This window comes from Stegodyphus dumicola, chromosome X1 (assembly GCF_044657685.1).
Source record: "Stegodyphus dumicola isolate Sdum_Otavi_A_Nest chromosome X1, ASM4465768v1".
Taxonomy (NCBI): Eukaryota; Metazoa; Arthropoda; class Arachnida; order Araneae; family Eresidae; genus Stegodyphus; species Stegodyphus dumicola.
This window is the reverse complement of record NC_140780.1, coordinates 252,080,802-252,152,890: the sequence shown is the minus strand read 5'-3', so window position 1 is coordinate 252,152,890 and position 72,089 is coordinate 252,080,802. Positions and strand designations below refer to the sequence as shown.

Sequence of the window (72,089 nt, the reverse complement as noted above, 5' to 3'; positions counted from 1 at the left end):
CTGGGCAGGCTCACACTATTGGAAAACACAACCTTGTATTACCAACAGCTAAACGTTTTAACATTATTCAACCAAAAAACGGCTAATGAACTTAATAATATTCCATATCAAATGATACAGTAGGTCGACGAATTCACGAAATGGCAAATTCCATAAAAGATACACTTATTCAAAAAATAAAACACATTTTTATACACATTGGTATTTCGCATTGGGATTGAGTGAAAGTATTGATATAACGAACTTTGTTCAATTATTAGTTTATGTGTGTTTCGAAGAAGATAAACGAATTGCCGAAGAGCATTCATTTTGTAAATCTCCTCATGATAGAACAACTGCTAATGAACATGTAGAGACATGAGGTATTTTTTTGGAAGCAGGCAAGATGAAAAACGAGCAATCGCCTTCGCCGGGAATCGAACCACGGACCTCCGGAATACCGGCCCAGCGTGCAGAACCACTACACTACAAAGGCACGCTAGGAAGGCGGGAGAAATACTTTATAAACTTTTTAAATAATTGACAACTTTATGTCAGAGAATCATATTCCTTGCCATATGCAGTGACGGAGCTTGGACTTTAACAGGAAAACATTCCGGTGTTATTTCTCAACTAAAGAAAGTCGCACCTGAAACTAAATTTATTCATTGTTCCATTCATTGGGAAGCTTTAATAGCCAAATCCCCGATCACCTGAAAATCGTTTTGAATTAACCGGTGAAAATTGTTAATTTTATTAAAAGCCGAACTTTAAATTTAAATTCAAGAATATTAACGATTTAATGACAAGAGATGGCCAGTGAACATGAAACACTTTTGTTACATTCCGAACTAAGGTGTATCCAGAGGCAACGTTATTAATAGTCTTTTTAAATGATCAGAAATATAAATTTTCCTCTGTGATTCAAAATTTGAATTGCAAATATGTTTATTTAGTGAATTATGGTTGGTTCGTTTAGCATACTTAGCTGCTATTTTTGGAAAGTTAAATTAATTAAATTTAGGATTACAAGGACAAAATGTTATATTTGTTTACCTTTTGTAAGGTTTGTCCTAAGTTGTTAACAGTCATTTTTAGTTAAAGCCACTTTCTTGTCGCTCCTAATTTCAGGTTACAATTTCCTACCAGAATGTATTTTCAGAATCGCGGTTAAATGCTAATGATGGAAGAGCAGTACTTCGAGTAAGCAGTACAGTAAGAAGAGCAGTACAGTAAGTCGAAGTTCCACTGACTTCGTTACAGAGCTAGAGATTCTGACTAGCGCGCGTTCGCCTTTTGACTACACTCTCTCTATGCTATTTCTACGCTCGGCCGTATATCAGACCCGAGATAGCTTCGCCGTTTAGTTAGCGTTTCAGGAGCCAACTCCTGTAGAATTTGATAGCTTCGGCTATATCGTTTCAGTTAAACATTAGTTAAGTTTTAGTTCTTAGTATTCTTGAGTTAAAGCCTAAGTGGAGGCTGTTCTGTACGTCCTGAGAAAGAGCCATCTGTAAACTTTATTTTGAGCAATAAAGGATAATTAATCATTCTTGAGTTCCTGTTCTATGAGCTAAAGCGATTATTCGCTTACCAGTTCTCAAGGTTCCACACACTTAGCTGTAAATTCTAGGTAGGAACCTTATACATTAAAGAAAAAATAAATGCAATGATAAAAAAACTTGAGCTAATAAATCAAAGAATTTAGATAATAATATTGTTACGAAATGTCCAGGCGCGGTAAGATAGCTTCTCCGCAAAGCAAGTTTAGGGCTGTGCTCTGTGTGTTGTCGAGTGCATCGCGAGTTGTATCGTGGAGAGTCTCGAGAGTACGTGAAGTTCCGAGAACGACCAAGCAGAGTCGGGAGCTGTACTCTGGTGCTTTGCAGTGAAGCTGTCTCCACTTTTATTGCATGACAGTGTGAAGGCTGTGTCGCTGATTGTTCCAGCGTGTTTATAGTAAATTTTCGACGACTGTAAAATTGTTTTGGAGCTGTCCTGATTAATATTGGCTAAATAAAGTGTGTTTCGATACTTCATCAAGTAGTGTTGTCGTTATTCACTCCAAATCCATACGAACGTGAAGGAAGAAAATAACGTAACAACTGGTGTCAGAAGAAAAACGCAACAATATATTAAGCTTTATACCAATTTTAGAAAGTTTACTAACTGAAAATAGTTTGAAAATAAAATAAGAATTAGCATCCAACATTAAAAATCATTGTTTTTCATTGATAAATAATTTCAACGTGTATTTTCCCGAGGATTATGAAAAAGAAAATTGCATTAGAAATCCATTTTGCTCAAATGTACCTGAAATTTTATCGTGAAGAGAAAGAACAATTTATAAAAATTCAATGTGATCGAAATTTAACTAAAGATTTCAAAAATAACACATTCGTTAACTTCTGGCTGAAACGAAAAAAAAAGAAATTTAAAGGAATTTCAAATAAAACTATTAAATGTTTATTGCTTTTTTGCACAACCTATTTGTATGAACAAGGATTTTCTTTCATATTATATTTGAAAATAAATACAGAACAAAATTAAAAGTGGATCCTAATTTACGTTAAAACCAAGTGAAATAAGACCAGACAAAGAAACTGATCTGTCTTAAACAGGCCAAAATTTGAAACTAAATTTTAGAATTAAAGTTACTTAATTTTGATAATTAAAATGGTAACCAATTTTTGATCTAACATTTTTTATATGTGCATATTTAATACAAATAGCCAATAGGTTGTACAAATGAAAAAATGTATATTTTTTTATATTTCTATTGAGACATTGAAAAATAATTAATGTAAAATGTAGTAGTGGTACTGAAATTTTTCAGTTTTTGTTTAGATGATACGCGTTAGTCAAAAGGTTGAGAACCGCTGTTTTAAATTATAACTCAACAAGTTCATCATATGTTTGTCATGCAGGTTGGAAAGGAAAAGCTATAATGTTTATAACAAAATACATAATAAAATAATAGCATTAAATGACTGAAGCAATCAGTACAGTATAATTCTTTAGTCCCTGAATATTAAAATGTTAGCTCGAAGATAATATGCTTAGAATTTCTGAATAAAGTTTGCATTTTAACATCAGATAAAGATAATGATTTTAACATGAGAATAGAGTTTGCATTTTAATATTATATTAAACAGATATAGCATAAATATTCAATGAAAACTTTTCGATCATAATCCATGGTGTAAAAAAAGTTTATCTCATGAAAATGATCATCTTACCGAAGCTGAATTTAACCGATGTTCACTAAATAATTTAATTATATTGTTACGAATTTCCTACATAGACAGATGATTTTCGTGCAGTTATTAGTTAAATTGCTGTATTTTGCTAACATGAAAAATCTAAAGAGACGAGCTATGACGGAAAAATAAGAATACAGGGGCAAGTCCATTTAACATTGAGTAAATGGGTAGCTCGGTAATTTGTCGAGAAATCGCCAAGCTAACAAAGGCTTTGGCAACTTATCTTTTCGCCAAAATTGGCGCGAATTCGTCAAGCGCTGCCAAACTTGGTGACATTTTGGTCCGGTCCTCGTATCACCGTAATAGGTATTGTAATTGAATAAATGTAATTGATCACTATGTTAGCTAATTCAGAAGTCAAACAACAAAAATCAGCGTTATATTTACAAAATTTTCACAGGACTAGTTTCGATGGTTTTACCGAACCACCATCCTCAGCTGCAAAACCGCAAATGAACAAGATAGGAAATAATGATTAGATAAGATAAGAAAGCCTGGACAAGAATAAGCAAGTGGCGCCATCTGAACTAAAACATAATTTCTTTAAAGGCCGAAGGCAAATTTGAATTGGAATTAGGATCGTTAACTAGAACAGAAAGATTTTATGAATGTGAAATGCCACTATGTTAGCTGTTCGGCCCTTATATTGCTTATAATCTTAGCTTATAATTTCGCCGATAAACTCGCACTGCTTAGGATACGAAACGGCAGAATTTTCCCCGCACAAATAAAACAGCTTCATCAATTCACGTCGTTGTTTCCATGCAAGTGTGATTTTGTTAGTACGTTCGAACACCTGATTGAAGAAATAATCTTCCCAAGTTGCTTATTAAATGTTTTCCACAAGCAGTGCTTTGCACATGGTGTTCTGTGATTGGTGCTTCTATTATCTATCACTGTGAAGTATGCAAAGTGAGTCAGCGCACCTCCTTTCTGTGTTGTCACTGGTCCTTTACAATCATCTTCTTTGCAAATGGTTTACGCGGCAGTTTTTCTCGTACGTGTATCGTTCCAATGTCATTTTTAGCTTTCAATGCGCTAATCAATATTCGCAGGGAAACAAATGGGTGTTGTCATTCGAAAATTTTGATTGCTTTCACTGTAGCCGTAGTCGTGAGAGCTCTAATGCTTTAAATCAAAACAATCTCTAGCGCATACCTTCAGATAACAATATCTGAAATTTCATTTCGATTTGTTGAGCTGATAGGCCGCTAAGGGTTCATATATCGGAAACGTTTTTATGACCACCCTGTATATACTGACACATAAACATATACAACACATATAAATATATACTCTTATAGACTTGTATGTAATTTTCGGCTTTGAAATTTTTTGGAGAGTAAACAGCTTATGAGATAGAATTTTAACAAATGATGACGGATTCACTTCAAAGTAGTGAAAAAGTAAACTTATACTTCTAAACAGTCAGCAGACTAATCCATATTTTTAAATAATCGGATCAGTGAGTTCGCTTATAGGATCTTCACGGGCTCTGCGCAGGTTAAGAAATTCCAGCCACTGAAGGTATACTGCATTCAATGATCTCGATTTCTACTGCCACATCCTGAACAGCAAGAAGAATAATTACAGACCGATAACGTTAATAAAACGAAACAAGTGTACACATTATAATAAGATATGATGAAAACTGGTTGTGCTTTTGTGAAATTGTTTTGACAAACAGCAATAACCTGAACGTCGACCACATTGTATGCATTCTTCTTTTCATTTTTGTTTGCGTCACTGTAATAAAATATACTAAACTAAAATTTTTCTTAGGATTTTATTAAATGAAAAAAAAAAAAAAACTGAAAGGGCTCTCTGTCCAAACGGGCTCTTTTAAAATTAACATAATTTATCGGTAGAGATTATCAATAGAGATAGTCCAGATGGAACAGCGAAACATTTTATAGGATATTAGATAAATATGCGTTTAGACTAACATGGGAACGTTATATATCTACAGTATACTTAAAAAGTATGTAATGTAATTCTATGAAAATATTTGTAATTGTGGTATATTTAATATTGTTGGCAGCACTAAAATTATATTATATGGAATGGCAACAGTCATTGTTAGTTTAAATATTGTTCTTACAATGTAGCGATTGTTTTATGTGCAGTTTTAGTTAAGTTTCATTTGAGCTTCTTAAGGAAAGTGATTTATTATATTTACAACAATTTAATCAACTAAAACTAATTTATCCTTTTTTTTAATGGAAAATCTTCTGAAACCAGACAGATTTGATGTTGATCCTGTTGTGGAGCGGAATCTAAATGGAAGCACTGGAAAATAACTTTTTAAAATTTTCTCACAAGTGAAGGAGGCAACTGAAGAAAGAAAACTACAGCTGTTATGCACTTTAGTATCTGCAAGTGTTTATCAATATATTAATGATTCACAATTCTATGATAATGCAATTAATGATCTGGATTCATTGTACATTATTAAAAGAAATGAGATATTTGCCCGGCGCTGTTTAGCATCCAGGTTTCAACAAACGGGTGAGTCTGTAAATAAATATTTACAAAGATTAAAACAGTTGAGCAAGGATTGTGAATTTAAGTCTGTTACTGCAGAAGAATATAAACATGACTATATGAGATGCATTCATCCGAGGTTTGAAGAATCCACGCATTCGATAACGGTTATTGGAAAATGCCAGTATTTCGTTAGAAAAAACTTATGATCAAGCTAGAGCCTTAGAACTTGCTGAACATCATTCTGCCTCATATTTAATATCTTCCTCAGCACCAGTAGCTGCTGTTGAACAGTGTGAGAACAAAAATGACGATAGTGAACAATTAGCAGTAGTTGCTCCTATTCGATCCAGAAAATGTTTCTTTTGTGGGAGAGACTTTCATTTACGAAATACTTGTCCAGCTAAGGATGCTATATGTCGAGGATGTGGTAAAAAGGGCTATTATCAAAAGGTATGCAAATCCAAACTTATACGCAGTATTATTGATTCCATAGCGGCAGTTTATACGCTAGCATCAGCTTCAATGCTTCCTCACTGTCTTGAAAGGTCAATAACTAAAGTCCTAGTAAATGGAGTTCAGCTGAATACCCTAATTGATAACGGTAGTTCACTAAGTTTTATAAATCAGTGTTTTATAAAAAGATGTCGAATTAAAGTAAAACCATATTTTGGTAGAATAACCATGGTAGCCTGTAATATCAAATTGCAAACCCATGTATACACTAATGTACAGGTATTAATTATGAAAAACCTCTGTTCAGACTTTCTTATCGGGCATGATTTATTAAAAGAGCATTCTTCTGTTGAGATAAAATTTAAAGGTGACAGACCACCTCTTAGAATTTGTTCATTAGCAACTGCTCTTGTAGCCCCTGTGTCATTGTTCTCCAATTTAACGCCTGATTGTAGACCTGATTGTAGAAAGTCAAGACGCCAAACTGAAGAAGATAGAACATTCATAGCTACAGAAGTATGTAAATTACTTAAAGAAGGTGTAATTGAACCAAGTAATTCTCCTTGGCGTGCACAAGCGTTTGTTATGAAAGAAGAGCATCCTAGAACTAGAATGGTAATAGATTATTTGCAGACTATAAACAAATTTACTATGCTTGATGCTTACCCTCTTCCCAAAATTGAAGAATTGATTTCACAAGTATCAAAATATAAAATATTTAGTACAATTGATCTCAGAAGTGCTTATCATCAGGTTCCTATCAAAGAATCAGCGTTTGAAGCTGATGGTATACTCTATCAATTTCTACGTATTCCATTTGGTGTAACAAATGGAGTTGCTTCTTTCCAGAGAACAATAGATGAAATTATTTCAAATGAAGAATTATCAGGAATCTTTCCCTGCCTTGATGATGTAACTATATGTGGCAAGAATGAAGCTGAGCATAATAATACCTTGGAGAGGTTTATGGCTGCTGCTAAGAAATATAACCTAACCCTGAATGCTCTAACCCTGAATGATGAAAAATGCGCATTTTCCACGAATTCCGTAAAACTGTTGGGCTACTCTATAGCTAATAATATAATAAAACCTGATCCTGATAGACTGAAACCGCTAATGGATTTACCGATTCCTAAAGATGTAGGATCTCTACAGCGAGCACTGGGAATGTTTGCTCATTATTGCCGTTGGATTCCCAATTTTTCTGATTAGCCCTCTTTTGACTAGAGGACCTTTTCCCCTTAGTAAAGATGCCGAGAAAGCCTTCAGTTCCCTAAGAGAGATATATCCAAAGCTTCTTTAGCTGCAATTGAGGATAATATACCATTCAGAGTTGAAACTGACGCTTCTGAATTTGCAATAGGAGCAACCCTGAGTCAAGCTGGTCGTACTATAGCGTTTTTCTCTAAAACATTAAACTCTTCCGAACGAAAACATTCTTCTATTGAAAAACAAGCATATGCTATTGTTGAATCTTTACGAAACTGGAGACACTATTTAATTGGAAGGCACTTCGAAGTTTTTACCGATCAAAGATCCGTGGCATTTATGTTTGATCAACAGCACTCCAGTAAAATTAAAAATGAGAAAATTATGCGTTGGCGGTTAGAACTTGCTCATTTCAAATTTGATATTATATATCGCCCTGGAAATAAAAATGAAATTGCAGACACTTTATCAAGAATAAATGCAACTATAAAACCGCAAATAGATCTAAAGGCATTACATGATGAACCTTGTCATCCAGAAATAACTTGAATGTATCACTGGATAAGCTCTAAAAATTTGCCTTTCTCACTAGAAGAAATTAGAAGAACTGTTGATTCATGTATATGCTGCAGTGAAGCAAAACCTCGTTTCTATAGATCTGAAGGACACTTAATTAAAGCAACTGCACCTTTTGAAAGACTAAATCTAGATTTCAAAGGTCCTTTGTCTACGGCTTCCAGAAACCGTTTCCTTCTTACTATAGTGGACGAGTTTTCAAGATTGCCTCCAGTTTGCAATACCTTGTTTGTGTTTGCAATACCTTGCCCTGATATGTTATCTGCTACTGTTATTGCTCACCTGAAAAATATTTTCTCAATTTTGAGGATGCCAGCCTACATACATTCTGATAGAGGATCTTCATTTATTTTCGTGAATTAAAATGCTTCTTAACTTCACTTGGTATAGCAACAAGTCGCACAACTGCATATAATCCTCAAGGAAATGGCCAAGTAGAGAGGTATAATGGAATCATATGGAAAATCATCCAGCCGGCATTAAAATCAAAGAACATGGCTATCGAACGTTGGGAAGGCGTTCTGCGACCTGTTTTGCATTCGATTCGGTCACTCTTATGTACAGAAACAAATGCCACACTACATGAACCATGCTTCCATCCATGCTAGAAGATCATAAAATGGACGTTCTTTACCTACGTGGTTAACACAACCCGGAACAGTATTAATGAAGAACCATACACGAGCTAATGAATATGAGCCTATTGTGCAGGAAGTGGAGCTCATTGAGGCTAACCCAGATTTTTACGCTTGCGTTAAACTTCCAGATGGTCGTGAAACCAACGTTTCAATAGGATATTTAGAACCCAGAGAAGATATTCGCATATATGCCCATGATATCGGGTTGGATGAAAACCAGCAACTTTCAGATTCCTTTGCTCAACAGAACGAAGGTCTGGCCACTGAAACTCCTCAACCTGTATCGAAAACTAAGAAAATCGACAGAAGAGGATCCCCAAGACAGTGATTTACCGTGTCCTTCTTCAAATACTTCAAATGATATCTTGCATGAGAGTGAATCCTTGCATCCGAAAAGGCAGAGACGTCAGCCTTCTTATCTGGCAGACTATGTAACTTATTAATAATCTTTGGGAGGGGTGAATGTGGTATATTTAATATTGTTGACAGCACTAAAATTATATTATATGGAATGGCAACAGTCATTGTTAGTTTAAATATTGTTCTTATAATGTAACAATTGTTTTATGTACAGTTTTAGTTGATTAAAGCTTCATTTGAACTTCTTAAGGAAAGTGATTTATTATATTTACAACAGTAATGTTCCAACCTATAATTTACAGCTAAATGTGTGGAACGTTGAGAACTGGTAAGCGAATAATCGCTTATCCGTAGACAGAGAACAAATACTCAGGAAGAGTTAATTACCCTTTATTGCTCAAAATAAAGTTTACAAATGGCCCTTTCTCAGGACGTACAGAACAGTCTCCACTTGGGCTGCAACTCAAGAATACTAAAACTAAAACGATGTAGCCGAAGCTATCAAAATTCTACAAGAGTTGGCCCCTTAACGCTAACTAAACGGCGAAGCTATCAACGGCCTGAAATACGGCCGAGCATAGAAATAGCTTAGTGTAGCCTAAAAGAGGAACGCGCGCTGGTCAGAATCTCTGGCTTTCTCACGAAGTCGGTAGAACTTCAACTTTAAATACTTGCTTGCATTTGCATTTAATCGCGATTCTGAAAACACGTTCTGGCAAGAAATTGTAAGCTGAAATTAAGAAAGATAAGAAACTTTAACTAAAAATTAACTGTTAAAAGCTCAGGATAAACCTTACATATTTAATGTTTTTAATTAGATATGTCATAAATTAAATTCATTTTTTAAATCAATCAGATAAAATACTGCAGAGGCATTAGGTTTTTGAAAAAGGAGACGTGAAAAATATGCAATACTCTCGCCGGAACTCTTGAATGCATGTCGAGTATAATTCCAATTACACCACGAAGCTATGCAAAAAGGAGGAAAAAAACACCTCATAATGTAAAAAAAAAAAAAAAAAAAAAATCTTAAGCACTGTATCCATTGCTTTTAAATACTTTAGTTTGTCATTTAATAGCAAACAAATTAAATATGAAAAAATAACATCTTATGTTTTTCCAAATAGCAACAACTCGAAAAATGAAACAACGCGATAAAGGGAAACAACGTAAAATCGTATTTCGAGACTTCACCCTTTTCGGGTTTTAGAGAAAACCCAATTTCCAGGTATGGAGAACAAATTTCTAATTTTATATATAATTCTATATATATAATTCAACATTCTTATTACTTATAATTTACAGTAACTTAATGGCATTTGTAATGTAATATTTGTGAAACATCTGACTTTGTAGCACGAAATCAAGGAGCAAAAATTACAAACAAAAGATATTTTAATGAAAGCTATAAGATATTTACTCTCTCCTTTCTGCATGCCTTTGTGGTATAACCGTAGCACTCGGCACGTATTCGAGAGGTCCAAGTTTGAATCCCGGCGAGGACACTGCACATTTTTCAAGTTTTCAGCTTCAAAATTGACCTAATGTCTCTACAGTGGTTCCCGACCTAAAAAGGTGGTGATGATGATTCTTCATCACCAGGATTTGGCGACTGAGTCCCCTAATCCCCACTCGTCCTTTAAAAGAGGGAGTATATAAGGTATTTTCTCCCTCATTTCTGCATGCCTTCGTGGTGTAACGGTTAGCATACTCGGCGCGTATTCGAGAGGTCCAGGTTCGAGTCCCGGGAAGGGCATTGCTCATTTTTCATGTCTTCTGCTTCAAATAAACCTGATGACTCCACAGTGACGCCCGAACTAAAAAGGTGGTGGATGATGATTCTTCACCACCAGGATTTGGTGGCTGGGTCTCCTAATCCCAAATCGCCCTTTAAAAGGGGGAGTATATAAGGTATTTTCTCCCTCCTTTCTGCATGGCTTCGTGGTAGCACACTCAGTTTGCATTTCGAGAGGTCCAGGTTCGAGTCTCGGCGAGGGCACTGCACATTTTCCATATTCCCTGCTTAAAATAACCTAATGTAATAACAAAGCTTATAACTAATAAAAAAATTGTTGTAATATTTAAAATGCGTCATCGGAAAAGCATTTATACAAACACATTATTTTTTCCCAAATCAAGTTGCTTCTCTGAAAATAAACCGTTCTTATTTTTTGCAACAAAGGTATTTAATAATAATTTAAAAACAACAAAACTATCATAATTATTACGGGAAACAAATTTTAGATGTAACACTGATGTCATCAATAAAATTAAATTGTATGGAAAAACTCAAATATGTCTGAATATAAGCATATCGTTTGGTCACATAATATGAAATGACACGTTTAGCTTGATGTATTTAAATGTACTTAGCATGCAAGAGATAATTCGAAGCTTCCAGAAGATCCGAAATTATAATTTTTGTCCTGGTAATGATTCTCGATGACGCCGAACTGATTACCTCCAAGGTTGTTTTCCATTTTTTTTTTTTTTCGTGTGTGTGTGTGTGTGTGTGTGTAACACCAGTAATTTCCTTTAGAACATTCTCCACGAATTCGAATTCATTATTCCCCATTGCAGACAATAACCGCAATTTTGATATAATTTATAGTTCGTTGACATTTTGCTTTTAATGTAAATATTAATTCACATAAAATGATTGTATTAATATTTGAGTAGGATTCATTTATAAAAATTATTAATTATTAAAACTTTTACTATATTATGTACTTGCCATGCTGCATTTGGACATTTTTTGCAAAAGCTAAATTGCTTTCAACTTTTAGGCATCCAAGATTGATTATTTCATGAAAAAGACCAATAGGCATTTGCCATAGGTAACATGCTATGCAATAAAAATATTTATTTCAGTCAGGCAAATAGTTGCCTTGTTGCTGAAACGTGAATCTAATTTAACATTGAAACTCTTGTCTGCATTGTATTATTCCAAACAAACTGCTACTTAAATGTGCATAACTTGAATAGTATCGTATTATTTATAGTGAAAATCGTTCTAAATATCCATAGCACTCTCAGCATAACATAGCAAAGAAGAAGACACTTGGTATTTTCTAAACATATGACAGTCATAGTCACAGCAGAATTTTCATAGAACCATTAAACTACCATCTAAAACTGAAATTCCTACCATTTAAAAATATACTGTAATAGCTATTATTATCGATGATATGATTTTAGATAAATTACACATTTTATTGCACATGCACGGTATCAGTCAATGAAAATTTTACTATCATATATATTTTTAGTTAATAGTTTGTAGCAATAATCAAACGTAGAATTTCGGATATGTAACTTCATGTAGCGTTCCAGAGTAAGCATCCGCATCTTTCAAATTTCATTCGAATATCCTCTATCTTAACCGTTATTTGAAATAAGGGCGAATCAATAACAGATGCAATAAATAGTTATAGCACTGACATTCTTCGTTTCAAAAAAATTTTGCTTTCGTAAAATCAAGACTTAATTGTAAATATATGCAACTGTGTCATGGAAGACATAATTTTTTTAAAAAATGAGCTGTCTGAAATCATATCGTAACATTAAGCGCATAGTTAACAATCTGTTTTCTGTTATTCATTTCCTATCAAACGGAGAAGGCAGTTAAAAAACCCTTGCTATTAATAGCACATCCGAAGATAGTGAGTATCGCGATTCATCGAACGTAGGCACTAACTTGCAAATAGTTCTAGCCAAACATTTCCTGGAAGTTCTTGTCTTTATTTGAGTATAAAATGGGGAGTATCATCCCAGCGGAGCAGAGATTCGTGCTGGACCCCGGTTGTGCCCTTCTGCAAAGAACCGAAATCAGATCGACAAGATGACCCTTCTCCACGAGAAACAAGTTCGCGTTCTGAAGCTGTTCGAACGTCTCAGCGTTGCAGCTACTGGCGAGAACATCCCAACCGATCAGATTGATCCGAGGCTGCGCACAGTGGGAGTCCTGCCTATTAATGCGTTTTTCTCATGCTTTTTACCTGAACATCTGGAGGAAGCTAGGAGACTTATAGAAGTTTTCTACAGTAAGTGCCATTGCTTTCAAACTTACGTGCTATTCAGATAAAAATATTTGTTTTAAAGAAATATATATCCTAAAAAGGAAGTTTTTCTTTTTTGTATAAAATAGTTAAGAAAAATGAAAAACATACCGTCTTAAAAGGCTAGTAAATAAGCTAAATTTCCACAACATTTTAATGTTATGCAAAGTGGAGTTCCATGGCAAATGTCTTCTATCTGGACTAATTAATTAATACTGTTACGTTTGAGAAATGACATTTTTGTAAAATTAACTAACATAATTAGCCCCTTTTTAACAGTTTTGACAAATAGGAATATTTGTTTCGAGTCTAGAAAAGACTAAAAATATATTTTGAAGATATTTCAATAGGATTACACCACAAATTATTCAAATTATAGTATTTTACTTAACTTTAAAGGAAAAATATATGCAACTAATTTCTATACTGAAATGAAATAAAAAAAATCTATATTATAAGAAATGCAATAAACCCGAAACAAATCTTTCGCATTGCAACTAGCCATTAGACAATCAGAAATTAAACTGTTTATTAACTTTTCTTACTTAGTTTTTTTTAACAAGACTAGCTTTCCATTCTAGTTTATTTGAGGCAAGCTATACATCTTAGCCATCTATACGATTGTCTCATGCATTTTGTTTAAGATATTAAGATATTAAGGCTTTTTTTAATACCTACCTCAGCATTGCCGGCATCAAATTCTGAAAACGAGACTTTCGCCACCATATAGTAAGCAACAAGTAACATTACAACGCAGAGATCTTGAATGCTCCTTCAAATTTAATTTCTTAATCATCTGGTCAACGAACCTGCCCAGTTATTATTACGTTAAGAATGCGAAACCTAAACTATTCCATTAAACATATTATTTTGAAATTAGTAGTTTAGTAAAGAACAGAAATGATTTATACAGTAAACATCTATTTATACTGCATATAAATAGCGTTTCATGTAATATAAACAAGAATTCTGTCATGTTTTAAATTATTAATCAATTTTAATTTGTTTGATTATTTGTATGTAGTTACGTAACAGTAAAATATTATTAGATATCCCGTCTACAACCAATACTTGTTACATACTTCTCTGTTCTACAATTGAGTAGAATTTTAAAAATCTAATAAATCATGGAATATGAATTTCTTTGCAGTAACTATTTTATCCAAAAACTGTTAAATTCAAAATAGAACGAGCTTTTAATTCGAACTCATTAAGAGATATATTTTCATTATTCTTTTAAATTAAATTTAGTACAAATTCGGAATTTCAAACAAAATGTTTGCCTTTAATTTTTTTCATCAAAAAGACTTTTGACTTAAATTTTCTTATCTTGCTCAGTCTTTTTATTTTGAGAAAACAGATCAGATACCAAAATCTACGCTTTTTACTGCCAGAAACTAAAAATTTAACGAACAGTCCTGAAAATTATTTTCCTCAATGTCGTGAAGCAGTATGAAATGTACGTCAAACAGTTCTGCTTCTGTAGCATAAAATTTACTTTTACTTGGATACTGGGGTAGCTGACACTTCTGCTGATTATCAGGACGTATAATCTATATATCCATAAAAACCAAAATCATTTCATTTATTTCAATCAAAAAAATCTGAAGGTTATTTCAATCTTTGATATAGAATTGTCGCGATCAAGTTGTTTTTTCAGAGCAATAAAATACTAAAGAAATTAATCTGTAAGATTAGCAGATTATTAAGGAGGAAGGATAAGCTGAATATCTGCTGGTTAGCACGTTCAAAACGAGTATTAAGAACCTGATACTTGAATTCCAACCGATCAGATTGATCCGAGGCTGCGGATCAATCTGATCGGTTGGAAACCTTGATGTCAGTATCAAGGGAAACTTGATGTCAGTGTTAAATAATTGCATTATTTTCACACAATTTAATTTAGTTAGTTTTATGAAACTAACTTTGGTAAAACAGCTGCATCGAGCTATTTTAAACATTTTTAAAGTGATATGCGATCTCCTATGGGGGGGGGGACTTTTATTTTAACGATAAGACAAGTACTATACATAAATAAGTAAACGGTTCATATCAAATTATTAAGCCATCTTTAAATGTCATGGTTTCACTAACTGAAAAGTGTAAAATATATAATACGATTTCCTATGACATTTTTATCCACATGCAGTAGCATGAGCAACATGAATTATGCAACAAGCAATAGCTACAATTTGAAATGTTCACTTAAGCATGATTTATTTTGTTTGAAATATTCCAGAGGCTCCAAGCTTTGATGAGTTCATTAGTTTGGCAGAACAAGCCCGCACGTTTGTGAACTCGACTCTCTTTGCTTTCGCTGCTGAAGTGGCCATCTTGCACCGATCCGACAGCCGAGGAATCATCGTTCCACCAATACAAGAGATTTTCGCAGATAGGTTCATTCCTGCAGATACTTTAATCAAAGCATTCTCAATCGCGACCACCAAGCCAATAGGAGATGAGGTAAGAGTTTGATTTAAACTGTTATTGAAAACAAAAAAGTAGGATGTCTATTTAAGTATCATTTAAAATTATTAATTATCTTTGCGTATCAATAGCAAACATTTCTGATACTCATGGCTGACCAATAATTAAAGTGGTTACTACATCAAAATACTCGTAATATACCCGTCTATTCTGAGAGGTTGAATGGGCTGCCTGCTTGAAGGTTTAGTAGTTTTTCTGCAACAAATACAAATACGGGTCGGTATGCAAAACAAATTACGGAGCCAATGTCTCTTAAAATGTTCTCCACAAACGCATTCCTCTCTTTATGCAGATGGCTTAAATGTTGTTGCTATTATTTGACTATGAAAATTGACGAAATTATTTGACTACGAAAATATCCTATTGAAAATGAAAACTGTTCAAATGCTATGATAAAAGGTAAAACCAAACATCAAATCCATCTGAAAACTTTTATTTATCATAGCGTAGAATTACCTTTTAATGATTGCGCTATAAAATCTTATAAGGTATTGTCTCCTTCTTTCCAGCGCGCCTTCGTGGTGTAATGGTAACACACTCGGCGCATATTCGAGAGGTCCAGCTCGATCCCCGGCGAGGGCATTGCTCATTTTTCATGTCTCCTGCTTAAAAAGAAAAAAAAAAGCTTAATAAGTCTATGACAACCGAACTAAAGGGTGATGAACGATAACTTGTCACCACTAGGATTTCTCGATTGGTTTCCATAAACGCCCGTTAAAAGGAGGAGTGTATAAGATGTTTTCTCCTTCCTTTCCGCATCCTTTTGTGGTGTAATGGCAGCACATTCAGCGCGTATTCAAGAGGTCCACGTTCGAGTACCGCCGAGGGCAATGCTCATTTTTCCCGTCTCCTGGGAAATAAAAAAAAAATACCTTGATGTCTCTATAATCTGCTTATTTACTTTTCAGAAGTTGTCAAATATATTTATTCCTTAAATTCAGAAGCACAAGTTAAAATCGTTAACAGCCAATCAATTCAGATATACTAATCTTACAATTTAATATAAATCTTGAAATTATTATAATTATAGGTAAAATAATATTGATATTAATTCATTAACTGAAATTTAATTAATGGCACATATAGCAGTTTTATTTTTCATTAAATGTAACTTTCATCTTAACCTATTTCAATCTGATATTGAGTTTTAAAATATCAAGTATCCCAAGGTCATATACAGGTATTAAATGCAAATGCATCGCCTTCACAAAAAAAAAAAAAAAAAAAAAAAAAAAAAAAATACTGCATTCATTTCAATGTCTGCAGAATGTCAGTTGAAACTTCATATGAGAAGCATGATGGGTGACTTATTTTATACCAGTATTGCATGATATTTATTTAGCAATATACGCTATCTTAACCAAAATTAAATACATTTCTTACTTCGTGATAAATCATTGTTTCTTTAAAATTTATTCTGAATTACTTTTTATGAAATAGCTCGATTTTATGACTTTTTTTCTTTTTAAACTTTCAGCACGATGTCATTGTTGACGTACAAGAAACAGGTAACATTTTGGATCCTGAATACAAACTTGCCTATTACAGAGAAGACATTGGAGTCAATGCGCATCATTGGCATTGGCATGTGGTTTATCCTTCAGTATATGACGTCAGTTTGTTTGGAAAACCAAAAGACAGAAAGGGAGAACTCTTCTATTACATGCACCAACAGATGTGTGCCAGGTATGAAAGGTTCATGAATCTTAATGTAAAATATAATGAACATAAGTAACATAAAACATATATGGCATCATAAGCATTTTCACTTAGTTTCTAATTACTGTCGCGCTTTAAGCAGATTATCCTTAAAAGGCTGATTGTTAAATTATTATAATAGCTGCGTACGCATACTTCCATTTATATAATACAAATCAACATAATTTTTTTTTTGGTTGTTGTAAAAAGGCCTAAAACTTTTTTATTCTATTTTTCACACATTGTGAGGCCTTAATTAAAGTAATTCTTCAAAGACAGTTAATTCCTCTTTTCTGATACACGTAAATATATTTCAAGTTCTTTCAGCCGCTTCTTCGGTTAAACTAATTCAACTCCTAATTTTAAAGCTATAAACTTGAGATTTGTAGATTTAAAATTGTTCAACTAAAAGCAAAAATTTATAAGACACTCATAAATATTTCTCTTCTAAAGTAAAATACATTACCTATAATACGAAGAAAAGAACTTTAGCAAAAATATTCTTATACTAAGCTGTAAAGATAATTCCGTCGAATATAACCAATCGCAAACTGTTTGCCTAGTAGACAGACTGGAATATTGTAAAATGCACCTATTTTTATCAAATAAAAAAAATTACCAAACAGAGATTAATACCCTACTATCTTTTCTGTCGTCTTGATCTTAAATTAAAATTTAACCTAGCAGCACTAGAAAAAAATCGATTAAGCATTACTGAGCTTTTAATAAAAATCAAATTCGTAGTCCTCATATAGTGAGTAGAACTTTATCATTTCAGCAATACTGTCAAAATTCAGAAGCGCAAAGCAAGCATACATCTCCATGTTAATAACATTGTCAGCTACGTTTACTTAACTTAATGTTAAAGAGTTCAATTTTCAGATAACGTATAATGAAAATGAAGCAAAATTATACCATTATTAAGAATCAGAATTTTATACTCTTCTTTGATTGGCAACTTATCCATTACAAATTACCTTTTATTATATCTATTTTACATCTCGTACAAATTAATTGCTGTTTAAGAATAATGCATTCTGACGTGCAATTATTCATATGCTTGTTCTCTCTATTCTTTCACATTATGGTTTATCAAGTAATACGCGCAGGCAGTACAATTTTCACTCTTTTTCTTATAGTACTTTCAATTTTTCTTAATAAAATAACGTTAAATCCTGCTCCACTTCACATCAAAAATTACGTACAAAATAAGCATTAAAATATTAAAATCCTATGCATAAAAAAAGCAGTTTCCTTTAAATTCTCCTTTAACTGCGTTTGTTACACAAAAACTTTTAGCAAACAGCCTTTCAAACAATAATTTCCTGTCATCTATAAAAATCGTTTCAAATATTGCTTTTTAATTTAAGGTATGACTGTGAAAGATTGTCTAACGGTCTAACACGTATGGTGCCTTTCCATAACTTCGAAGAACCTCTTGAAGGATACGCAGCTCACTTGACTCACATTGCAAGTGGTCGTCACTATGCCCCTCGTCCTAATGGCTTGGCCATGCACGATCTCCGACTTGTCGATGTCCAGGATATGCAGAGGTGGACTGAACGTATCTTGGAAGCTATTCATCTAGGCAAAGTTATTGATGCTGAAGGAAATGACATTCCTTTGGATGAAGAAAACGGTGCTGACATTCTGGGTGCTCTGATCGAATCTAGCTATGATTCCAAGAACAGACAATTCTATGGCAACTTGCATAACTGGGGACACGTCATGATGGCTTATATTCATGATCCTGATGGCCGATTCAGGGTAAAAATTGCGACTTTCGAATATACTTAATTGACTTCCTAACTTAGTTATTTAAGAAGTTTAACTCCGTATTTTAAGAGATTTAATTTAAAAATTGAGTTTATTATCTTCAAAGAGACAGAATGTGGCTTAAAAAAAACGAAAATGTGCAAACTTTTCAATATTTTAACCATTCTTTCCAGAGAATATAGTTTATATGCACGTCATACAACGGTTAACACGTTTTTCATCAGAATTCAGATAGTTAAGTTAATAATAAAGTCAAAGCAATCTTACAACTGATACCAATTCATAATCCTTACATAATTTACCTGATGCAAAACAAATTAATTATTTAAGATTTAAATGAAATAAAATTTGAATTTATTAATTTTATCAAAGTAAGAGCATCAGGATATTTGAAACATTCCAGTCATTGGAAGTTCAAAATTAATATCTTCGCTGACTAACATTTCATTTTCTTAGTCACGTATCTTTTATGTGTTCAGCCTTTACCTATTATATGTTTAGAATTTATTTGATAAGAATATTCTTTAATTGAAAAATCTTATTTCCTCATTAGGAAACACCAGGCGTCATGACTGATACTGCAACAAGTCTTAGGGATCCTATTTTCTATCGATTTCACAGATTTATTGACAACGTATTCCAAGAATACAAGAAAACTCTTCCTGTTTACAGCCAGGAAATAGTAAGTGCACTGCTGTCTAGCAAAAAGATTTAAAATGTTTTGCAATTAACTACAACTCTATTACTGTCAATACTTCGTTTAAAATAATTCCTAAAAATAAAGGAAAATTTAAAATTTCATTCTTCATTCACTTTTTACAAGGATTTCATAAAAAGCAAATAATTAATGAATATTAATGTACTTTATAAACAAATACTTTGTCTCGATATTAGACGAAATGAAAAATAAATTTATTAGAAGAAATTAGCTCTTTTTCAGAAATCTTAAATTCAAACAAAAAATTTTAAACGGTTGACTGTTAACGAGTATAACAGCATAATTTCATATTTCAATGTGTTTCTCTCTTTTCCTGAATAATATATTTAAATGTACCAATTTGAGCAACAGCGGCTTTAAGAGGTGAAGATAGTAGATCGTCCAAAGCGACAGACGTAAAAAGACCAAATAATCAAGATTTTTGATAACATATGAAAACATCTTTTGTGAAACGCTGTATCATGATTTCGTTATTTTAGGTTTTTAGGGGACGGCGCCATAAAATAAAATTTGCGCAAGGCCGCAAATACAGTAAGGCCTGTCCATTTGAGATATGTTTTTGGTATTGTTAAAAACCATTATAACAATTAAATATTAAACAATTATTACTTTTTCCACACAGGAAACATGAAAAAATTCGAAAAGTAAAGATAGAAATATTTTATGTAATTTCTGTGTTTCATTCATACAGCTAAATTTCCAAAATGTGGAAATAACAGAGATCAAGGTTAATGCGAAGATCCCGAATGTCATCCACACATTCATCAGAGAAGATGAACTGGAATTGTCACACTGTATGAACTTTGGAAGCCCAGGATCTGTCAGGGTAAGGAAAGAAGTTCTCAGTTATTAAAATTAGCAGTTCATTCTAAAGTATTTATTCTCGAAAAATCTAGTTATCTCCTTAAAAATAAAGGCGAAATTATCCAAACTTATTTGCTTTATAACAAGTCTATATCTGGTAGTTTACTATTAAAATTCCTTGAATTGACTGTAAAAATTTAACTTTAAATTCTCTTTAAATTCTTTAGCTCTAAGAAATGAATGTCGCTGAAATCATTCACTTTGTAAAATTATCCATCGTCCTTAATCAGCATCATATCAATATATAAGTTAGAAGGAATTTTTCATCTTTATAAAAGCATCATTTCTCTGCTTATTAAGAGAGATTTTTTAAGTAAACATTGATTATAAAATATATCATAAAATAATGCCATTTAATTAAATTGTGCTGAAACTGATAATTATTTTTCCTTATTCTCGGTGAATATTGAAATGATTCTAATGACTTTTTACGTACGTTAGAAATGGTAATATTTAGAGGAATTTTATGCGTGCGAAATATTTTTTAAAATTATGAGGCTAACCGTAATGAAACTACCTGTGTTTCTGCATGAAAAATCATGTACAGGTTTATTACATTTATTTCCCTAAGTTTCTTAATTTTAATTTTTTTAAACTACAGGTATAGTTACTTCATTGTTTGCAGTTAAGTCTGTTACAGTTTCAATTAAATGTTTGCAAAAGCGCTAAGAAATATCACCTGTTTCAAATGCCATATTTAAAAGAATAAAAAATTCGATATTTTTTTAAATCATGGATACACTCCGAATCTATGCCCAGCCTAATACGAAAACGTGCATGTAAGAAATTAACATTTGATTTTAGCAATAAGTGTGTATTTTACTTAATAAACACGTTTTTTCACGTTAACGTCTAATAACAAAAATTCATTTTAAATAGATTTATAATTCAGAAGTCAATTAATGCTTTCTACATTGTTAATTTGTATTTTGCTTGACTACCACATACACGTTTTAAAATGAATGTTTATTTTCATATATCTCTTAACAATATTCTGATTTCCCAAATTAATCATTTATTTTATAGTATAATTACCGAATTTAGTATTTCCTATTGTATAGTTCTAAGCTTAGCTAGATTCTGGATTATTAATTTGTATGTGAAATGAATGCGCTACAATTTGCAACACTTCTGTTTTTACAGGCAAGGTATCACCATCTTGATCACGAATCTTTCTCTTACATTATTTCATGTGTGAACAACAGCAATACCGACAAACACGGAACCGTCCGTATTTTCTTGGCTCCGAAGTATGATGAACTTGGAAACATTATCCCATTAGATGAACAAAGGAGACTGTACATTGAAATGGACAAATTCCCCGTAGATTGTAAGTATTTAGAAGGAATACTTATTATTTAAAAGAATTCAATAAAAGTTTGGTTTTAAAAATATTTATTAGTCTAGATGAATATAAATGATTAATAATCTCGAAGCAGTCAAATAAAAAGTTGATATGTTACTCTAATCATATATATGTACTTAAATTTTCAAAGTTTATAAGAAATTAAATCTACATAAGAAAAAGCCTGAAAATCAGTGTATTATCAAATTCAGACCTTAACTTGCGAGACACGATTTCATACCCAATAATTAGAGGTCTGAATATTTAAATTCAGCTTTTATTATTTCCTGAATATTACTCTCAAAGAAAAAATAATATGACAATTGAAACATTGCTAGAAAAAAGGTATTATTGTAGATTAGTTCCCATAGCGAATAAAAATCATATAAAAGATACAATGTATGATCATATAAAGATATAATCTAATCATATCAAGATACAATGTGATAAATGTCCTAGTCAGCTCTTGCACAGAGTTTGGAATGGAATTAATAAAGTAATATCACATGGTAGGATCAATCATTTAAAAATTGTCCTCAAAGACGTAAATACATATTATTTAATGTTCTATAAAATGCATGATGTATTTCTACCTAATGGCTTTCAATTAATTCATAGTGACACATTGCACAAGCAACTAACATATAGTGAACCCTCGTATGGCGACCAGCTTTAAAAGCGGCCAGTATTCCTGTAAATGAAGTCGTTACTGACCAAAACAACTTTTTTTTTTCTGCAACGACCAGCTCCTAATCTGGCCGAGACTATTAAATGTGTATCAAGGCGACCACCAAAATGTTTTGGTGGATAACAAATTAATTTTAATTGGATAACAAAATGTTTTGTTATCCAATTAAAATATTTTAATAATTATACTTTGATTAAGATATTTCAGTAGCCTTAGATTAAAATGTGTACAAGACAGAAAGCTCTAGAAACACGAGTAAAAGTTATTAAAGCTATTACTAAATGTCTAAGGATCGCGAAGGAGATAGGCAAGAATGCATAATTGCCTGATTTACTTTACGAAATTGAAATTATTTCAGAAAAGGAGATTAATCAAAGGAGAAAATTATGTAGGCAGACTTCATTGCATTATTTTTGTAATAAACACTGAGTAGTTTTGAAGTTATTAAACAAAATTCGTGATCTATCCATCTGCAGTACTGCAGAAAATTAAATATTCATATTTATATATTTCTCCCTCAGCTCTCCCTTACATTACTGTTTAGTTATCTTTGCAATTAATTTCTAATTTTATTAGTAAACCTGTATTCATAGACCAATATATCGCATTTCTACATTAGTACTTTTATCAGAATCCAAAAGCTTCAAATATAAATCTATTATGCAACTCGATAATCGCCATCATCGATAGTCACATCTCTTAAGACGATTACCTCCACACGTAATTCCACGGGAATCGTGGGTCGTCATCATATAAAGATTTCATTGTAGTTCTTTTCTTGATAAAATAACTCCAGTTTACAGAATTATATGCAAAAACAAAAATTTTTACAGTGCGACCAGGAAAGAACACAATTGTAAGAAGTTCAACAGACTCAAGCGTCACAATTTCCTCCACATACACTTTCAAGGAACTCCTGCACGGTGAAGATTTACGGGAAGACCGAACTGAGTTCTGCAGCTGCGGATGGCCTCAACACTTACTTGTTCCTAAGGGCAATGACAAAGGAATGATTTTCGATCTTTTCGTCATGATTACAGATGGAGAGCTGGATAAGGTAAGAAAATATTCTCTGAATTTAAAAGGAAAAGAAAATGTTAAAAGTGCAAATTTAGGAAAAAATCTAAGCAATTTTTAGCCCTCGTCATTCTATCTAGGTACAAATGACTTCAAATCAGTTTTGAGGACTTCAATAAACAATATTCAATATTTAAGCAACAAACGAGTTTACCGAAACAGGATATCTAAGTAACACGAAACAGCCTAGATACTAATATAAAATTAAAATGTATCATAACTAAATGCGACGAAATTTTAAGTAACTCTAAGAAACCAATTAACTCTGATTATTGTACTAATATCAATAAATTACACGATACAAATCTAATAAAATTATAAAAATTATAATGATATTAAGCTTATATGTCATAAATGTTATAAATAAAGCTTTATGTTATAAATTTTATAATAAATATGTTCTAAATAAAAGTTACGCAGTAAAATGCTGTGATAATGTGCTTAACAGCGGAGGTAAATGTTCGTGTCTCAGCATAAAGAATCACTGGCAACATTGTGAAAGACATTCCTCGTAACTTCAAATTTTGCATTATACACAATATCAGCCATTTGTCATCAAGATGACATAATGCAAAAATTAGTGAATTTTACCTGAATGTTACTTTACCTGAATGTTACTTGAGTTTTTCTTCATACAGGTGGAAGGCAGTGGACATGGCAAGAAACTTTGCAACGATGCTCTGAGCTACTGTGGTGTTATGGATGAGAAATACCCAGACAAGAGAGCAATGGGCTTCCCGTTTGACCGAAAAATAGTAGCTGAAAACCATGAAGAATTCCTGACTCACAACATGAAGGTTTCAAATATCATCGTTCGATTCCAAGATTAAGAATTACTCCACAGGGCTGCCTTCCCCCAATACAAAGAAATACACTGAATAATTAGTTAATCATTTATTAAAGTTATTAAAATATACCAACTATGTAAACTACATTTGAAACTTATGTAATTCAAAAATAAAAATAAAGCAATTGGCCAAGATAAAACTTTAATTTATTTGTTCTTTTATTTTAACATGAACTTATTTAACCAGTTCTCCCAAATATATACAGCAAATTACATTTACAGTTAAAAACAAGAAATCGATAAGTAATTTTGCTATTCGCATGCAATTAAACAGATCGTGCAACATAGCCTAACAAATAATCCTGCTAACTGAAAAATAACAGCAATCAAATTTTATAAAACTTACCTTAAATCAGCATTTGAACAGAAAAATTCATACTTATTTACTTTCCTTAACGGATGATAAACAAACCTCTCCCAGATTGCTACCTTAGTGAACAGAAATTATGTTCAGGAAATTTCATAGATAACAGATTTATATTCACGATTAATATACTCTTTCTCGGAGAGAAAAAAATCAATTTTTTAATCCCTTTGCAACCATATGGAAGGAAATTTGAATAATTTTATATTTATCCACATTTGATTGCTGAGAAGTGTTTGATTTGAAATAAATAAATCTTTATTTATTTCTAACCAGTTTCGATTTCAGCAGTAGCAGAATTGTTTCTTACTCCACAGTGCAGCTCGCAGTTCAACTTTATCTAGCAGCCGTAATTAAAAATGGCAAGAAAGTCAATTTATACGAGACCTAACTACACTATATATTTAAACTCTAGATCTGTGAAGATAATCAGACGACTTATCGCCATAGTCTTAAACTCTGAGTGAAGAATTCCAAAACAGAATTAGGTTTAAAATTATTATTCTATTAGTTCTTCAGTCTAGTACTTACACAACCATGTGATAAAAACTAGTCTCCGAAATTAAATATACGGAAAACCTTGAGCAGTTGGGTATGAAATAAAGCATTTACGATTCCTTCTATTTACTTACTTATTATGTGCTCCATCCTTAGGCACTACACAGAAAGGAAGGGATTCCCCGTGGAGGTCTCTTTAAGCGAATTGCAATTCTTTCAGAAGGCAGAATATTTACGGACTGTATATACACTGTACCAACAGGATAAGAAAGCTTTAAATAGAAGCCTACATAAAAGTGCGATTTTATCTAATCATGAAAACACTATTCATAATATACATTTTTGTTTTATCCTCGGTACCACGTTTCGCTATAATATTATCTTCATTTGTTTTATTATTTCACTTACCTTTTATAGTACATATATTTTATTTCTTATCATTCAATTTAATACTTTTGTATACATCATTTAATTTTAATTTCTCATTATTAATTACTTCATTTTATTTTGTTCACTGCTCCAGAAGATTTACCTTACGGCTTCGGTACTTTTAATTTTAGAAATTAGTCTTGCATGCACAGTACATGGTTCAAATGCAATAAGTGACACAGTTAAATTATACGCTATTACATATGTGAAATTTAAATTGCAGTAATTTTCCATTATTCTCTCCTGAAATTCGTAACAGAGTAACACTTGCTAACAGACGTTTCTTTGGCTTAGAGAAGATATGAAATCAAACTTAATTAAAAGAACAACTAAACTAACAATTCACACATTTTAATTAGACTTTTTTTTGAACATGGAGCTGAAAACTGGACATTGACTGAAAAGGATAAAAAAAAAGTACTTGCAGTCTTGAAAGATTCTGAGAAGCATTCTTGGAGGCAAAGCTGAGACAAAGGTGAGGCTCAGGTGAACAGTTAGAAAGGGCGCCAAATTAGCTATGAAAATTTAGAAGGTCATTTAAAAAAGAAAGAAAAGAAATTATGATTATTAATTTTCAGCTTTGGAACACATCAAGAAATATCAAAAGAATTCTTTGTTATAAAACATTCCAACTGAAGTAAGAGAAAAATTAATAACATTAATGTATTCTAAAAAATGCTAAGTACTATATACCTCAATATTATATCTATTGTTTTATCATTGGAACTAACGAAGTAAAGTCAATTTACGCTTGCTTATACTAGCATACTGAACTGCATGTCACAAACTAGCCTAGAAAAACACCGTACTATTATACTAACTGCTCTTACTTACTCACTCCTTTTATTTCGCTATAACAAGCTTTCCAAAGTTTACTAGAGTCTGTTATTTTGAAATACGGACTTCAAGGCTGTTTGTGTCGAGACAATCTCATTTCCGATTGCAAGACTACTATCACTCATCCATTAGTTTGGGAGGAACAACCATTTCAAACAATTTGTCTACTTGATTTACTATTGAATGAATGTCGCACGATTTGTTCCTTCCTATCTAAAAAAAAATGCAAGTTGTTCGCTTTCAATGTCAGGTATCAGTATTGAATTCCTCATCATCAACATAAGGGAGAATCAACCCCCTTACATGGTCACACTAATGTGATCTATGATTGGCTATATTATATCATTAAAAAAATTGCTGTTAACAGTTGCTCTTCCGAAATGTTTTGAATGTGCGATATGCCCTTAACATGGGTCGTCATAACCGCACAGCACTTGTTTTCTCCACCCTATTTGTAACTGTAGTTTAAGCAAACTTCACTGGTGCGCTTTTCATGAAGCAAAACATGCTAAACCGAAATGAAGTGAAGGGGGAAAAATTAGGCATTTCAAGTCACTTGCTACAGCTCTCGTTCCCGTGATTACAAAGCAAGTCAGGCGCGGGGGGGGGGACTCAGATATCTTAAATTCACATATCGAATTTTAAAATTGAAGCATTAATATTAACTTTAATGCCTTGAAGAGATTTATTAAATCCATTAGTTGTAAATACATCTGCAAATATGCCAATAGCTTGTAACCACATTTCTTCACTTGAATTTTGAGCATGTTTATGTTTACGATCATTTAAAAAAATTCAACTTTCATCTTTTAATTCGAAAAATCTATTTAAAATATTACACTTCAAACTCCCAAGAAAGTTAAACACAACGCAATGTAAAGCGCACCTAAAGAGAAAGCTAACCCGTAAATATTTCACTTCACGCCGAACTAACAACTCGCGACTAACTAACTGAAACAACAGCAACTAACTGAGAGCAGATGCTCTCTCCAGCCTTATATAATTAACCTGCCGCCGAGGTATTTCTAGTACTTTCTGCTTCTCGAAATTACTGGAAACTAATATGAGGGCCGTATTTACGGTTGCAGCTAATACAGTGATCAATTACATTTATTCAATTACAATACTTATTACGGTGATAGAGGAACCGGCCCAAAATGTCGCACGTTTGGCGACTTTTGGCGATTTCTCGCCAAATTTGGGGACCAAAATAAGTCGCAAAAACTGTTGTCAGCTAGGCGATATCTCGCCAAATTACCGAGTACCCCTTTACTTAATGTTAAATGGACTTGCCCCTAGATTCTTACTTTTCCGGCATAGCTTGTCTCTTTTGATTTTTTTTATGTTACATTACACAGAAAAATACAATTTCACATATAATTGCACTAAAACCATTATCTATGTACAAAATTCGTAACAATACATTTCGTGGTTTCGTGTTCCACATATAAAGTCAGGAGTGCATACTTTTTTTAAATTAAATTATAAAATGAAATTTTTAAACTAATATCTGTATTAATTTACTTAATTTCATGTTTTGATCACTACACATGCAACGAGATCCTCAGCTAAGTTAAATGGAATCGCTTAAAAAAGGTCTCTTCAAATGTCCCCAGAAAAGTAATCGAGGCTCGATAAAACAGGAGATCGGGGCGAGGAAGGGGCTAGTCCACCATGTTCAATACATCGCGCCCCAGACGTGGCATTCAGGTAATTGCGAACATCTGTGCTGAAGTATGCTGGCGTCTCTATATGCTAGAACGACATTCGATTCGTAATGGAGAGCGAAACATCTTGCAACAGTTCTGGTAACACCTGTTCTAGAAAAATAAGATAACTTTGGGCATGGAGTCGCTGCGGCCAATTAAAAAGTCGTGGCCGTTACTCGCCTCCACATTCACACTTATTCGTTGTTGAGACGCATGTGGTCGCGTTGCGTTTGGATTCTCAGTTGTCCACACACGAGAATTGTGCGCATTAAATATACCCTGGCTGGTAAATGTCGCCTCATCTGTAAACAGCACATGAGCTGTGAAGTCCTGCTGCAGATTTCTGCATAAGCCTCTGGCAGAAGTTTAGGCGCAGAAGTTAGGTCTTGCGGATTCAAAGCTTGCACTTGCTGAAAATGGAAAGGGTGCAAGAGATTTTCGTTTAAGACTCTCCAAATGATATGTTGACTCATACCTACGTTTTGTGCAACAGCTCTTGTACTTGACTCGGGTCTATCAGCTACAATGTTCAAGATGCTTTCTTCAAATTTGGATTACGTATAGTTCGTCGTCCACCAGCATCCCGTTTGGTGACGTGGAAAGAACCTGTTTTTCAAATTTTACGCTGTAACTGCCGAAACATTCTGTGATCCGGTATTCGTCTATCCGGAAACTGCGCGATATTATTCGTAGCTCAGCTCTGGCATTAGCGTTTGCACGGCCGTATATGTAGCGCATGTCTGCTTTCTCGGCATACGTAAAATCTCCCATCACAGACGATCGCAAATGGCGTCTTCCCTTACTAAGATATACACTTGCTGCTCTCCGTCGGCAACGGTGTTTTTTATGTAAATTACTAATATGCAGATTAGCAGATTGTTTTGTGACGTAGTTTACAGCAAGATCTTTGAAGGGCGGTGGTTACCTACAGTAACCCCCTTGAACATCTTACTTACTCGGGTGAGTGGTTTTCAAGACTGACCGCTTCAGAAGTTCCCTTGTAGCTCACTTGACGGCAATCAAGAAACATAAGCCAGTAGTTATGCAGCAATTCGTCTTCAAGAAAATAAGCATCAGACATCGAAGACAACATCACGACGATGTGCACTCTGAAGCACCAAGAAAAAGCTTGTAAGAACAGTGTGGGAATGCAGTACATGCAAAATAAACTGTGTCCGTGATTACTATAGAGACTGATTTGTAAGGATATGTTCTGTGGGCGGTGGTCACTGACACTAACCACCAGAAGTGGTCATTTTTTCCCGCTTCTTGAACAAAATATGTATAATTGTAGCAAATAATTTCATTGTAACACCCGATATAGTAAATAAAACAAGAGTTTTGCTGAAAAAGTTAATTGCCTTTTCCTGTCCCTCAAAGAGTTTATAGTTTACAGCAAGATCTTTTTTTTTTTTTTTCATAAATTTTTATACTACTAAACTACTGCTAATGTTATACAATTTTATTATCGTACAACTTGTTTAAAATATTAACTATGTTGAAGAAAATTTTAAATATATATTTTATTAATATTTTAAGCAACTTTTTATAATTTAGTTTAAAAAAGGTCAAATTTCCATACGTAGTTAATAAAATTGGGAAAAAACGGGGGAGCATACTTTCATTTGAATTACCATTTGAATAAGCAGTATTTTTTCGCTAGGAACATTTTAAAGCAAATTTGAACTTTTTTTAAAGAAAAATTCTTAATTGTCAGCTTGCGTGTCTTTTTGATTCTGAAACTAAAGCAAAGTGCTATGAACTGAATTCAGTTCTTGAAATGTTTCTCGCATACAAAGGAATTTATGAGAGTGTCATTTTGAAAAGAAGGTGAGATTATTTCTTCGTTTTCCTCTTCATGCCAGCTACTTAAATATTTTTCTCGTAATTGACATATTCCTCAATTGTAATGTCGAATTCGAGTAGTTTCCAATCTTCTTCATCCATAATCACAGTTTCATCATCATTTTCACTATCAACATTTTCACTTGACTCTGGGTTTGAAAAACTCTCTTTAATGAAACAATTTTTAATTATTTGTAGTTTTACTTCAGTCCAGACTAGTGAAATCATATTCACAGCCTCAAGAACATTAAAATTTTTCTGTCTATTACCTGTTACATTTTGCAAGGCTATTTGAATGAACCTTTACCTGTAGAGCATTTTCAAACTCTTAATGACACCCAGATCTAATACATTACATTGACGCAAGGAAGAAAAAACTTTCACATTTTGCAAGAAATCTGTTCAGATGTTTTTACTTGCCTTAAGATAACTTTAAGCCAGACCTGACTAAACTATCATCACAAAGTCACTGATATCAAACAGAAAAATAAAGTTCATTCAGTTATGTCTGTTTTTATAATAATTTGAATTGTAACTTTAATATTTATCTTTAAAGTTTAAAGCGTATTGTAATTATATTCTCAATAAAGTTTATGTTATTATTCACAAAAAAAAAAAAAAAAAAAAAAAAAAAAAAAAAAAAAAAACTGTTTTAAAAATGAAAATACCACTAACCCGAAATACCTTCTAAATATACACACTTTGGTTAATTTTGACGGCAGCCAAAAAGGGTTGCTGATGCCTGCTCTAATCTAAGCAGTTTTATCTATCATTTTCAGTTCTTGGAAAAATCTAATATATATTAAGCAGTTGAAATTTATTTGCAATTTATTATCAACTTATTAATATATAGTACAGATTGGTAATTCCCATAAGATAAATAATCAGAATAACGTATACGCAGTACCTTATACTTATTACATGCTTAACCCTTTCGGGCACGCTACCTTTTAAAGTTGAAAATTTGATTTAAAAAAAGGTAGGCAGTCTAATTAGGCCTAGAGGAGTACACAAATAAAATTTTGTGAAGATAGCACTTAAAAAAAGACTTATTTTTTACCTGAAATGTTTCTACCAGTACAATTATAACTAGAAATAATAGGAAATGACACCATGTATTATAGTGAGAAAAAGGGGAGTAAATGTTTGTTTAGGCAACTTCATGCTACTTACTTTTTATTACAGTAAATCCCTTTGAGAAAAAATAACTTAGTACAAATGTATGAGGCCTTACATCTGGGAAAAAATTAAAGTACTTTTTTATTCAAGTTCATTTTTTATAGAGTTATCAGATGCATTTTACCCTGTATACGTACAACTATATTTCTAGTAATTTTAATCTATATTTCTAATAATTTTTAATAAGTCGTTTTAATTCTGTGGGTGCGCCCAAAGTGGGCCCACTGATTGAATAGAGCTTCGAAAAGAGTGCTAAAACAAGCATTGTTGTTCATGAACTGACCGATGAGATGCGGAGAAACAAAGAATACATAATCTCAGTTGTCCTAGATTATCGGTGAGCCCGGTCTGTGCACACCTAGGGTTCGCCGTTTGATTTTAGGCACGATTTCAAGGTAAAAATTTAAAGCTAATATAGAATAAGAAGATTAGCATATAGCCAAAAAAATAACATAGAAATTACTTTTCAAACAATTCCTTTTATACCCTAAAAAAAAATCTGGAAGATTTCTTTGAAAAATGACGGTCTTAAAAAACTGAACATGGTTAAAATATATGGATTGGTTTGTGTTGAGCTGCCATCTACTATAAACAAAGAAGGTTCAGAATAACCTATAAATCCTTTTTCATTCAATTTTTCTGTGCGTACAGAAGGAAATTTTTAGATGTGTCCAGACCGGACACACTGTGCCGCAAAGGGTTAAGAGGACATATACAGGGTGATTCTAAATTGTTTTTACAAATTAAGAGGGGTGATAGTACACATCCAGATAAGCAATAATTACCATAGAACATAGAGTCACATTCCTCTCTGAGAGGCAGAAAAGAGGAATATTAGAATTCCAACCTGAACGTAACAGTGTTGGGAGAGCTAATGAACGAGACCAAGAGTTGCACAATCAGTTTAGTGAGAAACTCACAGACACTGCACAAAACGGATAAAACCGAAAACTTGGTGTTCGAGTGTTAATTCGAGCTCAGACATTGATGGCAAATACTCAAATGCACATCTTTGGTTGGCAAAGTCTCAACCTCACAAACGATTGCAACAACTGAATTATCTATTCAAGGACTGAATATTATCAACTAATATTCAAGGTAGGTTTAATAGTATTAAGGTAGCAGTTTCCTCCCCTTCGCCATCTTCTATCCTGTCTTTTTGGACTGGCGGGCGGTGCCCATACCTAAGGACGAATTTCCGGAACCGACAGCTGGCGGTACGAGACCCGGGGTTCGATTCAAGGGTGCGGGTGCCGAGGGAGGTGGTTCGCTACGTCTCTCTCAGTGGCGCTCGCTGTTAACTATGTTGGCTTTGGCTGGCATAGGCCAGTACCTCCTACATACAAAGCCAAGGCTCTAGGGTTGCTTGAACGCTCTGACGTCACGAAAGTAGTCTCTCCAATTTGTCTTCATAACCCTCAGATTATTTTGAAAAATATCATACAATCATAACAAATATTTTTCTAAATAATTACTGCAAAAAGTTAAATGATAATCTTTTAAGCAATAATTTAACTAAGCAACGGAAATTGAAAACAATAAAAAAATAGTTTACGTATGTAGCAGAAATAAAATATGTTATGTGTTTAAAGTACAAAATAAGAGAGTGAAACTAACCTATTATTTCTTAATATTTTCAGACTTGTAATTCATTTTTTAAATGAATATTTTCTGCAGAATGTATATAATATGTTGAATAAAAAAGTGCTTTTTCTATTTGTGTTGTGAAATCTTTGCCACCTATTCCAAAATGCATGCACGCATACACACACAAAAAAAAAAAAAAGGGGGGAAATATTTGCAATTATCATAGAAAAGTGCTAACGCTCTAAGGTCTGTTATATAATATACTAAGCTTTTTCATCATAAACTAAAGAAATTTTCATTTTTGAAGATAAAATACTTTGTCAATTGTTAGCATTTAATTAGTTCCTTTATTAAAAACACATTCCGTCAAACATTAATTGTTAAATACTTGCTTTATTCAGAAACATTACCGTCAACATTACTGCTCAAAAACCATTACAGTTCAAATTATTACTGTTCTAAAAAAAAAAACTGTTGTTGCCAATCGGGAAAATACATTTTAAATAAAATTAATATGTTGCGTTTACATTCGGGCATCCTGACTTAGTTACGACCTCGGAACATTAAGAACTTATATTTAAAAAAATTAAATCTGTAATATTAATGTTTATAGTTCGAACGTCTTTAGCTGTCATATAGATTCACCGTCGTTTTCTATTCTTTTTCCGTGTCCTAGTTTTAGTAATATGCGGCGTGTTGTTATCGTTATCCTCAGTTACACTAATGTCATCACCATCATCATCGTCTTCTTCTGATTCAGCTTGACACTGCCATGACTTTAATTGGCTCACATGAGCTGTCGTACTAAAGAAATGTCCTTTCACCTTCTCTTCTAATTGAGTCACTCTATAGGTATCACTTGGTAAAACTTCTGTAACTACCAAAGGTCCTCGATACTTTTGTTGTGTTTTGGTTGATTCTCCAGTTGATTTAGGTACTCTTCTCATAACTACTATTTCTCCTCGTTCGAATGTTAAAGAATTACTTTTCTTCTTGTCATAATTTGCTTTCATTTTCATCTGCATATCTTCAATTCTCTTTCTAGCTTCATTCTGTAAGATTACTGGATTCTCCCATTCATCTGCGTTTTCATCTGTAATCATCTTCATCAATCTGTCGTTAAATTTTGGTGAATAACCGTGAAGCATTTCAAAAGGAGTTTTATTTGTAGTCTTATTTATCATATTGTTTAAATTTCTTTCGCATTCCTTAATCTTTTTGTCCCAGTCTCTCTGATTCGGATTTTCTATACTCGTTTTAATCGTAGCCAAAATTGTTCGATTTGCTCTTTCCACCATTCCATTACCACTTGGATGTTGAGTTGAATTGAGTGTATGACTGATTCCATTATTTTGACAGTACTCTCGAAATTCCTTCGCTGTGAAACATGTTCCTCTATCGCTGATAATTTTTTCTGGTAACCCAAAATAATCTACAAAACTCTTCAATGCAACTAACACATACTTGGTTGCAGTACTTTTCATAGGATATAAGCGTGTAAATCTCGTAAAATTATCAATTATTACAAATAATTCTGTATTTCCTCTTGAACTTTTTACGAATGGTCCTAAATTATCTATATGTATAATTGCAAAAGGTCTTCTACTAAGTCTAATTGGATGCAGTACTCCTTGTTTCTTACCACTAGGCATTCGAAACACATCGAAATGTGACGCATAACATATCGTTTCATTCCTTTAAACCAGTATGATTCCTTGATTTTGGCAACAGTTCTGTCTGCTGAAAAATGTCCCAAAAGATCGTGAAATTTTACTACAATACCTTTTCTCATCGATTTAGGTATGACATATAACAATTTCTCCTTTTCCTGATCTTTCACTTTACGAAAGAATCGATTATTCTTCAAGACGTAATTTTCAGTTACATATTTCTCTGCATTCGTTCTATCATTTATCTTTTTCTTTAAAATGTCTATTAATTTGCGTAATTCTGGATCTGAATGCTGAATCATAAGAATTTGTTCATCTATCGTTAGCGTTAAACAAACTTCCAAGTTGTTTTCAATTATAGAGTCTAAAGTTTCTTCTGGCTGATCAACTGGCGATCGGCTCAATGCATCTATGTGACTCATTTTTTTACCTTGTCTGTGCTTTATTTCAAGATTGTATTCCTGGATCAGATTACTCCACCTTGCTATCTGAGGATTTGAAATTTTCTTCGCGTTTAAATAAACTAAAGCTTGGCAGTCTGTAATTACCGTAAATCGGATTCCAATTAAAAATTGTCGAAGTCGTGTCAAAGTCCAAACTATAGCCATTAATTCTAATTTGCTTGAATGATAATTCTTTTCTGTTTCTGTTGTCCCTTTACTTACACAATAAACTAAATGCCATTTTCTATCTTCACCTTTTTGCAACAGCATTCCTGCCAGCCCTTTGTTGCTCGCGTCTGTGTGCACTTCAGTCTCTGCTTCGGGATTATATAATGCTAGTATTGGTTCATTAGTTAAATGATCCTTTAAAGTATTGAATGCTTCTTGCTGATCTTCGTTCCAACGAAATGTTTCATCCTTCCTCGTCAGTCTCGTTACCGGCTCAGCTTTCTCTGCGTATTTCGGTACAAACCTTCTAAAGAAACTTGTAAGACCTAAAAATTGTTTAACTTCATGTTCATTGGTTGGTTTAGGAAAGTTTAATATGGCTCGTACTTTTCTTGGTCCAGGTTGCATACCATTTGATTTTATTAGAAATCCCAAATACTCAACTTCATCTTTTCCAAATTCGCATTTTGTCAGTTTCAATGTCAGCATTGCTTCTCTCAATCTATCAAACACTTTCCTAAGTTTTTCCATCATTTCTTCCCAAGATTTAGCCGGAATTAATATGTCGTCCAAATAGCACAATACTTCTTTATTAAGCAATGGACCTAAAACTTGATTCATAAGTCTCTGAAATTCTGCAGGTGCATTAGCTAACCCAAAGATCATACGTTCAAATTGACCAGTATCATCTGGAGTGATGAAAGCTGTTTTCAGTTTCGCTTCTTCAGTTAAAGGAATCTGCAAATATCCATGAGCTAAGTCCAATGTAGTGAAAATTTTACACTCACTAAGACATTCAAGGAGATCATCTATCCTAGGGAGTGGAAATTTATCTTTAACAGTTTGCGAATTCAACTTTCTATAATCTATCACTAATCGTAATTCACCTGTTTTTTTCTTTACGAGTAAAGCTGGACTAGCATACGGAGATCTTGTTTCAGTAACAATTCCATATTTCTTCCATTCATTTATTATCTTCTTTATAGAAGCACGCTCTTCGGCATTGGTTTTATACGACTTCATGCAAATAGGCTTACTCCCTTCAATTTCTTTAATATCCATTTTTGTTAAGTTTGTACACCCTAATTCCTCCATATTTAATGCAAAACAATCTCGATACTCATTTATCAAATGTAAAACTTCCTGTTTTCTTTCTGGCGTAGTATTATTATTAACTTTAATTTCTTCTAAAGTAATCGGTCTCCTACACTTCTTAATTTCATTTATTATCAATATTTCCTTTTGACTTGAATTTTCGGTTTTCTGATCTGAACTTGGTAATTCTGCTACTTCCGCTCTACCGATACATTGATTCTCTTTCAAAATTAGTTTTCGATCGCTGTAGTTAGTGACTGGTATCACTGTTTCTCCCTGTATTACTTCCAATAATGAGCCCAACTCATCTTCCGATCCACTTATTAAAACATAACCGTTATTTATTTCATCAGTTTTAACTTTCACGAAATTAACCGTATTACTTTCGATTTGAGTTTCTTGGGAAGCCTTCAGTTTAATTCGCGGAGTGTTGCTATCATTTTGCAACTGTGAAAATGGGCAATCATTAGCATAGCGTATGTGCAAGGTATTACCTAGCTTGGCGTATGCAATATGTGGTAAATCAATCCATGTTCGACCAACTAATAAGTCGCATGGTTGCGTTTCATCTCCTACAGTTAGAACTGTAATGTCCTTTCCTTCCACATTATTAATCTCTAAGTTAACAGTTACTTTTCCCAATGTTCTAGCGGCTGGTTTATTCTGGTTCCCAAAGCCAAACAATTCCTCCACATCAGGTTTTATAATAAGATTCAGTCTCTTAGCCGCAGACTGTTTCAATAAACACGAACTAGAACCCGTATCTATGATTGCAGTAATTTCATCTCCATTATTGATGCGAGCATACTTTAAATATACAGCTGGTGAAACACCTGAATTCTGGTCCACGGATAAATTATTTTTAACATTTGTCAAGTCTGGATTCTTAGATGTACACCTTTTAAAAGTATGACCCTTTTCATTACATTTCCTGCAAATAATTTCTTTTTTAGGCTGAGGACAATCCGTCGCTATATGTCCATAATCATTACAATTGAAGCATTTCGGCTCACCCTTTTCATTGCGGATGCCAGGATTATATTCCCTTTTCCTTTCGTCTGTTTTATAAAATTTATCTCTCAGAATGTATTTATTATCAAAATTGTTTTTAAATTCCACTTTGAAATTACCATCTGTCTGCATGGAATCTTTAACATTTCTTTGTCTTGAATACTGATTATAGGATTCTTCACAAAATTTAGAACCAGATTTGGGCTTAAAATTATGCCTAAAAGTTTTATTTTCTACTTGAAGTACTTTTATCCCTGCCCGAATATTTTCATATTCATCTAGTTTTTCAACCAACTCTTCAGGATTAATAAATTTAGACCAATCATCAATGAAATGGTCTCGGATAGCAGCGAGGACCCTCTTCTTTAATTGATCAGTAATAATAAGTTGTTTTAAAGAGTCAAAATCTGTTACATTTAATCCAGCAAGCCACTCTTCAAAATAATTTTTTAATTCAAACGTGAAGTCCTTCCACGTATTACGCAACGTTTTAATATGATCAACGAACTTTTGCCGAAACTGTTCAGGGCTTAACTTAAATTTTCTCAGTAGCAGTTGTTTAACGTGCTTATAGTCGTTAGCTTTCTCTTCTGATTCACGGGCAATTAATTGAGTTATTTCATAAGGCAATAGACCCAACAGCTGAGAAACCCAGTTTTGTTCTTCTAACCCAAAACGTCGTGCCTGTCTCTCAAATAAAACTAAATAAAAACTTATATCACCTTCATTCAAATCATACTTATGCATTAATTTACTCATATCATAAATATTACTTCTACTAACATTAGAAGAAACAGAATCATTTACATTACTACTTCTGATTTCCGCTTCTATTTTCAATTTTTCGAGTTCAAAAGTTCTTTGCTTATCTCTTTCTATAATTTCCATTTCAAATGCTCTTTGCTTATCTTACTATTCAAAATCATATTTCTTAAGCATACAATTTTAATATCAGAAGGGACATCTACATCAAGTTCCAAAGCAAGTTCTTTTAAATCACATTTTTTGCCTCTTGCCAAATAAGCCATCTTAGACTTCAATTTTCAAATACTAATACATACTTAGACATAACATAAACAGTTTATAAATTCACGTACCTTTCTACTTTCAGTTTTGGCGAGTTTCCACATTCAGTTTAGGCTTAGCGTACGTTAAGGCAATACGTTGTTAAATCTAGATAATAATTCTAGTTTATCCCACTTCTGAAATGTTAGCATTTAATTAGTTCCTTTATTAAAAACACATTCCGTCAAACATTAATTGTTAAATACTTGCTTTATTCAGAAACATTACCGTCAACATTACTGCTCAAAAACTTACAGTTCAAAAAAATTATCGTTCTGAAAAAAACTGTTGTTGCCAATTGGGAAAATACATTTTAAATAAAATTAATACGTTGCGTTTACACAATTAATATTACTTTCGTTTATATTTTAAAATCAAGATCTTGAAATTTTTTAATCTTATTTTAATTGAAACAGACGTGTTTGTTACATTAATTTTAAACTGTAAGAAGGAAGTATGTGCAATTTGTAGTCAAATACAATTCCAGATGACTAATTTTTAGAGATATTTACTAATATATTATTTTCATTTTATTCTATGTTTAATTCTGTCAAAGAAATAAAATTACTAGAAATATAGTTGTACGTATACAGGGTAAAATGCATCTGATAACTCTATAAAAAATAAACTTGAATAAAAAAGTACTTTCATTTCTTCCCAGATGTAAGGCCTCGTACATTTGTACTAAGTTATTTTTTCTCAAAGGGATTTACTGTAATAAAAGTAAGTAGCATGAAGTTACCTAAACAAACATTTACTCCCCTTTTTCTCACTATAATACATGATGTCATTTCCTATTATTTCTAGTTATAATTGCACTGGTAGAAACATTTCAGGTAAAAAATAAGTCTTTTTTTAATGAGTTTTGCACCCTAGTTGTGCTACTTTCTTAATAAAGATCTGAAATTACTCTTAAAATTTTAAATCTTACCTTAACACTAAACGCCTTATTCCTTACAATTCTAAAAATTCAGGGCATTTGATCTATTTAGATGTTTTAAAAGTTTCTGCTGATTATCCTGATAAAAAAATTCCATTAAGTGCATATCAATTATACAACTTCATATTTATCATTTGCTAAAAAATTCTTAGATAAGTTACAATTAAATGATGAGGAACAAAAATTTACTAGTTACAAGAAAATTATATATGCACATATTAAACAAAGGGAATGTTACAGACATTAACTGATAAGAATTAAACTTGAGAATTTTGAATTCCAAACAAGTGTAAAGTTTGTTGAATTTTTGCAATTTTCCTTTTTTGTTATTGAGAAAAATGCAATTACATATTCTTCAAAAATAGGAATCTAATTGAAAAAGCTTAAACGTATGGAATTTTTTGTGCCTATATTGAAAATTAACACTGAATAAATACCAGTATATGCTCAAAAAATATTATTTTTCATATTGCTCAAAAATAGTATTCAAATCCTACTCCAGGTTTATTATATGTTACGAAATTCAATCCTACAGTGAAGTGAACAAGATCAAAACCGGAAAATTACTAAAGTATGTGTAAATAGCAAATGTTGTTAAAAACTTATATTGCAAAAATAAAACATGATTAATAAATTTAGGATTAGGGATTTTTAGTTTTAATCAACTGTTAACTTGTCATTATGCATTATTGTTGCCTTTTTATTAAGGAAGAGGATATTTAGTAAAATATATATTCAAAAAACAAACCAGCAACAGCTAGATCTTAAACATGTATTTTATTATCACCATCTGAAGTATGTTAAATCAATTTCTGTTCTATTATTTTAAGTGTAAAATTATTTAAGGAAAGTTAAGATACGTATTTGAAATTAGGAAATGCAGTCAATGAAGGGCAAACTTGATATACATATTTATTTATTTAAAACTGAATGATATAAGCCTTCTGCAAGGCGGGGGGGACTTCGTTTCATTTTCTCTCGTCTTAAGGGAATAACAGCGATAAGTGGCTTCATGTGGCAACCATGCTGTCTGTAGATAAGGACGACTTTAGTGACGTAGTGTCAGCCCTGCCGTGGCTTTGTATGTAGGAGGTACTGCATAGGCTAACGGTGCTGGACAATCAGCTCTGTGGTTCGACTGCACGTAATTTCTGGAACTGACCATTTGTGAGAGAAGACCCGGTTGTTCTTCTAGACCACTGGCTAGACTTGTGTCCAGACAGCTTCGGCCTACGGAGTAGATAATCAGACTTCCCAGTGACTACAGCCCTAGTTCATACTAAGGCAAGTTCAGGCTTGGCAGGTACCGTGATGGTACTGTCGTGTACGTTCCTTTTGCCGTGGTGGAGTTAGATGGCAGAGAATCGTTAGGGTGTCCATGTAGATCGTGCCCCCTGACGGCGGGGCCCGTGCGCCTCTAGCGAGCAGAGGGATTGCTTGAAGTTGCCAATGGGTGTTTGCACCCTTAAAATTGGTCTACTAGGGTGGACGCCTGGAAGTACTTAGAAGTATCCTGATTCTGACTTAGAGTTCTTTTCTTGACTTAGTTTACTGAACTTAGTTTATTGAACTGACACAGTGACCCATGTCATCTTCTTTGACGAAAGTATTTTGACTTAGTTCCTCTTCCCCCCTCCCTAGTGGGGTCATGGAATGTGAGTTTCTGGTCGACCCGTCACTCTGATTGTGGAGGCGGGACGGTCTGGCCGTCTGGCGAATGGTCCACACTGGGCGCCTCTGGAGGCTGGACTTAATTCTGTATAAGGGAGGTCCTCGAGACCAGCCAGGAGACAGAGTCCTACCCTCTGGTTTTCATGTCCTCCTGGACTTACTGTGCTGCGTTCATTCTACTTGAAGTGTCCTTCTATGGGACACGAAGTTCTGACACCCAGAATACAGCATGAACTTTTCATTCTAATCTTGGCATATGGCGGAAGTTGGAGTTAGTAAATAATATTCAGCCCTTGATTAGATAATTAACTTGTTGCAATCGTTTGCGAGGTTGAGACTTTGCGAACCAAAGATGTGCATTTGAGTGTTTTTTCCATCAAAGTCTGAGCTCGAATTAACACTCAAACGCCAAGTTTTCGGTTTTATTCATTTTGTGCACTCTCCCTGAATTTCTCACTAAACTTGACTGCGCAACTTTTGGTCTCGTTCATTCGCTCTCCCAACACCGTTGCAATCTCAAGTTGCAATTCTAATATTCCTCTTTTTTGCCTCTCAGAGTGGAATGCTGGTAATTATTCCTCATCAGGATGAGTACTATCACTTAATTTGTAAAAACAATTTAGAATCACTAACTATAATTTTTTTCTTCTTGTTACAAAAGTTTTTTTACTAAATTTACTGATAAAAATGGCCAAATGTTAGAGAAAAGCAAATTTAATATTTCAAAGTTATGCAATACTTTCAATATGAAGATTTCGTGCGACCTCATTTAATTTAAGATTCGAGATTCTGATTTGATGATCAGCAACACAAATGCGAAATTTCCTGGCAATTCCCATGATTTATTTGTGTGGCGATCTTTGGGAGTTCGACACGCACTTTTAATGCATTAAGAAACTGGTTCCCGGCTTCTAGGCATATAATTACTGAGTTTTGCAAGACCTATAAATTGAAACTGTTTTATGTCAGTAATTGCCGTAACGTTCCACCTTTTTTTCATGTGGTATATATCTTTCTGAAATTAAGATTTCACTGCTTGTTGCATGCAAGAGAATTAAAATATGATCGCCCACAACTGCTGGAAAAATTGCAAATGTCTGTTGCAATGTTGCATAATATTTGTCACCACAAGTCACCCGATGTTGAAAATGATATCACACAAGAACTATAGGGAGCAGTTCTGCCAACAGATTTTGAAACACCATTAAGAGCTGCTGCTCTTAAAATCTGAGATAATTTAATTTTAACGCGATTTTAAAACTAAGGATGATAAATATTTTGATTGTATGTATTTGTTTCAACTGCTGAGTACAAATAATACATATAAAAAATTTTTACCTTTCTAAAAAATAATAAATCAATTTTATTTCAAAAAACACATATTACAGATATTTTAAACTTTGCTTTTTCATGTGAAAACGTTTTGCGGGGGTTCAGTTTTACATTTCAGTGATTAAGACATAGTACTGATTGATAATTCCCATAATATAAATAATCAGAATAACGTATTTGCAGTACCTTATTATATACTTGAGAAAACACATATACTTTTTTCTGCTTGTTATAAATTTTTTTTGAGGAAATCTACTGATAAAAATGACAAAATGTTAGAGAAAGGCAAATGTAATATTTCAAAGTTAGGCAATATTTTTAATATGAAGATTTCGTGTGACCTCATTTAATTTAAGATTTGGGATTCTAATTTGATAATCACCAACACAAACACAAAATTTCCTGGAAATTGAAATGATTCATTCGTGCGGGGATCTTCCGGAGTTAAGTACACACTTTCAATACATTTTGAAACTGGTTCCTGGCTTCTAGGCAAACAATTTCTGAGTTTTGTGAGACCTATAAATTGAAACTGTTTTATATCAGTAATTGCCGTAACGTTCCACCTTTTTTTCATGTGGTATATCTCTTTCTGAAATTAACATTTCGCTGTCTGCTGCATGCAAGAGAATTAAAAGATCATCTCCCACAACTGCTGCAAAAATTGCAAATGTCTGTTGCAATGTTGCATAATATTTGTCACCACAAGTCAGCCGATGTTGAAAATGATTTCACGCAAGAACTATGGGAACCAGTTCTGGCAACAGATTTTGAAACACCATTAAGAGCTGGTTCAATTTTACATTTCAATGATTAAGATATAGTACTGATTGATAATTCCCATAATATAAATAATCAGAAGAACGTATACACAGTACCTTATATTTATTATATGCTTGAGAAAACATATATACTTTTTTTTGCTTGTTATAAATTTTTTTGAATAAATCTAATGATAAAAATGACAAAATGTTAGAGAAAGGCAAATATATTTTCATATAAAGATTTCGTGTGTCCTCATTTATTTAATATTTGCGATTCTAATTTGATAATCACCAACACAAATACAAAATTTCCTAACAATTGCCATGATTCATTTATGTAGCAATCTTCGGGAGTTAGGCACACACTTTCAATACACTTTGAAACTGGTTTCTGGCTTCTAGGCAAACAATTTCTGAGTTTTGTGAGACCTATAAATTGAAAGTGTTTTATATCAGTAATTGTGGTAACGTTCCGCCTTTTTTTTTTATGTGGTATATCTCTTTCTGAAATTAAGATTTCGCTGCCTGTTGCATGCAAGAGAATTAAAATATGATCGCCCACAACTGCTGGAAAAATTGTAAATGTCTGTTGCAATGTTACATAATATTAGTCACCACAAGTCATCCGATGTTGAAAATGATTTCACGCAAAAACTATGGGGACCAGTTCTGCCAAAAGATTTTGAAACACCATTAAGAGCTGCTGCTCAGATAATTTAATTTTAACGAAGTTTTAAAACTAAAGATGATAAATATTTTGATTGTATGTATTTGTTTCAACTGCTGAGGTTATAAAAGTACAAATGATACATATCCAAAATTTTTACCTTTTTAAAAAATAATAAATCAATATTTTTTCAAAAATACACACTACAGATATTTTAAACTTTGTTTTCTCATGTGAAAACTTTTTGGGGGGGGCGGTTTCAATTTAATTTATTTTATTTTACTTTCCATCAGTGCACATTGTTTTTCTGCAGCCAGTGCTCACCTTTCAGCTGTAATAGCTAATCTTTTAGTTGCGGCGACTGTTCTTCTTTCTGCTGTTTTTTTTTTTTTTTTTTTTTTTTTTTTTTTTTTTTTTTTTTGGTTCATAAAACTGTAGCTTCTGTTTATATAATACAATCTGTAGTTCTAATAATTTTACTTCTTTTTCTTTATTCTCAGCTATCTGCAAATGATGTTGAGCAGTGTTTTTGTGGCTTTGAATAAGCTTGAGGTTTCTGTGCTGCTGTAGGCTTTTGCTTCGTTTTAGAATCTGAAAACAGTAATTGAAATTCAGCTATCATGCCAGTATAAATAAAAAAATTCCTGAAAAGTATTTTATCTTTAATTACAGTTAAACGATAATCCTTCATATGATCTCCATTATTTAAATACATTGGTGTGCAAAACTTAAGATGAAGTAGTAAAATTAGCATAAAAGTGGAACAAGGCAGCAGAATAAGCCAAAAGAGCAAATAGGAGATATACTTGGGCCCAGAATTACATATATATGGGCAATGCATGTACATATATATGGCACAACTTAGGAAGAGGAGTGATTGAAAAGATGTCGAGCACAGGTGGTGTTTGCTCAGCAGCAATTTAGTTATAAAGTTATTTGCATGGTGTACAGTACTTTCAGTGGCATTGAATTTGCTACTACTGTATGACATAGTCAAAAGGCAATCCAGGAAATGTTGTCTGGCTGACTTACACGAGGTCGTATCATTGGGAAGTCGGCAGAAGGTTAAAGTGTGATGACTATATTGGAGAGCATTTCAGATGGCAGAAACAACTATTCAAGCATTCAGAAGTGGCCGTCCTCGAGCAACACCGTGTTGCATGACTGTTATGTTGTCCTACCAGTGAGATAATGGAAGATATTGCAGATGATATTTTCATGCAAGGCTCCTGTCACATAGACATTTCTGTCTTCTCTCCAGTTGTGATCTGAACTATTTTTTCAGTAAACTGCCTTTTGATTCCCAGGTTGAATGTATCTGCTCCTTTTCCTACTTACAAAACCAATTTGCACACCAGTGTTATGTTAAACATTGAACTTGATATTTTAAATTGTTTGATATTTTTAAACAGTAATCATATTTGAGGATTCTTTGTTCTAAGCTTCTGCATTTTGCTATTATATCTTTGTTCTGAAATCTTTGTTCTGAAATTGTCAAAATCTTTGTTCTGAAAATAAAATTGTCAGATAACAGATAAGGGATAAGGGATGTTTTTTAGAGGATTTATGGTAAAGTTTTAAATAATGATTTGAAAATAAAACAGTGTAGCTTTCTATCAAAAAGAAATCATGAAAATTTTAGTTAGAACATTTAATTCTTAAAGTGAGTTTAAAACTTTTAAAAATAGTTAAATTTGACTCATCACTTGAAACACTCGGAATAATCTCAGATGATGTATCCAAGTTGACATCATACTGCAATAATATGTTTTCTTGTGACAACATATTTTCCTGGCATGATACATCCTCCTGAAATGAAAGCTGTTATGATGACTGTAAATATACATTACTAAGAAATATAATACAAATAGAACACCACTTTGAAAATATCTATTATTAACAATTTATACAAATAAACATTGCTTTGTGTACTTCATTACAAACAAAAAGCTTTTATTTAAGGCAAAATAAAACCACTGAAGTTCAACAGAATTACAACATTTAAAATAGCATTTTTTCATTTAAATAGCAAACTGAAAGTTATAAATGTTGTAAAAATAATATATAACATAAGCATTACTTTATGTACTCAAAAACCTGTTATCAGCACGAAGCTCAAAAGTTATATGGTATGATTTTTAAAAAACTGTTAAAAATAAGACGAATATGCATTATATGTATATACTGCATTTTCAAACTTGATAACTAGGTGCAGAGACTTATTCTCTTCTCTGAGAAATATTAACACAACTGAAAGTTATTTTCACTTTTATATGCAACATTTACAAATATACCTTGTGAAATTAAATGGAGAAAAAATAATATGAACATTATTTAAAGTTAAAACACAGAATCTAAAATATAAATGTGAATATAGACAAGCAAAATGTCATAATATTGAACTACAATTCTGATATATATGTACATTTTTACTTTATAGTGCATACAGTTTTGCTGCACTTATTTCCTAACATGATCTACTCAGATACTTCCTCATTTCCACTTGACATAACGATGCCGAAAAGTGAAATTACCCTTTCCTCTTTTAATGGTGTCAAAACTGTTTAGTATCCGGACCTCCTTCAGTTCCTCTTTTATCCTGAGATATTTCTGCTGCTTTTTTCTTGATGGAAAATGAGCAATCTCTCCATGTCTATGTAACGCAGATGTATTGATTAAATAAAATTTCTGATTTGAATTGAGTCAAAAAATTATTGACAAGCTCATATGTATATTTTGTCACACTTGATGGAATTATAATTGTTGTGACATTGGTATAATTTAAATTTACACTTCTTTTCTGCTCCATAATAATATTTTCTGATCTGTTAATCATTCACATGCAGATACTCACATGTACAGGATGCTTAAAAATGAATCATATAAAATTAGATTATGTTCGTAAGCATGCTATATAGAAAGATATAATCTAACAGAATTATAAAATATATTCATGCTCTGGAGGGCACATGTTAAAGATATGTAGTCACATATCAAACTCGCAAACTTACCCTTTTAATTCTAAGAAAATTTTTCATATGTTATAATGATGTTATGAATGTTAAAAAAAAATAATAAGATACGTGTGCCAATCACAATATTTACTTAATGTTTGCTGGCAACAGTAGTGCTGTTGTCCCTATCTGGTGTGCATTACTGTGGTTGCTCGTTTCCATATAACCAAATATTCCCAATATATTTGTTTGTTCAACCTGGGCTATGTCATTTATTTAACCCACGAATAATTTAAATTTTAACCTGTTATCAGCACGAAGCTCAAAAGGAAATGCCATAACGATCGAGGATTGAAGATCGCATCAAAGCCTAACCACATTGTGAATTTGAAGTGAGCTGGATAACAATCCTTTGACAAAGTAAATATTTTTTTTCTAATGAATTTAGCTTCAATATATTTACTTGAAGAATGACATCTGAAGATTATAAAATGCTGAAATTAAACGGTGACAATTATCATACATGATGTATCCCTTCGCGTGCCGTGCCGGTGCAGAAGAGATGTTGGGAAGCAGAGGAACCTGGATATGGAGTTGAAATGAATGAAGCGGAGAGGAAAAAGAGTGATGAAGCTGTTACCCTATTATTCTTCATAGTTGAAGATACATTTCTAGATGATATTGGAGATTGTGTTAGAGCCAGAGATGCCTGGAACTGTTTAAAAAAATGCATACAAAATTTTGTTTGCTTCACGTACTACAACTTATGAGAGAATTCTTCATATTTATGAAGCCAAATGAGTTTGTCAATCCTATCTAGCAAGATTAATGGACTTACATAGAAAATTAGCTAATGGTGGATATGCATTCACAGATAGAGAAGTGGCCTTAGTGATGCTATTGGGACTGCCTAGAAGTTATAAATTGCTCATCCTAAGTTTGGAAAAAGACGAAGCAAATCTGACAACTTCGATTGTGAAACCAAGGCTACTTGTAAAAGAGAAACGTATAGTTAGAAATGAGAGTCCAGCCAAAGTGTATCATGAAGAACAAGCTCTTCACATTAAAAGTTCTGCCACCAACCAGAAGAAGCCTGCATTTGGAAAACCCATGAAGGAGTATATAGCTAAAAGGTCAAACGAAGAAGAAACTAACAGAGGAAGAAATACTAAATGCTTCAGCTGTGGCCAATGGGGGCACATCTCTAAAAATTGTGAAGAGGCCAAATATCAGAACCAAAGCAGTGCCAAAACTGCAGTTGACCTCAAGACATTGTACCTCTGGCAAAAGAAGAAAATCAAGGAAAAGTAATCTGTGGATTTTAGACAGTGGAGCTACAGAACACATCACCTCTGATAAAACAAAATTCTCAGACCTTAAGAAGTACACATCTGAAGTTGAAGTTGCTATTAAGAAAGAATAAAGGTCACTGGAATTGGAAATTTACAAGTTGGATGAAGTTGGAGAAGAAGTTCTCCAACTGAGAAAAAAAAACGTCACTATTGAAAATATCCTATATGTTCCAGAACTAGGAGGAAATCTATTATCCATTGGTAGAATTGAAGAAAGAGGCTTAAAAGTAGAATTTGCGGAAGGAAAAGCTAAAGTGATTGGTAAGAATGGAGACACTCTTCTATCTGGTGAGAAAAAAGGAAGACTGTACATAATGGAAGAAAAGATGACAGCTGCCTACATTACGAAAACTGAAAGTGCCGACTTGTTGCATCGTAGACTTGGGCATCCACACTCTTGTACAACAAAAAAAATATTATCCCCACTGTCTGAAACCTGAAATCAACAATATTAGTAAATGCACCTTGCCAAGTCTGTATCCATGGAAAAATGAAAAGGAAGAAATTTCTAAAGGCCGCTAGTACAAGAGCTAAAGGCATTCTAGAAGATATCGTTGTTAAAATTTCTCCCCCTTCCTTTGCAGGCTCAAATTACTTTGTGACTTTCACGGATGAATTTTCTCACTATACCACGGCATCCTCTATGAAAGCCAAAAGTGAAGTACTAGAAAAACTTGAGGAGTACCGTTGCATGGTAGAAAATCTCCAAAACAGAAAAATCAAATTCCTGAGAAATGACAATGGTGGGGAATATATAAGTGAAAAGTCTGACAAGTACACACATGGGATCCAAAGACAACTAACTGTATCTGACACACTCCAACAAAATGGTCTGGCAGAAAGACTGAACCAAACATTGATAAACATGACAAGATGCTTACTTATAGAGTCCGGAGCAGATCACAGGTTTTGGGCTGAAGCAATGGGCACTGCAGCCTATCTCCACAACAAGCGCCCGTTTATGGCAATTGATGGCGATATTCCAGAGAAATGATGGTCAGGGTCTGGAAGCGAAACAGACCACCTCAGAGTTTTCGGATGCAGAGCCTGGAGTCATATTCGCTCACATTCAAAAGGAAGCAAGCTTGATCCTAAAGCTACAGAATGTGTTTTTGCGGGCTATCCTAAAGGAGTTAAGGGCTACAAATTGTATGACATCAAGAAGAAACATTTTATTGTCAGCAGAGATGTCATTTTTGAAGAAAATGTTTCCCTCTTAAAACTAAGCAAGTGTGACAATCCTGCAGAAGAAGCTTCCCTTAAAATTGAAGACTTTGAATCAGAATATCCCTTGGACCTATCTGAGACAGAAGCTCGTGACTCATCTCTAGATCACATAACTTCTGGTGTAAATGACTTGGATGAAACCCAAAGTCTAAATACAGATTCGATTGACCAAAATTCTGAAAGATGTCCAGACCTACACCTTGAAAATACTCCAGATTACCAAGATGAAGGATAATCAGTTATACAGATACAAGACGTTGTTAACAACCTATACCCTGAAGTCGAAGGAGCAGCCAGAAATCTTACCCATCGGAGTGAGAGAGGTGAAAGAAGAAACACCAGAATTCCTAAACATTTCAAAGATTTTTATCTGTACAATGCCCAAGAGATACAATAATCTGAAAAAAAAGGACCCAATAACTCTAAAAGATGTCCTGAAATCAACCGAAGCTGACATGTGGTTAAAAGCCATTGAGGAAGAAATTCATAACCTCACTCAAGCTCAAACATGGGAACTAACTATTAAACCACCAGGAGCCAAGATAATACCATCCAGATGGTTGTTTCATAAGAAAAAAGACGAGATTGGGAACCGAGCAAAATTACAAGCCTGATTGGTGGCAAAAGGCGATCTGTAAATACCCGAAGTGGACTTTCAAGGCACCTTTTCACCAGTCATCAAACTTAAATCTGTAAGATTACTGCTTGCCGTAGCTGCAGAGAAAAAGCCAGAGGTTCACCAAATGAATGTGACAGCTGCATATCTTAATGGAATTCTAAAAGAGGATATATATATGGCACAGCCAGAAGGCTGCATTGAGAAAGGAAAAGAACATCTTGTCTGCCACCTGAAGAAAAGCATTTATGGTCTCCGACAATCAGGACGTGCATGGAATACTTGCTTGAAAGACTCCCTGATCCAGTATGGATTGAAAAGATCAAGTGCAGACCCTTGTATTTACTTTTGTCATAAGAAGAACATCATAATTGGAGTTTATGTTGATGATCTCCTGATAGTTCTCCTGATAGCTGAACATGCTAGAGATAAATGAATTCAAGGAAAGCATCAAGAAAAGGTTCAATGTCAAGGACCTAGGTCCTGCAAGCCAGATATTATCCATGAAAATATGGAAAGAAGAAAATGGATCATCTACACTAGATTAAATCGTTTATGTATCAGAGAGTCTAGAAACATTTAAAATGACTGAAGCAAAATGTGCATCCACGCCACTGGACCCCAGCATAAAATATAAGAAGGTAGATGAACAACAGTAGGAGGAAATCAAAGAAAACAGCAAGGAAATCCCTTACAGATAGGCTATAGGAAGTCTCCTTTATCTGACTTGTGGTACTCGTCCAGACATGGCTTATTCCTCCACCTACATGAGCCAATTTAATGAAAAACACACTGAAGAACACTGGAGAGGTGTGAAACACATTCTAAGATACCTAAAGGGAGCACAACTCAAAATGTTGAGATTCCAGAAGACAGGTGAGCCCCTTCAAGTCTACTCAGATGCTGACTGGGGAGGTGACAGAATTGACCGTAAATCTTACAGTCGTTATATAATGCTACTCGCAGGTGCTCCAATCTCATGGTCGAGCAAGAAGCAACCCACAACAGCTTTATTGTTGACAGAACCAGAGTATGTGGCGATGTGTCACACAGCCAAGGAAATCCTATGGATTAAATATCTGATGAAGAAAATCTGTACTGAATTAGCTGCTTCACCTCAAAAAGTGTTAGTCGACAACTAGGGAGCAATATTCCTAGCCAAGAACAATGTTACTTCTGAAGTAAGCACATCGATATTAAATTTCATTTTCTGAGAGACCTAGTGATAGAAAATGTGATTGTATTTGATCATGTGCCATCCAGCGACAATCTCACTGATCTCCTAACTAAGCAGACCTCGAAAAAACTTTTACGTGACATGAACTATGCCAGGACTTGCATGTAAAAATGATCTCCTTCGAATTTTGTGACTGAACATAAACCCTTATGGTTATAACTGTGTAGAAACTTGACTTAAAACTCGAGAAAGAAGCCTAGATACTAATTTTCTTAATTATTTCTATGTAAACATTGTGTTTCCTAGTATAACTTAATATGTGTTCATTTAATGATACAATTCATAAGTAGAGGTCAATAGTGTTTAAGCATGTAATAGAAACTACATTGTTTTTCTGTAAATGTGTACAACCACAGCATGATTAATTTTTTATGGAAGTATGTAAATATCTTGCACATAGTGTGACTGACAGGGGACATATTAAAAAAATAAGATATGCGTGTCAATCACAATATTTACTTAATGTTAGTTGGCAACACTAGTGCTGTTCTCGTGTTGTCCTTATCTGGTGTGCATTACTGTGGTTGCTCGTTTCCCTGTAACCAAATATTTCCAATATATTTGTTTAACCTGGACTATGTCATTTATTTAACCCACGATATAATACGTTTACGCATGCGCGTTTAATGTATAACGGACACTATAAGCTAGGCTAAAATTATCTAATTCAGTTAATGTTGAAGATTGCATTGTTCCTTAATCTTCTAATTGGATCAGGCTTATTATTTTTTGCAGACTGTTAGAGCAATTTTACAAAAAGTAAGCTTGAACTTTCGATTATGTCAAAAAGAGTTTCCGATTCTGGAGCTGCCAAAAGATCTACAAAGCAAAAGCATGTTTCGATGTCCATCAAACAAAAAGTGGAACTGCTGCAAAAAATGGATAAAGACATGAAGAAAGTGACAGAGAGATTAGTGAAAACGAAAACATTTTGATTGACAAGGTAGTCGGTATTCTTGGCACAGCAATTACAGGACTTGAACAGCAGAACTTTGTAACTGAACAAGAAATTATGTCGGTTTATAGAATTAAAGAGAAAGTATTAGCACATAAAATGAAGCAATTTAAACAACTTGCATTGAAAGAAATGTTTAATAAAGTAAACAAATATTAAGCTTTTTTTTTTTTTTTTTTTTTTTTTTTTTTGTAAATTTTGATACCCATTAGATCATAATTGTTCTTTATTTCATAAATTACAGTTTCATATTTTTAGAAAATTCCATTAATAATTCCATATCTAAAGAATATGGAATTATTGTGCAAATTGTTTGTGATAATGTTAAATAAAAAACTTCATTGAGCAAATTAGGCTTTGAATGCAATGATAAAATAGAATTTCGAAAAACATGTAATGAAATTTCACAAATATTGAGATATTCTTAAAAAGAAAACAAAATTAAAGTATAATTACTGATTTTTTTAAGAAAATAAACACATACCATATAAATGAAAAGTGATAATTTGAATTATACATGTTTTTATGTTATCCATGACCTGCTTTCCTAGCATTAGTTCAGCTAATCAAGAGTACACAGTATTCACAAATATTAACTCTTTGAAAGGTGGTTTGCATAAGGTAATACATGTTGTTTCCTTTTAATATAGCTCAAAATCTATTTTAAATCTATTTTAGAATTCTATTCTTAGAAAAATGTATATAAATGTTATAAATAATTGCCTATTTTAAACAATCAGATCACTGAACATAAATACACTGCAATTATTGGCAAGAATGAACTCCTTTTCACTGCATACTTTTTGAAATCTTAGAATCACAGCAAACAGCTGAGAATTCAGCTATCATAAATATGCAATCACGTTTAGACTGTTCCTCTTTTAATGATAACAGAAAGTTACTTTTCCCGACTGTTGAATTTTGCCTTCAATTTATAGTCACAAGTAAGATAATAAGATTTTCTCGAGGAGAATAAAGATAAAAGTATGGCTCTGAAAAGACCTTGAATCTATACAAACTTGTAAGTATTATCTTCTTGAATGTCATTTTCAAACCATTTGGTAAGCTCAGAAGTGCTTTTCAAAAACAGCAGTCTGCATGGTGTCTGTTAAATGTTTTTCCTACCATAACACAAACAGCCATGACCCAGTTCTAAAATCACACATGTTAAATACTGTTACTAGATTATTTTGCAGTAGACCTAGAAGACACTCACAGTCTTCCAAGACTCAGCAGCACATGGTTTGGGAATCACTGATATATATTAGCTACAAATTAATATACCTAAAGGCATTTTTTAATATTAGAATGGCTATGAAATGATGTAAATCTGCAACTGAATGAGAACAGTGAAATTCTAAAAATAATAAGAAATGAACAAAAAAGTAAAAACGAATAATTGACTAAGATGTAAAGATATTTATGTTTTTAAAAAATGTGATAATACAACAGCCATGAAAAATGCAGTTAGCTGTTTATTGATATCTATAATACAGTGAAAAGCCGTTAATCCGGACTCGTCGGGACTTCGGCGATTCCGGATTATCGATTTTTCCGGATAATAGATCATCAGTTTAAATCTCGTAAGATGGCATGCAGAAATTCTAACATTAAAAATATGAAACCGTAATATATGAAATAAAGAACAATTATGATCTAAAGGATATCAAAATTTACAAAAAAAAAAAAAAAAAAAAGAGCTTAATATATATTTGTTTACTTTATTAAACATTTCTTTCAATGTAAGTTGTTTAAGTTGCTTCGTTTTATGTGATAATACTTTCTCTTCTATAAACAGAATAGATTATGTCTCTTCTATAAATTATGTCTGCTTATAATTCTATAAACAGACATAATTTCTTGTTCAGTTACAAAGTTCCGCTGAAGTCCCGTAATTGCTGTGCCGAGAATACCGACTAACTTGTCAATCGAAATTTTTCGTTTTCACTAACCTCTCTGTCACCTTCTTCAAGTCTTTATCCATTTTTTGCACCAACTCCACTTTTTGTTTGATGGACATCGAAACATACTTTCGTTTTGTAGATCCTTTGGGAGCTCCAGCATCGGAAATTCTATTTGACATAATCGAAAGTTCAAGTTTACTTTTATAAAATTGCTCTTACAGTCTGCAAAAAATAATAAGCCTGATCCAATTAGAAGATTAAGGAACAATGCAATCTTCAACATTAACTGAATTAGATAATTTTAGCCTAGCTTATAGTGTCCGTTATACATTAAACGCGCATGCGTAAACGTATTATATCGTGGGTTAAATAAATGACATAGTCCAGGTTAAACAAATATATTGGAAATATTTGGTTACAGGGAAACGAGCAAATAGATAATTTTAGCTTATACTGTCCGTTATACATAAAACGCGCACGCGAAAACGTATTCTGCACTTGCGCACGCGCATATGCGCAGTCATAAAGGTCTTACGCGCACGCGTAAACGCCTATGCGCAAGTGTCAACGCGGCGCATGCGCAGAAAGTTCTTAGCTTTGAGGTCCGGATTATGGGTGTCCGAATTAACGACTTTTGACTGTATATAGTTTACCTGTATTTATATGATAGGAGCATAATTCATGAATAAATAAATCACTGATATAATCATGACTTGCTAAAAATTTTAAAAAAATTCAATTCAAATTCAATAGAAATATTCAACATGCCTATATGATGTCATATTTCAGTTATTTGATTCACAACACTTCTGCATAACACTTTAAGAAGAAAAAAATATTGTTAATGTAAAATTCCTTTTAGCAAATAGTTTACAAACATGTAAACTTTCAGAAAATTTCCATCAAACTTTTGCAAAATATCATATGTACGTAGGTGGATCCAAAATGAAGGTTGCAAGCATCAGCAATTGAAAGATAATTATTGTGGAGGGAATACTTTTCCCCAGATTGTAGACAAATGTCACTGCTTGTTTAGCAGCAGTTGTGCAGGTCGGTAGAGTAAGTTCGCAAACACGTCAAAGCATTTGAAATGGCAAGACATTTAGAAAAATGGTCTCATTTGGACAGTGATTTGCTATCCTGATTGAGTATCTGAAACAAGGCCATACTATCACTGCCAATCATTATTGCACCACTTTGACAAGGTTCCATGAAGTCACTCAATGCAAGTGCCCTGGCATGTTCAGCAATGGTGTCATAGTCCTGTATGACAATGCCCAGCCCCATACTGCTCACCAAATTCAAAAATTGTTGCAAAATTTTAAATCGGAAGTCTGGAGTCACCCCTATAGCCTCCAGTAGTCTGGAGGCACCCCATATAAGCCATTAAGGAACTATTTCTTTTCCTAAAATTTAAGGAACATTTATCTGGAATGAAATTCTTCTCAGGCAGTGATGTGAAAACAGCTACCGAGACTGGCTTAATGGATAGAGATATGATTCCTACCTAGCCAGGTTAAAAGAGTTGGTCCTGTGTTCAGATAAATGCTCAAATGGATTTGGTGATTACATGAAAAAATGATCGGCAAGTATGCCTCTAAATTGTCTTTTGTATTTTCTGTTTAGTATTAATAAATAAGGCTTTATTTCCCTTGTAACATTTTTTGGATCCACCATCGTAAAATTATACTTCTTTTCTCTACATATCTGCATTTTTGGATGGGCCAGTTCCTTCCACGTTTAAAACTTCATATTTTTTCCCCTCCCTTTGCTAAATGTGTTATCAATTTTACCACTTAATGCCTATGGATATTTTTTAAAAAATGTCACTATTAACTCGAACTGGTTAGTAGTAGTTTTTTTTATAACAACCATCCTCACTTAAAAGCACGTGAGAAACAACACATTTGACAACAAAATAGGTATTCCCCTAATACTCGAGCAATGTAGATGTGAGGCAGACTGGTTGTTCTGCAATAAACGTCACCTTCCGGAGAGAATTTAAATTCATTTTTTGGCAACAGAATTTGAAGGGGTCAAACTTGCTCTCTGCTGTCAATCGGAACAATGATTCCAACCATTTTTACGATATTAGTCTCGACAGAATCCAGATGATAAAAAAAAAAAATGTGGGAAATTTACGTATATTTCTGTGTAAAGTATACATTAGTGAAAAATTTTTTAAATGCATATAAATTTTCACTAAAAATATAAGTTAAAAAAGGGATAAATTTACATATACATGATAAATATACATAAATTCTCACCAAAAATATACGTAAACCCTTGAAATGTATGTATAGTATATGTAAAAACTATGAATAAAACACGATCATTTGTATGAGTATACCTAAATTTTATGTATACTGTCAAAATATATGTAAATATCTATGACTTTTTTCAGACACATTTTATATTTTTACGTTCAAGCTTTACACTTCTGATATGAAGGACCATTCCTAAACTGCACATATTCTTTACGCGCAATTTACGAATGCATGCTGCCTGGGTAATGTTCCATGAATTAAGAAAACAATGTCTCTAAAGAATTGTTCCTTTTCAGAAATAAAAATAGATATTTAATCTTCATGATGAGTTTAATGAGCACTTGATTGCAATTGCATCATCAGGCACTGTTATGCCGTAACCATCAGCACTATGACTGCCATCATTACATCTTTCAGGCAACAGGATAATATATAAGATATAAAAATATGAAGGAAAATTATTAACAAATTTAATTTAACTGGAACAAATTTCTAAATTAAGTAGCTTTTGCCCATTAATTTAGAAATTTATTTCAAGTACAAAAACTATAATAAACTTAATAATAAAAAAAATTATTTCCTGATAAATAAAAATAAATTAATTAATATGAAATAAAATTCTTATTAAAAATATGATTTCAAATAGACTTCTAATTCACAACTTTTGAACCTTTTTTTTTTTAATCTGTATGGTTACATTTGTTCTGATAATGCTATTTAGTCTAATAACATTAACAGACATGGAACGAATTAACACTATGTCTGAAACAATGACAAAGTCATGAGAAAGTTAAAAATAATGTTTTTATTTAAACAGAATTTAGAATACTCTTGAGCTATAATATAACCATGACTCATGGAGATGATTATAAATAGATCAGTCAAATTTAAGTTAAACTTGGAACAGTAGTTGACGTCACTCTATTAAACTTACAACTAAAAAAATCTTCAGAGTGATGTACCTAAACTTAAGGTAGGCAATAATGCTTACCTGTATAATCCTGGAGGAAGCTTTTTCTTCGAAAGTAGATTCGGATCTTCTTGCTGATACTTGCATTAAGAAGTCAGGTCATTTCAATATGAAATCAAATAGAGAGTTATTAAATAAACTCTTCATATCATTATCTTCATATCATTAGGCATTTTTAATACTACATCTTACTAACTACAATTATTTACAAAAGTAATGAATTGGAGAGCTCATACATTACCCAATTCCTCCAAATAATGTCTTTTATACAATCGTAACCAAACCAATGTGGGGTCTATTGCCAAAATCAAAAGTTCTGCAATGGAATGTGGGCGAAAGATGAAGTGAACCATGGGATATGAGAGAGTAGACAAAGACTACACAATTAATTATTATACTAATGGCAACTTTCAGAGCTGACAGAAAACTAACATGCAACATGCATGAAACATGTTCTGTCTTAAAACTCAAAACCTCAGTTTAAATACTGGCTACTCATTTGAATTCCTCAGAGGAATAGGGAAAGGGGAAGTTGTAGTTGTCTGAAATAACTGGTTAATTAACATAAAATTCTCACAAGTCCTATGATAATTTTTTAATTTCTACTTAATAACATGCTGTGTTAAGGACAATTTACCTCTTTCATTTTCCTTTAAACAAATAAATAAAACAGCCAAAATGAAATGAAATAAGATAACAACAAAAGGAATGCTGTCATACTCCCATTTCATTATTGCCTATTCCAATAATCTGGTCTACACCCAAGACTTTTTATCTCAAACAGATGATATGCAATAATAGCATAGTGGCACAAAATGTGTATGCAACATCCAGCCAAACTATACATTACGTCAGCAAAAGTCCTTATCCAGCCTTTATTTTCGAAACCATAGGTCACAGATATACACTTTCAATTTAAAATATGTTTTAAATGATGCAGAGATGATTAATGATGATATTTTCGTATATAATTTTGAATCAAACACAAAATCTAACTTTTTAAATGTTCCTCTATACTTATATTTAAAATATCTTGTACTTATATTTAAGAAGCTGGTTCTATAGTTAAGAAAATTCTGTAGTTGTTATAAAACCAAAATCACTGTATGACAAAAACTGACTGAGATATTTGATATTAAGTTAGGAATTATATTCTGGAGCCACACAAATTGAGGAGTGAAATGTTTACACTACCTACATAATTCAAAATTAAAACATTATTTAGTAAAAAGGTTTCTGATATTAAGAATTTATGTGAAGAGAATTTCTATGGAAATTATTGAGAAAAACATTGGTCAATATAATTTTTACGGAAATCTTATTCACAGGATCTTACATGATTAGCATTTGAGAAAATATTGATAGGCTTCAGTATTGGCATGTAGCCAACTTGTCATATTATTTGCATTGATTAAAAATGACAAATATTTGCACTTTAATGATTTTTAGGATGGCCAGATTATGATTCTGAAGTAATAAAATTTCATGGAAATATTAATATGTATTTTTAAATTACTTGTGTGGAAAATTCTTTTGGTATACCAAATGTAAATATATATATATATATATATATATATATAAAGGTACTAGCAAATCACAAAATATAATTGAATGGCATTTAAGTGGAAGAAATCCATCTCAAATTATTCTAATTTATTTATTAACCAACCTCTCAAAGCAAATTAAAAATTATGTCAAATGTTGAAAACTTTGAAACTAAATACCTAGGTAAATTTTTGTTGTGTTGTATCAGAGTCACAGTTTTTGTGTTTTATTTTTCAAAACAAACACAAAATTTTTCTTAAGCATATGTGATGGAGGAACATGTAAAATGCTAAATTTCATATTCTGTAAAATTTTTTGTTTATTTAGTTTTAAAATAGGAAAACATGAACCTTTGTTCTATTTGAAACATTTCTGTAATTAGAAGCCTATGCCTATGACCAATGGTTGCAAAATTTGCCGAGTATTGTGAATTTGAAAACTTATGTCATGAAATATTAACACGAATTCTTTGTATTCACCAGAATGGAGGAAAAAAAGATAGCATAAATACTAAATTGTACCATAAACTACTAATTATTAAGTGCTACATATACCATAAAGTATTATTAAGTATTGCAGTAGATTAAAAAAATACAGTCTCTCAGACATGGAATATGATGTTTTCAACAATTTTTAATTCATTGATTTACTTTCTGTCATACCTAAGCCACTAGTTATTTCAATACACCTTGTTTTCACCTGCAATTAAATGCACACTTATATATATATTTTTCAAAATGAGAAATCTTATATGTTCTTCTTTTTTTTTTTTTTTTTTTTTTTTTTTTTAGAAAATCATGTTTTACCTATGGAATAAAAACCAATTTTATATTTCAATATATAGAAATTAAATATGCAATAGGAGAATAAATACTATTTTATAATTTATCTCAAACAAAATAATAATGCCATACCACACTCTTAACTATAACCATAAGCCATACATTTATCACACTTCCAAAAAAAGTTTATTTTGGTTCACTTCTATCATAATAAAGTGACAAATATTCTTACCATGATTACAGGTCAAAGTTTTATTTCTAACAAATTCGGGATTGCAGTGGATTTAAAGAATATGGTTCCAACAATTTCGTGCTTCTGCTTCCAAAAATAAAACAAAACCAGAATAGAGAGGAAAGGTGGAAATATCCTCTTTTTAAACTTTATTAATGAAAATGGAACTTCAAATTTCATGGGATTTTATTATATCATGGGAATTTCATTATATCCTATTCAGGGCTTAATTTCTAAAATTAGAAGTGCCGGAGCCCGATGGAAGACTGTTAAGGAGGAAAGAAAAAAATAATAAATAAATAAAATAGCTAAGTTAAAATAATTAAATAATAAATTTAAATTAATATTGATATTAATTTAATTTAAGAATTAATTAATTAAATAATTGAATAAATAATAAATTTAAATTACGAAAAAGGTAAAGAGATAAACAGAAATATAAAAAGTTATTAAATTAATTTTAAATAGTTAAATAGAAAAAAAGTATTGGACCTTGTTTTATTTGGCACATCGGCTAGAAATACAATTCCACTTAGATGTTAAGAAGCAGCTCAGTCGATCTCCATTTTAATTTAAGCCTTGATTATACTTATAATGTGCTATTCCAAGGGATGACAGGTACCACTCATTTTTTGCAGCATACCAAGGAAAAAAGGTAAAACGATTAAAGCTCCACTAAGGAAAAAGTGACAATTCTAGAAACAGTATGATGATATGGAAAGAAATTTAACGGAAAAGTGTAGCTTTGAAAATGAAGAGGGAAGAATTCAAGACTTGTCGGTATGCTCTGTCAGTATAATTCTAGCCATCAAGCAGAAATTTTCCCTGAATACGTTTCCTGAATAAATTTTTCTGAATACAAAGTGAGAATAAACATAAGATTTTTCTGTTCAAGTGACAGCAGTCTCAACCTCTGTGCAAGGCTTGAGTGCGAGGGAAAGACAAGCCTACATTCAGAAGTTAGAATTGATTTTTAAGGCATGTTTTACTATAAAAAAAAAAAATATATATCAGTTAAAATTTTGGTTTACTTACATAAAAGAAGTGCCAATACCCTTTTATTTAGGGCTCCGGTGCGCTCCAGCTGAAGTTACAATTTATCTCGAAAACTGAGGAGTACCGGCGCAATTTAAGCTCTGATCATGTTTTTATAAAAAAAATGCTTAGAGTATATATATGGACTTAATATGCTTAGAGTATATATATGGACTTAATATGCTTAGAGTTTTAATTACTTGATATGCTAATTAATTTGCGATTGTTACAGCTCTTCAAATTGCTTGCAAAACACAGATAAATAAAATTTACAGTTTCATGGCAAGTAAGCTGGTTATGAGAAAAAATCATTATAACAAAAAGACTGCTGGCTACACATAAAAATATAATTTTGAAATTGAAAATAGTTTATTTTACTTCTAAATTAATAGTTTTATTTCCCTTTCTCTTATATTCAAAGATAATATCCAATATAACTAACATGAGGTACAACAATTTGCATTTATACATAAAATGTAAAACAAAAATCAATACGTAAAAGTGTACAAAAAAGGGAGATTAAAACAGTATATTCTTGACATACATGAAGATACATAATATGTAATTAATATTATATTTCTAAATTACTAATAAGAATTTTTCAATCATTCTGAGAATAAAATAAGTATTTAACATAAATAATAATGAAAAATTCTAAGTGTCTGTACAGAACATTATGTAAAATTGAATTTTTTAGTACTAAATATAAAAAATATTAAATACTGTGATAGTGAACATTGTTACAATGAGTAACAATATCAATGGTTTCTGAAATTGAATAATTATAATAAATTTGAATATCGGTAATGTAAATAAAAAGGTATTCAGGACTGAATTGACTGAAGGAAAGTTTAAAAGGTAAAGTGTAAGGCAATTTCAAATTATGGTGGATGAATATGCAGTTAATATTTGTATGGAAAGTATAGTACCATTAAAGGATTATTGGTTCAAAATAAAAGAACAGCATGTTTTTCTTCTGAAAATAAACTGTTCCTTTTATCCTCTCATGCAAGAAAAGTTGAAAGCTATCCTTTTTACAATTTAAGGTAATTTATTATTATGATTAAGCAATGTTTAAATGCAGTTCTCAAAAGTGACTGGCCAAATTTTGACAGGAATGGAGGTATTTCCAAATAACTCACAAGCCTCCATATATTCTTTAACCTTCAAAATTATAATTCTGCAGATTTATTCGTGTTAAAATTATTTCTGGGTTCTCTTCTATTATCTGGAGCAGATTCTGAAGTGTGTATATGTGAGTATGTATATAAGTGCATATATATTTGTGTGTATACACACACATACATACACAACATGCATACATAAACACATATATCCATACATGCATGGATACTTATGTATATTTCTGAATCTGGTCCCAATAACATTATGAGTACCAATTTCTGTTGCTGTTTCAAGCTGCTATTATCAGTTGCTTCAAGCGTAGAATAATACACCTGCAACATTTAGTTATATTTTTACATAATTTGATGAAAGAAGTTGGAACATTTAAAGCATTTTATTTCATTTGATTATGCAAAAAATAACAGTTCTGAATCAGTACACTCTAATGCCCATATATGAACTCTGCACGTTTAATGTGTTGCAAAAAGCATACATTTGTTCGATATACCAATTGCTAGTCATTTATGTATTCGAATGGAAATTTGGAATGTTCATTTTAGAGTATTGAAGTCAATGGAAGGAAAGTTTAATTGAAGAAATTTAAATATTCACATTCTACAGGATATTCTTTAATAAGATGAATAACAAGTTTTTTTTTATTTGTTTGTTTGTATGTTATGATGAAATGCAGTACTTACATATTAACTCATCGACCGGCTAAGTAGCATGATTGAGTACCAATTATGGACAAGATAATAATCTCATACACCAATTATGTAAGAGATATAAACATAATTGATTTAGCACCAATTATGTATTTAGAATTCTACAATAATGAATGATGACCACGGCTAAAATTTCCACCAGTGATCAACAGGATAATACATAAGTACCTGAAATATTTCATGGAATTGCAAATTTTTAAATATTATCCTGTTAAATATGCATAGTTGTAAAATAATAGAAGAATGTGATTCATGTGAATTTTAAACTGTAGTGAAATAGTGGATCTGCTATAAATGAGATATTATATGTCAGTCAAAGTCAAACGTATGAATTTTGGCCTTTTTCTAATATATTTCTACATTCAGAAATATTAAAAGTAATTTTTAAGTTCTAGAAAATATGTAAGTAGCAGATATGATGACACACTGTATTATCTGCAACATTATAATATCAGTAATATAACTTCATTCAGCAATATGTGCACTTTGTGAAATATTTGGTAGATAATAACAGTTCATTGTACCATCGAGTGAAAAATTAAATTTTTTGATACACGAACTCATATTTCAATATATTCTATTTTTAAAAATTTCAAAACCCACATACATTAAATTTTACAAAAACAGTCACCTTGAAATTTTGTTATAAAGGAATGTAATGACTAATATCAACATACTGCCATGGCTACAAAACCATGAAAATATGCAGTTCCTTATAAAATTTTCTTTAGACATTTTCAGAACCATTTACTTCTACAAAGATAGTTTTTAGTCCCATAACTTTTATGATCAAATTAAATTTCATAAATATCAACAATAATTAATTCCAATAAGCTTCCACCCATGTTCATAAAATTTAACATAATTTTTTTAAGAATAAGTTAATCAATTGCATTTAAATGCAGTTACTCACTAGCATACACGAGTTATACTAATTACCTAACTTATTAAAACTCGTACATGTTGTTGTGTGTAATACATGTAATTAGTAGTATCCAGATAATATTCAGCCTACCACTCTCTCAGTTAATACTCACTATTAATGAAAATCTAAAAAACACCACTTTCGTTAAGCAGATGTAAGAGCTTACACGTAATAAATACATATTCCTGAGGCAAACATAGCCAGCTTTTGTTTAAAACTGCCATTTCTTCCCAATAGAATACCTAAACATCTCAGTATTATTTACAAATTTAATGCAAGTTTGTTACATAGATAGTTTTATTCCTTACTATACTTACAATTAAATTAGCTAAGCATGTAATTTTCAGTTGCTTTCTCTGCATAATTTTCAAAGTTAGCATAAAGCCATACTCAAGGTAAATCTGCCTTGTGATAAATTTTAAACACCTTCTGCAACAACTACATTTTACATACTTTGCTAATTCACTACCATCCAACTAAACATTTTGTGACATAAATAACACACTCACCTAAGAGTTCACTGTAATAAAGAATCTGTAATTGCTGTAATAAACAAACACAGAATCGAACAAAAATTGCCACCAAATCAGAGTTTCAACTAATGCAGTAGAAAGTAAATAAAATTTTCCATAAACTGCCTAGATATAGATGATAAAATTAACGATAAATGAGTAACCCAATATTAGCTTTAGAAAAAAAAAAAAAAAAAAACTGCAAAAGGTTTCATACTTTTATTGCTGCCTGCATGAAATGCTATATGAATTAAACAAGCAGAAACTATTTTTACAAAATTAGTACATGATAAAATAAAGAACAAATGCTAGATGGGATTAAAAGAAATGAAAATTATAATATTCTTCTAGCACTACATCACTAAAGTTTTGGTATATCGCGAAGAAATATTTCAACAGCTTCAGACAGAAAAGTGTTCATTTTTACATACTCTACTGTAGGTAGGTTTTTCGGCAAGCATGTACGAATTGGAGAACTGAATTCCGCAATTCCTAATGAATTTGGCGCTTCAGAATCATTGCAAGACTTTTTCAGATTTTCCGTCAAACATTTACTAATTTTTCGCAATGCTTTTTTGCATAAATATGTTGGGGCTGAATCATGATTCTCCACGCAAAGTTTAGCAAAGAGTGTTTTAACCTCCCTTATGAATTGATTGAGAAGTATTGATGCCAGGACTCCTGCTCGAAATATATCATATGGAACAAATTCTGGACTCTGACACTTCATATGCTGTACAAAAGTATCTTTCTGATGTACAGGCAAGTCACCAATCAATTTTGTTAATAAATCGGAATAAATATCACCAGTCAAGCCATCATCGGAACTATAGCCACTAATAGTATTATATGCTCGCATTAAACGATCTTCAACAGCAGGATGATAAATTGTCATATCTTGCAAAAGATGTACAGCTTTTGCAACAAGATTCGTTTCACATTCCATTTGAAAATGCTCGGCAAGAAACCTGATTGGATCATTTGGTTTAATCTCTAACAAAGCCAAGAGAGCATGTTGTAAAACACTATCAAGATTTTCTTCCTCCATAGCAAAAAGACAGTGAGAAATTAATTCGTATTATAGGTAAAGTAATATTTTCAATTTCGCGTGTTCGTAGCAGACGATTCCTTAATGTTGTTGCCATTCGCATTATGGTATCGCTTTTCTAACCCTAACGTCAGAAATTCAAACTTCATACGCTTGTTAACTTATAAAAGAAAAAAAGACTCTATTTACTATTTCAGAGTTCTTTTTTAATACCAAAAGAAAAATCTATATTTGAAATAAAGTGTAACACAACAAATAGTAGGGTGCTACTGAAAGACGCCGTTGGATTTGTTTTGGCGTTATTACTCAGTTTGACTTTTCTTAACGTTCTTGTTGGAAAAGTTCGGAACTCTGAGGAGCAGTATCCTCTTCGTTAATTGTAGAAGAAGATAATCTTCTGTTTATGTCCTTTTCCTTTTGAGAATTTAAATTAATCCTTCATGGATATAACCTGAAATCCCATGGTCAAGGTAAGATGTTTTTCCTTTCCCCTTCTTCATTTATATTAGCTTTTACTGCTCATTATTTGTGATTTTAATTCGATTTTTTAACATTCTGTATGCGTATGGTTCTTTTCTGCGTATTAAAAATGTTTACATCATTCGTTCTATCCGAATGTTTACATTCCGATCTGAACCAACACCGAGTCGGTGTTGTCTGAGAGTGAGAGAGTGGGAGTGAGAGATTATGGCGCAAAAACCAAAGATGATTATTGCGCGCCAAACACGAGATGCGATGATTACAATTGATGACATTAAAATTCAATAAATAAACAAGTAGACAAATGTACCAAATCCAGAGGATGAAGTCATATAAAAACAAATTAAAAGCACATATTAAAATTCAAGACACAGTCTTCAACAAATTACATTTGGTAATAAAAGCCAGTCTCTTTCAAATAATAAAACAAACCACAATTGACCTCTCTTCCGATTAAACGGTCGAGAGGCAAGTCACAGCTATTAAAATATTTCTGGCGAAGCCTATTAAAACATGGACACTCAATTAAAATATGACGAACAGATAAACAAACATTACAGTTAAAACAAACAGGCTCATTTTCAGCTTTTAAAAGGTAGCTATGTGTCACTCTAGTGTGACCAATTCTGAGGCGAGTCAAAAGAACTTCCTCCTTACGATTTTTAGTTAATTCCCAGTGCTCAATTCTAGGTTTTATATGTCTTAATTTATTTTGAAGCTGAACACCCCAAAGTTGCTGCCATTTTTTTCGGATCTTCTGTTTCACAACACAACAGATGTCTGCAAAAGGGATGAGACGACTGGACAGTTCAACAGCACATTTTGCTGTGATATCTGCCAGCTCATTCCCTTTTATTCCCACATGCCCGGGAACCCAGCAATACAGGATTTCATATCCACGATTCATTAAGTTTATATGTATTTTGAGAATATCCACTATTACTGGATGAGTATTTGGAAAAGCTTCTAATGATTTAAGAGCACTATACGAATCTGTATAAACTATAAACTTTTTGTAACAGAGCCTTGAGGTGTACAAAAGACTATAATATATCGCAGTTAGTTCGGATGTTAAGACAGAGAAAGCATGGTGCAAGTGTCTGCCCTCCATGTGGTCTTCAATTACAAATGCCATCCCGACATGATCTTTTGACTTGGATCCATCTGTATAAACTGGAAGATAACTGCTATATTTGTCCCTGTGCTCAGCGAAGAGTTGTCTGTAAATAATCTCGTTAGTGCTTGCCTTCCCGTGATACTTAAAAACATCAAGAAGCTGAATCCGTGCATTTTCCCAAGGTGGGATTTCAAAATTCTGTACTGCTTGGGGGTGCATATCAGAGAGGGAAAGTTCCTCAATGACAGGACGAACTCTTAAAAGAAATGTAGGAACACGGGATAGACGTGTTTCAAATAACGCGTTACACACATCATCAAGTAAGCACAGCTTATTGGGATATTCAGGTTGGGATAGAATATTAAAATATTGCAAAAGGGACAATTGTTCACGCCTCAGATAAAGTGATGGTTCATTACAGTCAACATACAGGCTCTGGACAGGAGAAGTCCTGAAAGCTCCTGAACAGATCCGTAGAGCTTGATGATGAACAGGATCCAGTTTTAACAATACTGATGACCGGGCGGATCCGTAAACAACTGAGCCATAGTCCAGTCTAGAGCGAATTAGAGCTCTGTAAATGCGAAGCATGGAGCAACGCTCTGCACCCCAGGAGGTGTTCGCCAGGACTTTTAGAATATTTAAAACTTTGGTACACTTTTTTCTCAAGTTTAAGACATGAGGAAGGAAAGTCAATTTTCGGTCGAACATCACCCCTAAAAATTTTACTTCAGGTGCAACTGGAATTACAGACCCATTGAGGTATAATTCAGGCTCAGGATGGAGACCTCGTTTTCTACAAAAATGCACACAGACAGTCTTTTGTTTCGAAAACGTAAATCCTTGTCTTTTTGCCCATTCCTGGATCCTGTTCAAAGCGATCTGGAGCTGCCTCTCTACGTGTCTCATATCCGCACCTCGACAGTTAATTTATAGATCATCAACATATAAAGATCCTGAAATGGTGGGAGGAAGTTCTTTTAGTACAGAGTTTATTTTTTAAACTAAACAGGGTTACACTAAGCACAAAGCCTTGAGGAACACCCTCTTCCTATTCAAAAACATCCGACAAAACAGAGCCAGTCCTTACTTGAAAAGTTCTAGTGTTCAAGAAATTCGGAATGAAAATTGGTAGGTTGCCGCGCAAGCCACTCTCGTGAAGATCGCGAAGTATACCGTATCTCCATGCTTTATCATAAGCTTTCTCAATGTCGAAGAATACCGAGACATGGTGGCTTCTTCTTACGCTTTTCGAATAGAGGTCTCTAAGAGGAGCATGTTATCTAAAGTTGTTCTTCCCTTTCGAAAACCGCTCTGATAAGGGGATATAATATCATTCTTTTCCAAGAAGTAGACTAGGCGGCTGTTTACCATCTTTTCAAACAGTTTGCAGACGCAACTCGTAAGGACAATCGGCCGATAGTTCGAGGGATTCCTTGGATCTTTCCCTGGCTTAGCAATAGGAATTACAACAGCTCTCCTCCACGCACTGGGGAAAATACGCTCCTTCCACACTCTATTGTAAAGAGTGAGGAGGGCAGTCAGTGACTTATAGGACAGATGTTTTAGCATTTCGTAATTCACGCCATCAAGACCCGGAGAAGACCTATGTGTCTGCAACAAAGCTCTCCTTAATTCCAGCATAGTAAAGTTTCTATTGTAAGGCTCAGATTTGGAAGAGTTGAATACGATGGGATTTATTTCAGAGTGTTGCTTGATAGAGAGAAATGCAGGTGAATAGTTTCTGCTGGAAGAAACTGCAGCAAATGTCTCACCAATAGTATTCGCAATTTCTTCTATGGAGCTAATCACTCGGCCGTCTTTTTCCAGAAAGGAAAGTGAGTGGTCTTTATATATTCCGCATGCTTTTCGAACTCTTTCCCAAACCCGCTTACTAGGCGTTGAGGATGTTATTAAGGACACATATGAAATCCAGGAATCCCTCTGACTCTGCCTTCTTACTTTTCGTGCATTTGCTTTGGCTCTTTTAAAGGCTATGAGGTTTCGCAGAGTAGGATATCTACGAAAAATACCCCATGCTTTTTTTTTAATGCTTCATGACAGTCGCGATTCCACCATGGTTTCGAATATTTTAGTATTTTTCCTGATGTCCTAGGAATGGAAATCATAGCTGCCCCGATGATAGTATTAGTAACAGCTTCAACAGCATCATCGATATGCGCATCTTCTACCATTTCATCTGTGAGCTCAGCAGTGGAAGAGAAGAGTTCCCAGTCTGCCCTATCGAGTATGAATCGAGGGGATCTCGACATGGGGTTTGCTCCTCTTCGTGCAAGAGATATAAAAATGGGATAGTGATCGCTGTTATAAAGATCATTTCCCACACTAAACATGCAAAATGGCAACAGAGATGGTGAACAGATGGCAAGGTCGAGAGCGTGGAAAGTCCTTGAAGGCTCATGGAAGTACGTATCCTGCCTATTATTCAGGAGACAAAGGCTATGATCTTCGATCATTTGCTCAATTTGTCTTCCTCGGCAATTTGTATCATTACTACCCCAGAGCGGACTATGGCCGTTAAAATCTCCTATTATAATGAAAGGCACAGGCAGCTGCTCTATAAGACCATTTAAACCTTGCTGATCAATGCGCTCGTTAGGAGGCAAATAAAGAGAAACGACTGAAACTACAATATGAAAATTGACTTGTACAGCGACAACTTGGAGGGATGTCGTCAAAGGAAGGGAACTTGAGGGATAGTCGAGTGAGTTGAGGAGATCTACACCTCCACACGCACGTTCACCTGCAAGGTAATCCTTCCTGACGAAAGAAAACCTCCGATGTTTTGCATGTTGAGCTGGTTTCAGATTTGTTTCCTGTACTGCCAAGCACACAGGCTGATAATCATTGATCATAGCTTTGATGTCAGGGAAATTTCGGTGGAAACCGCGACAGTTCCATGAGACAAGGGTGGCCATTATGTTTGATGTTTGTTAGTTCTGTGTTGCTTTTTAGTTTTGCGCGGAAGCAGATGTTTGGGAACTTCCATACCCTCTTCCACTTTCATGCTATCTGAATCTCCCGATTCAGAAATCATTTCATCTACAGAACTACTGCTGGGACTTTTATTTTTCTTAATTGATTTTTCAGGGACATTTTTTGGTTTGCTTTGAATAACTATTTCTTTAATTTGTACTACGTGTGTTGGATTTTCCTTTTTTTTTTGCTTGCAGGTTGATGGGTTTTATTCTGTGCTGTCTGTGTACTTATTGAGGTTTGGGTGGCAATGCTACGTGTTGATTTTACGGCGCTGGCATATGACTTGTTTGATTGAAGCTGTGTGCTTTGCACTAGTTTTCTGGCTTCAGCATACGAGATGTTCCTAGTGACTTTTAACGTCTGTACTTCTTTTTCTGTTTTCCATTTTGGGCATGATCGGGAAAATGCTGGATGGTCACCATTGCAATTTATACACAGTGCCGCAGCAGTGCAATTATCGCTATCGTGGCCAACCGACGAACATCGAGCGCACGTCAGGTTCCCACGACAGGATATCTTGGAATGGCCGAAACGCTGGCACTGGAAGCATCGCATAGGATTTGGAATATACGGTCTTACGGGGCAATTAAGATATCCAGCGTTAATATTCTTTGGCAGAACAGGCGTGTTGAAGGTAAGGATCACGTGTTTGGTATCGATCAACTTACCTTCTTTACGCATCTTGATCTGCTTTGCACCACATACGTTTTGGTTAGATAGCTCGAATGCGATCTCTTCTTCGGGAACACACAGAAGGTCGATTTCCGAGATTACACCACGACAGTAATTCATGGTCTTATGTGCTGTTACGGTGACATTCGCTTGCCCAAGTTTGGTTACTTGAAGTAAAGAAGCAGACTGGGTGGCTGAATTCGTATCAATAAGTACGTCTCCAGAGCGGAGACGCTTTATATTTCTGGGCTCACCAATACAGGAATGTATGTACTTATATATTACAAATGGAGACATCTTTTGCAGCTCGCCAGAAGGACTAGATATAACAACGAAACGGGGGTTACTATTTGGATTATTTTCATCTGTACGTAGTTTTTTAACAGTAGATTTTTCGGAATTAGGTTGAGCGACTTGAGTAACTGGAGTTACTTCGAAATCTTTAATAAGGTAAATGTGAGAGTTAGCCATGATTGAAGAATATAAGATTCGAGTCCGACGGCCCCGCCCACCATGCAGCCCAACAAGGGAACACAGATTCCTGTGTTAGGGCTAGCCGGACTTATACGCAAACTGAAGCCCCACAGTCAGCTTTCCCGAAAGCAGGAACTCCCGAAAGCTTATCCCCGAGCCACTGACCCTAAGGACGAGTGACCAGCCGATTGACACTAGTGGGGACAACTAAGTGCCTCCCGTTTCAATCTGAAGCAGAGGCCAAAGCAGTGTGTTGGGGACAGTACCTCGCCCCTCAACTACTAGGACCCTCCTTTCCAGCCTTACGGGTCACAACGCACGGCAAACGCGTAGGTGGTTTTCTCTCCGTGAGAAGCTATAAACAAAGGGATGTGACAGGATCTCACTTTGAGCCCGAACCTCCGTAAAGGAAAACCACAAGGGCAGGAAAAAAATGAATATAGTAGAGAGAAGGAGAGATGAAAAGGAAGGGAGGAAAGATCACTAAGGGCCGCAGGATCGTGACCCCCGTCTCACCAAGAAAGTGATCCCTTGAAGGGCTAGGGTACCTCGGGATTGCCACACCCGTACTCACAAAAGTGAGCCCCTGAGGGGCGGTGTTGTCTGAACCCTTCGTTTTAAATGGGGAGAAGGGCTTCTTTCCTCGTAGAGAACGTAGTTCGTTGACCTCAGTATTTGCTGTAAGAGAGGAAAAGTGAGAATTTTTGCTCCTTGAACTTCAGAAAACGTACGAAGTGGAGCGGTTCTTTCTTTCACTTATTCATGTATTTCTTGTATAAAAGGGGTCTAGTCTGGGCACCGGTCGAGATCGATATCGTAAAACCAGTTGGGATTATCTTTCCACTCGACAGCAGAAGGGAGAGCGAGTCTGGCCCCTTCAAATTCCGTCGGCGGAAAGTGAAGTGGAAATTCCGTGCGGAAGTGACGTTTACTGCATAGCAACCAGTCTATCTCACCTCTACATTGCTCCAGGCTCAGGGGAAGGGGGTAGTTTGTTGTCAAAGGGGCTGTTTCGCACGTGCTTATTACTGAGGATGGTGGTAGAAAAAAAATCGAGTTCGAGTAAATGGTGAAATTTTTCGAAAAAATACGCTGCTGGATTTAGTAAAGGGTATGGAAAAAAGAAATGGGGAACGTT

At 33.3% G+C, this 72,089-nt stretch overlaps 2 protein-coding genes and 1 pseudogene across 2 annotated transcripts; 2 read left to right on the top strand and 1 right to left on the bottom strand.

Annotated features, from left to right (window-relative positions):
• Positions 1-12,740: 12,740 nt before the first annotated feature.
• Positions 12,741-24,669, top strand: LOC118202676 (hemocyanin A chain-like). Its single transcript, XM_035374851.2, has 9 exons — positions 12,741-13,008; positions 15,263-15,486; positions 16,988-17,196; positions 18,579-18,975; positions 19,538-19,666; positions 20,394-20,528; positions 21,710-21,896; positions 23,433-23,656; positions 24,315-24,669. The coding sequence occupies exons 1-9, from the start codon at positions 12,807-12,809 to the stop codon at positions 24,504-24,506; spliced, it is 1,899 nt and encodes a 632-aa protein (XP_035230742.1). The 5' UTR covers positions 12,741-12,806; the 3' UTR covers positions 24,507-24,669.
• Positions 24,670-50,692: 26,023 nt separating this feature from the next.
• Positions 50,693-51,088, top strand: LOC118202673 (uncharacterized; annotated as a pseudogene).
• Positions 51,089-64,364: 13,276 nt separating this feature from the next.
• LOC118202675 (tubulin polyglutamylase complex subunit 1-like) lies at positions 64,365-65,331 on the bottom strand. The gene has a single exon (XM_035374849.2). The coding sequence runs from the start codon at positions 65,206-65,208 to the stop codon at positions 64,522-64,524; it is 687 nt and encodes a 228-aa protein (XP_035230740.1). The 5' UTR covers positions 65,209-65,331; the 3' UTR covers positions 64,365-64,521.
• Positions 65,332-72,089: the final 6,758 nt, after the last annotated feature.

Coding starts and splice junctions, on each gene's coding strand:
- LOC118202675 (XM_035374849.2), bottom strand. CDS start 65,208: ATGGAGGAAGAAAATCTTGATAGTGTTTTACAACATGCTCTCTTGGCT.
- LOC118202676 (XM_035374851.2), top strand. CDS start 12,807: ATGACCCTTCTCCACGAGAAACAAGTTCGCGTTCTGAAGCTGTTCGAA. Junction 13,009..15,262: donor ACTTATAGAAGTTTTCTACA/GTAAGTGCCATT, acceptor GAAATATTCCAG/AGGCTCCAAGCTTTGATGAG. Junction 20,529..21,709: donor GAAGCCCAGGATCTGTCAGG/GTAAGGAAAGAA, acceptor CTGTTTTTACAG/GCAAGGTATCACCATCTTGA.